This window comes from Triticum urartu, chromosome 4, assembly GCF_003073215.2.
Source record: "Triticum urartu cultivar G1812 chromosome 4, Tu2.1, whole genome shotgun sequence".
NCBI classification, from domain to species: Eukaryota; Viridiplantae; Streptophyta; class Magnoliopsida; order Poales; family Poaceae; genus Triticum; species Triticum urartu.
Window position 1 is genome coordinate 293328451 of NC_053025.1, and position 70863 is coordinate 293399313.

The following is a 70863-nucleotide window of genomic DNA, read 5'->3' on the forward strand; positions in this document are numbered from 1 at the left end:
CCAGTTTTTCTATTTCTTACAAAATTAAATTATGAAATAAAAACAGGCTTACAGTTGTTAAGAAAAAGTCATCAATTTGAAAAAAAAAGTTCATCTCTTTAAAAAATGTTCATAGGTTTTTGAAAAAAGTTCATCGATTTTGGAATAAATTCATCAGATTTGAAAAAAAGTTCATAGATTCTGAAAAAAGTTCGTCGATTTTGAACAGAGTTCATCGATTTTTTTCAAAAATGTTCATCAAAATTGGAAAAAACTTTACCCAATTTAAAAAAGTTCATCGAAATTAAAAAAAAATCATGGATTTTGAAAAAAAAATATCATTTGAAAAAGTTTTCAGCGAATTCAAAAAAAAATCACTTATTTGGTGACAATCCAACGGTCAAGGAAAAAGAAAAAACAGAAACCAAAAAAGAAAAAAGAAAAAAGAAAAAAGAAAAACGAAAAACGAAAAAGGATTGAATAAAATACGAATATGTTAGAATGTTAGCACGACTGCGCTTGTTGGCGGGGTGGTTGCACCAGCCAGCTGTCGGGGAGGATGTCGTAGGTTCGAATCCTATTTGCCTCTCTCTGCAGCAAGAAATCGCAGATTCGCACAGGCGGGTCGATCTGATAGGTCCTATTGGGCCGGCCTGTTTACGCCCTTTCAGCGTTCCCGTTTTGCGAACCTTCCAGAGGTTCCCAGCCGGTTTTTTACTGTTTTGGGAACCTTCTGAGCCGGATTTCTTTCTTTTTTGTTTATCTTTTCGTTTTCTTTTTTCCCCTTTTCTCTCCTTGTTTCCTTTTTCTGTTTATTTTCTTTACTTATTTCTTTTTTGTTTTTTCTCTGATTTTCTTTTCTTTTCGTTTTCATTTTTCTTTCTTGGATTTCTTTTTCTTTTTCAAAAAATGTTCACATTTTACAAATTTTGTTCATTTTTACAAAAAGTGTTCTGTTTTCAAATTTTGTTCATAACTTGCAATATCTGTTTGCTTTGTTTCAAAAAATGTTCATAATTTCATGAAATGTTCCATTTTCAAATATTTGTTCGAAAATTCAAAAAAGTTTCATGTTTTTTGAAAACATTTTCTGCAGTTTCAAATTTTTTGTTCGCATAGGCAAAAAAATCTTCTTGTCTATGAAAATGTTCAGAAATTCAAAATATGTACACACATTTTCAAAATATAGACCATGTTTTTTGAATTTTTGAACAAATTTCAGATTCTAGAACATTTTTTGGAATGTTTCAAAAATTGTTCACGTTTCTTTGTTTGCAATTTTCAAAAAATGATCGTTTTTCAAATTTTGTCTGGTACATTTTTCTTTTAAAAAAAATCACATCTTTAAAAAATTGTTCATCATTCTAAAAAAATGTTCCCGTTTTAGAAAAACACAAATTAAAAAATGTCCTGTTCTCAGAATTTGTTCACAAATTAAAAAATGCTCCTCTTTTTGAAAAGTGTTCCCAAATTCAAAAAATGTTCGCATTTTGTCAAAATTTGTTCATGATTGTGAATTTTTGTTCAGAATTTAACAAAATGTTCATACTTTTTCAGGATCTGGTCACAAATTCAAAATATGTTCCTGTCTTTAGTTTTTTTCAACAATTCAAATTATTGTTCAAAATTTCAAAAAACTTGTATGTTTTTATCAAAACTGATCGTAATTTTTAAGAATGTTTCTGTTTTTCAATATTTGTCCACAACTTCAAAATTGTTCCTTTTTTTAAATTTGATTACATATTCAAAAAATGCTAACTAAATTTAAAACTCGTGTGTGTTCGTAAAAACGTTCTTACATTTAAGAAAAATATTCAGAAATTACAAAAAAAAAGTCCAGAAAAGAAAAAATAACCGGATCTGGTGATGTGACTAGTTCTATAGTACTCGCATTGCCATATCACCATAAGCATCAATCAGGCGTAGTGGTTACTTACCTTGCTCTAGAAGTGAGCGGTCGTAAGATCGATTCTTTGCTGAAGCTTCATGTTTTTCTTTCATTTTTACACCGCTCGCGGTTTGTGTGGGCCGCCAAGTCGGGGGGCGCCCCGACTGGTTGCCGCAGTAAGCGGCACATAGGTGCTCCTGCAGGAATCCCTCAAAAAAAAAGTGCTCCTGCAGGAATCGACCCGCCTCAATGCAAAATACGGTTTAAATTTGAATCGAAAATGAATCAAAACCGAAAGAAAAAAAAACATTTATTTGTTTGCTTCGCGTGTTGGACCGTGTTTTGCGTCCCTTAGCTTCGAAGAAGGGACGCGGCCGAACCACGACTTGGCCTAATATACCCAGGTACTGGATTGAGATAATAGCTTAAATGAAACGCAATGTTGTGGTTGTGGAGGACTTTCGTGCAAACATCCATTCTTCCTCTCAGCCTTAAGCGAAAAAACCCTAGCACTGGACGACCTCCAAAACCCTAGAGCCGTCCCCAATGGCGAGCCACGAAACCGACCCGTCCCCTGCCGCCCCCTCCAAGAAGAAGAAGAGGCACTCCAAGAAGCGCAAGGCCATCGAAGTCACTGTAGATGCCTCCTTTCCTGGCGCCGCCGCCCCCGTCGTCGGCTACTTTCCGACGGGCTACGACCCCCTTGCGGCCGCAGAGCCCCCACGTGCGCGGTTGTTCCGCCACGAGAAGCACCATAACCGCGTCGAGCTAGTGGTCGTCGCCCCTGGTGGAGGCCCCGACTTCGTCGGCCGGAGCTACGCCGGCGAGGCCGCTGCGCCGCAGCTCTGCGGCTACGCCCTCGGCGTCCTCGACAAGGCCACCAGCACTCTGAAGATTGTCCCCATCGCCTCCAACAAGGTGAGCATCTCCATCCCGATGGCGCCAAAGTTTGTTCGGTCTTGTTTAAGCAATTCTACATACAGTAGTATTGTTCTTAGTTGACGTGAAATGTTATGATCCCATTTATATTTATAAGCAGTTCTAGTCCGTTTATAAATCAATTCTTGTCCTAAGAACTGACATGCTTGCTCAAAGGAACAAGAGATTTCGGGTGGGCATTGGAACTGCGCTAATCTGTAATTGGTTTTATGGTTAACCTCCTTAATTCAAAATAAATGCTGCAACTGGGTGATTCTGTAACATCGCTAGCATAATTTAAGATTTTGTGAGCAGATGTGCCTGCTCCGAGTTCCTGTGGTTGGTGAGATGGTATCTGAACTGCTGCAAGGGGATTTTCTTTCTCAGTATGACCATTATAATGGTTTACATTGAATGTATCTGAGGTTTATTTAGTTCGAATAAGATTAGCATTTGTGATTGGAGGATATGTAGCGTTATTCTGAATGTTTGTATTTCCAAACAGATTTTGAGGCTAGAGCCACACTTTGAAGTGCAGCAACCGGCTCATTCACAACAGTCAGCAGCAGAAGCAGGTTCTTCTGTAGCAGATACTGAATTGAACAGACAAGATCTTACCCAGGCTTATGGGACCAAGAAAGATAAGGATAAGGTATGTTTGTGGTACAGGGTCTACTGTCTTTGCTGTTGACTATATTTGTTTTTTTGTAATTATTATTTTATTTCATGCTGTGAGCCTGAGCGTTGAATTTTGTACGGTAGTACTCCCTCCGTCCCAAAATAAGTGTCCCAAAATAAGTGTCACTTATTTTGGGACGGAGGGAGTAGAACATAATGGTCATGAATGTAAGGTGTCACTGTTTTTTTCTTGTTGTAATGATGGAAAATATTTAGCATGAACTGTCATCAAAATAATATACCTCTTGCTACAATAGTTTTGTGCATTTAGATAAACTTGGCTTTTCCTCTCTTTTTAGTGTGACAAGAAAATACTTTCTTGTATATGTATGTAACTGGTTTTTAAAGTAAAAATAAGCTTCCACAGACTTGTTACATGTGTGAACTTAACATTTTCCATTTTAAATAGGTCGCAGCCATTTTCATGATGTTACAGGATTATTTTTCTTCTTCTCCTCTTCTCCCATCTTAACAGTGTCCTCTGACATGCTTAACACTTAAGTTTTGGATACAAACATGGTTTGGTTCAGTTGAATATATGTATTCCTATTCCTTGCAGGATAATAAGTGGAAGTCACTAAAAGAACAAAGGAATGACCCTTCTGCTTATTTGGACCTTGATCTTGGAGAGTCCAAGACCACTGCAGATGCCACTGATAGTCAGGCATCAATGGAAGTTCGCAACATTCCACCTTATGATCCTGCTGCAGATACATCGGAAAAGGCATATCTTTTTGATGAGATCATTCCAAAAAATATACGGCCACACCTTCTTGATATTGTGGGACACTTTGAATCGGGAGAATTTGGTTTGAAAGGCTATGGGAGTTTTGTCTCGAATCGTGTGAATAAGTTGCAGGAACTTCAGGTAAATAGTGATGGTTTTCTATGTCTTTTCGTGTTATCTGGCGGTTGCAAGACCTTGTTTTGTTTCAATACCAGCATGCTCACAGTAGTATCCAGCTTCTTGAAACTAGCTTTATTCTAGACTTGAGCAGGATTTTTGAGAAAAGCTGATATTTTTACGTTGTCGTGATATTTTTCTGCAGTGGATCTGTCTAGGATGCATCCTTACTCCGTAGGCAGTTTATGTGTGATGTGGGGCACACATTCTTTCTGTTATTGTATTTGGATGACAGATATCAAGACACTATTGTTGCTACTTTTCCATGTTTTTGCTTTGTAGATATTTACGTAGTTATGCTGCCCAATATTATGCAGTTAATGATGGAAAACTAACTGTCTGCCCAATATTGTGCTAAAGTTAATTTAGAAAGAGTTGCTTCACTTATTATTCCATGTGATGTAAAATCATTAGCTTTTGTTTTGTTTTGTAGGGTGAAGATCAGGAAAGGCTTGCTTGGATACTATCCTATATCACACATCTCCTGTCCTTGTTGGCGCGCAACAGCTCCATGTCCAAGCAGAAAAGAAAAGAAAAAGACCAGACCATCCGTGGACCAATTATCCCACAGGCGGTGCACCGCAAGCTGTTGCTGATGTTCACGGAGCCAGGGTCTTCTTCCTTGTCGACCGAGAAACACGAGCTTCTGATCAATTACATTTTAGTACTCACACTTTTTGCTGATGACTTCAGATCTGAACCTACGGATATATGTGCGGACTTGAAAATGAACCGCCAGATGCTTAAACCATATTATGACCAGCTGGGATGCAAGTCCGTGTCAACAGGTGCTTTTAAACCATTTTTTATGACACTTCCAGCACCCCTCAAGTTCCCACAACAAGTCACAAGGAGAAGGCGGCGAAAATAACCATCTTAGTTATTGGTTTCCATCTGATATGGTTGTGATAGGAAAGGTATGCATTGCCACCGTCGAACCAATGTGCCCTCAGCTCAGTTTCACCAATGTAGTGGAGAAAATGATGAAGGTGGTTGTTCTGTTTTTGTTTTCTATTGTCACTTGGGAATTGCTACGAGAGGAACCATATTACTGATATATAATTTGCTTGCTACCGAAATTTGTTTTTTGATGCTACATTTGGTATACCACCTTGTCGTGAGTTGAGTCGTAATTTTTGGTTGTATTTTTCTTCTGGAAAGAGATGCCACATCCTTGCCATCGTCTACTGTGATGGTCACCTGCCACGATGAACCAGCAGGTCGATAGCCGAGCGACGAAGGGCCCAGCTGTCTGTGAGCTGGTTCTGTGGACCTCAGGGCCACTTGTAAGCGTGTGTTCTCTGCCCTGCTATAAGCGCCAGGACTAGCGTGCGTGTAGAGCACGTAAAAGGTGAATTCTGAATATCTCTCTCTCTCCCCCTCTCTCCCTTGAAGTGGAAAACGACGCATGCAACACTGGTGTGAGGGCTGTGCTCATGCAGCGTGGCCATCCGATTGCCTATATGAGCAAGGCGATGAGTGTCATGAACTGCAAGCTCTCTATATACAGAAAGGAGTTCATGGCAATCATGATGGCGGTGGATAAATGGAGACAATACCTCCAGAGAGGTGCTTTCACTATTTGGACTGATCACAAGTGTGTGCTCTCTTTCTGATCAGCAGCCGACAACAAATTTGCAGCGCAGAGAACACAACGCTTACAATTTCAGTTCAAATACAAAAAATAAAAAATAAATAGAGAATGGAGCTGCAGATTCTGTGTCTCGCATTGGTCATTGCTATGAAACTCAGGCCATGTCTGTTTGTCATCCTGAGATTGGATACAAGAGGTTTAAAATTTCTTACAACAATGACACTGATATGCTAGAACTACTTCAACAATTGGCCATTCATTCCCTTGACAGAGGGTTACTCTTTGGAACATGGACTGATAAAATACCAAGGACGATTGGTAATTGGCAACAATTTGGCTTTGCAAACCAAATTAATCGCTGCCTTGCACGCATTCTGGAATCACTCCTACTTACCAGGGAGCAAAGAAGTTGTACTACTGGCCAGGCTTGAAGCTAGATATGGAGTTTTTTTGGTCAGACAATGCAGCATTTGTCAACAAGCCAAGCATACCAATCTGAAACCAGTTAGTCCATTGCAACCACTGCCACCTCCTTAAGCTCCTTGGCAGGAAATTACCATGAATTTCTTTGAGGGTTTGCCACCGTCCGAGGGCGGATATGTGATCGACTGAGCAAATATGCCCACTTTATATCCCTGCATCACACATACATAGCTCATACCGCTTCAAAGCTTTTTGTGGATCAAGTGGTCAGATTACATGGTGTTACAGTCATATTTACCAGCCATGTTTGGAGAGATCTCTTCAAAGATACTATGGGTAATACTCTCCTCTACAGCAATACGCATCACCCACAGACTGATGGCCGAAGTGAGCGGGTGAACCAATGTCTTGAGGAGTATCTACGTTGTGCAGTACAAGATCGACCCAAAACTTGGCATTGGCTTCCAATGGCTGAACTTTGGCATAGTACCAATCATCACGGTTTGGGTTGCTCTCCATTCCGTGCACTTGACAAGATGGAGCCCAATTTTGGAGGTATGCCGAATATTGCCACTTCCAACAACTCATAGATTGCTCGGTTGATTATCAAGACCACATTGATCTCCTACGTGCCCATTTATCTCGAGCTTAGGCTAGGATGAAGGCTCAGGCTGACCGCAAATGCGCAGAGTGACAATTTGCAGTGGGCGAGCAAATTTTCCTCAAACTTCAGCCCCATGCACAGCAAACGGTGGTCAATCGTCCATGTCGCAAACTTATAAACTTTCCTAAGTATTTGGGGCGTTCACGATTGTGGAACGCATAGGCGAGGTGGCCTATGGTGGTTTGGACCTGCCGACCCACTGCCCAGGTGGACCCCGCTTTCCATGTTTCACTGCTACTGCAAATTACCCGCCGGTTTTCGGTGATCTGCCTCCACCGGATTTGCTGAGGTGCGAGGCGATTTTTCAACGACGGTTGGTGGGCAACGGCAATGTCCAGTGGGTAATTTTTTCTCTCGAGGAACCGGCAGGAGCACTGCCTTTTCATTTCAGACGAAAAAGAGGGTTTATGTACAAAGATGACAGGTTTTTCTGGGGAAACCTGACGAAACCCTTATAAGGACCGTTGTGGTATGCTAAGTGAACCAAATCACCCAATGTCGGTCGCCACTTGTGCCCTGCCAAAGGCGCAAGCTCACATTCTTATGTCGTCGAGCGCGATGGCCGCCACCTCCAGGTGAGTGAGGCGGGTGCCGATGAATATCCGGCGGTTGCGCTCCTTCCAGATATTCCAGATGGTGTAGAGGAAGTGCCCGCTACGCTGGCGTCTTTCGTCCTTGGACAGGGGACAGATGAGCCGATCCCACCAGTCGGAGACTCCCATGGGAGGCGGAATTGTCATCGTGTTCGTCGGCGCCTCCCCGGTCCATGCCTGAACATGCGACCAAACCGCAATCGCAAATGGGCAGTCCTTGCAAAGGTGAGTTGCCGTCTCCGGTGCTCCCAGACACAGCGGGCATGTAGGATCGTGCGGCCATCCGCGAATAGTGAGCATGTCGGCCGTGAGGATCTTGCCATGGAGCACCAGCCAGGAAAAGAGCTTGCATTTGGGTTCCGCGTGTGCCTCCCAAATCTTCGTCGGCGAGAACCTGGGGAAGGAGCCGGAGAACTGGGTTGTATATGCCGAAGCCGCGGAGTAGATTCCATTTGTAGTCCAACGCCAGGAGATGGAGTCCTCCCTGTCCGTAGACAGTGTAACCTGGGAGGTCAGAGATGCTATCGAGATGAATTCCTGCAGGTGTATTGGGGACTGAAGGCGGGCGACCGATCTGATCCAGTTATCCTCGTGTAGCTCCTTGGACACTGTTGTAACACCCTCGATGCGACTATATCTCCCACGTGTCGAGGCACGACTTAGAGGCATAATCGCATTGAAGGCATATGTCGCAAGTAAGGCAATCTTCACAACATCCCATGTAACATAAATAATAAAGGGGAGAAAACATAGTTGGCTTACACTCGCCACGTCAATCAAGGTACATAAATAACATTACATCATCCAAACACTCATGGCCCGACTATGGCGCCAAAATAAAGATAATCCAACATGCGACACGGTCCCGATCACCCCCAACTGGGCACCACTACTGATCATCAGGAAAAGAAACATAGTATCGTTGAGAGTCCTCGTCGAACTCCCACTTGAGCTCAAGCGCGTCACCTGGAGCGGAATCATCAGGCTCTGCATCTGGTGTAATAGTAATCTGTGAGCCACAGGGACTCAGCAATCTCGCACCCTCGCGATCAAGACTATTTAAGCTCAAAGGTAAGGCAAGGTAAATATGTGGAGCTGCAGCAAGTGACTAGCAAATATGGTGGCTATCCTGTTCGCAAAAGAGAGCGAGAAGAGGAGGCAAAGCGCGAGCGAGAAACTAGAGGGCAACCTGCGCAAGCATTACTCCAACACCGTGTCCACTTCCCGGACTCCGCCGAGAAGAGGCCATCACGGTAACACACTCAGTTGATTCATTTTAATTAAGTTAAGGTTCAAGTTATCTACAACCGGACATTAACAAATTCCCATCTGCCCATAACCGCGGGCACGGCTTTCGAAAGTTCAAATCCCTGCAGGGCAGTCCCAACTTAGTCCATGACAAGCTCTCACGGTCAACGAAGGAATAGACCTCCTCCCGAGACATTCCGATCAGACTCGGCATCCCGGTTCTTCAAGACAACTCCGACAATGGTAAAACAAGTCCAGCAACACCACCCGCTGTGCAGACAAATCCCGATAGGAGCTGCACATATCTCGTTCTCAGGGCACACCGGATAAGCTAAGCGTACGGGAGCCAACGTAACCCAAGTTGCCAAGGGACGGCCCCGCACGGTGCTCTAGGTTGGACCAACACTCAGAGGAGCACTGGCCTGGGGGTTTAAAATAAGATGACCCTTGAGTCCGCGAAACCCAAGGGAAAAGGCTAGGTGGCAAATGGTAAAACCAAGTTAGGGCATTGCTGGAGGAGTTTTATTCAAGGCGGACTGTCAAGGGGTTCCCATTATAACCCAACCGCGTAAGGAACGCAAAATCCGGGAACATAACACCGATATGACGGAAACTAGGGCGGCAAGAGTGGAACAAAACACTAGGCGAGAGGCCGAGCCTTCCACCCTTTACCAAGTATATAGATGCATTAAGATAACAAGATAAAATAATGATATCCCAACAAGTAAATAATGTTCCAACAAGGAACGGCCTCCAATCTTCACCTGCAACTAGCAACGCTATAAGAGGGGCTGGGCAAAGCGGTAACATAGCCAATCAACGGTTTGCTAGGACATGGTGGGTTAGAGGTTTGACATGGAAATTTGGGAGGCTTGAAAGCAAGTGGTAGGCATCGTAGCATTGGCATAGCAAAAGAGCGAGCAATCTAGCATAGCAAAGATAGTAGTGATTTCGAGGGTATGATGATCTTGCCTGCAAAGTTGTCAGAGTTGACTGGATCCTCGAAAGCAAACTCAACGGGCTCCTCGTTAGCGAACTCGTCTCCCGGATCTACCCAAACAAGACAAACAAGCAATAAGGACACAATCAACCACGTGCAAGGATCAAACAATATGATGCAAGGATGGTATGCTATGCGGGATGCGATGCGAGATGCATATGCAAGATTTGACAAGGGATGCAAGAATCTGGCCTCAACTTGGAAATGCAAGTATGCCACTGGAAAGATGAGATGAAAACGCTTGAAAACGATATAAAGAACGCCGAAATCGGAGTTACGGTTTGGAAATGGCAAGCGATTCAAATATGACCACGGTCTACGATTTACAGCAAGTAGCCATCTAAATGCCATGAGATGAACATGCTACAGCACCCAAACATGGCAACAAAATACATGGCAGGGATGCATTCATGATGCTTAACAAAAGTCTAGCACTGAGCTACGGCCAATTCATCCATGAACAGGTTCAAACAAGCATGGCAAAAATGCATATGGTAAATAGATCTTAGACTTAGTGAAATTAACACTTGTCTGGAATTTCAGATCAGATAGCACTCTTCGGAGCAACAAAACTACATGCTACATGACCTGAAAATGGCAAAGTAAAGCATGGCATGGAGCTACTCAAAGAGCTTAACAAAAGTCCCTTAGTGACCTTGAGCCAAAAGGGATCAGAAAATACAATTGCAAGCATGTGAACATGGCAAAAACATAATCAGATCACAGACAGTGAAAACTGGAGCATGCTGAAAACAGATATCAAGTAGGCATGTTTACGAGCTCGATGCACTCACTAAGGAGCAAGTCATGACAATCTAAGCATACACCCATCAAGAATACACAAAATGCAAGCTAGACATGGCAAGAACAATAGCATAGCATGCACGGATCAACTACAACATCCTCGGCAAAATCGCTAACAAGTAGACAATCTGCCCAGATTCACGAAGTAGCAAAAGTAGAGCTCGATTGACTCAAACTAGGGTGCTCCATAATTGCAAACAAATGCATGGATGGATAGAGCACTACAAGATTAACAAAACATCCTTACTGATCATCCTCAAAAGAGGCACGAATTACTAGGAAACAACATGAACATATGGCCATATGAGATAAACAGATCAAGGACTTAGTGGAAGTGCTAAGTCCTTGAAATCAGCATTACCAAGTGCCTCACTTTGCAAGCTTGTGCTATACACCATAAACATCACAAAAATACATGGGTTGCACCTCTGGAAAGATGGCAAAACCCTTAACAAAACATATGTAGAGCTCATGGGCATATCATGCACACAATAATCATGGAAAAAATGACAAATATCTAAATGGAGTAGCAGATCTGACAAATATCTCAAGTAGCCCTCTTCTAACAGCATTTCGGGCATCAAGATGAACTCAAATGAAAATGATGCAATGGAATGAAATGATGTACTCTCTGAGATGAACATTTTGATATGCTATATGCCCAAAACGGAGTTACGGATGAGGAGTTATAGCATGATGAAATATGCAAATTATTAGGGTTTCCGGGATAAAAGTCAACCCGAGAGGAAACTGGATCTGGATCGGCGCGGATTACGAGGTTGGCCGGCGCCGGAGTTCGTGCTCGCCGGAGCTGCGGGGCGTCACCGAAGTCGAGGGAGAGGCGGAGAGGAACCGGATCCGGCGCGGGGAGGCGGTTGACGGCGGGGCAGCGACCTTGGCGGCGCGGGGCGGCGCTGCCGCGGTCGTCGCCGGCGAGGGCGCGCTGCGGCGCGGTGGCTCGGGCCGCCGGAGATGGAGGCGAGAAGGCGCTGGGGCGGCGGGGTCACGCGTGGGCGGCGCAGGAGCTTCGGGCCGGGAGGGCCGACGATGGGCCCCGCGGGCCCTGGCGGCGGCGGCGAAGTGGGGCTTGCGGGTGCTGACGTGGCGGCGGCGGGTGGATCCGGACGTGTCCGGCCGGACAAAAAAATGTCCGCCGGCGCGAGAGGTGGGTGGCACTAGGGTTTCGTCCGTGAATTGAAATGGGGGGTTCTTTATATAGAGGTGGAGGGAGCTAGGAGAGTTCAAATGAGGTGCGGTTTTCGGCCACGCGATCGTGATCGAACGATCTAGATGATGGAGAAGGTTTTGGTGGGTTTTGGGCCAAATTGGAGGGGTGTTGGACTGCAACACACACGAGGCCTTTTCGGTCCCTCGATTAACCGTTGGAGTATCAAACGAAGTCCAAATGGTACGAAACTTGACAGGCGGTCTACTGGTAGTAAACCAAGGCCGCTTGGCAAGTCTCGGTCCAATCCGGAAATGTTTAATCCCCACACATGAAAGAAAGGTAGAAATGACCACCGGAGGAGAACGAAGCGCCGGAATGCAAAACGGACAACGGGGAAAATGCTCGAATGCATGAGATGAACACGTATGCAAATGCAATGCACATGATGACATGATATGAGATGCATGACAACGATAACACACACGGAGACAAAAACCCGAAGCCAAGAAAATAAAATAACTTAAAGCCGGAAACGGCAAGAGTTGGAGTACAAATTGGGTAAGTTACATCCGGGGTGTTACAACTGTTCTCTGCTTTCTTGTGGAGATTTTGTATAATCTGGGAGCCAGCATCCTTAGGGGACCCTTTCCAGTCTAGTCATCATGCCAGAACAGAGCTTTGTGGCCGTTACCCAGCACGATGGAGGTCGAAGCTCTGAATAGCGCCATATCCGAGTCGTCGCAGGGTAGGGCAGAGCCCACCCACTAACGGTCAGGGTCGGTCCACATTAGCCATGGCCAACGTAAGCGGAGAGCCCGACCAAATCTCTCTAGGTCTGTGATTCCCAGCCCACCTAGGGCCTTTGGCCTGCACACCGTCTTCCAGTTTACCAGGGAGTGCCCTCCGGTCGCATTCTCGGAATTGTCGCCTTGCCATATGAAGTTGCGAGAGATCTTACTAAGCTTATGGTTGGACCACGCCAGAAGAGGGAGCGCAGTGAGGTGATGTGTGGCCATGGCGCATAGCACAGACTTTGCCAAGGAGACCCTTCCCGGCCTCGCAAGGTTCTTTCCCTTCCATCCCGGAAGCTTGCCCATTGCTTTGTCTATGAGAGGTTGCAGATGAACCCGCTTGAGCCTTGAGGTATGCAGGGGGAGGCCCAAGTACTTAGTTGGGAATGCAGCGATCTTCACAAGGAATCCTGATAAAATGTGGGCGAGGTCAATCTACTGGCAGCAAATAGGGAACACCTCCGTCTTGGTCACGTTGGTAATGAGACCTGATGCCTCCCCAAAATAGGCAAGTATCCCCGCAATGGCATCCAATTCTTCCTTCACAGGGTTGGCAAAGATGCCCGCGTCATCAGCGTAAAGTGAAATTCTACAGGAAGCCGAACGAGCCTTGATCGGTTGCAGAATCCCGGCGTTGGAGGCAGCTTGGAGCATAAGCTGAAGCGGGTCAATTGCAAGGATGAAACACATGGGGGACATAGGGTCACCCTGACGCAGGCCGCAAGCGTGAGCAAAAGGGGGGGGCGGGTTTCCATTTAGCAGAATCCGCGAAGAAGATGATGCCAAGGTCATGCAAATCCAGTCCCGCCAACGCTGACTGAAACCAAGTTGCTCGAGTACCTCCAGTAGGTAAGCCCAGCCGACAGAGTCGAAGGCCTTTGAGATGTCCAGCTTGAGGAAGAGGCCAGGCGTTGACGTGCGATGCAACTCCTTTACCAAGTTCTGCACATGTAGGAAGTTATCGTGGATGCACCGTTTCTTCACGAAGGCGCTCTGGCTCTTGGAGACTAGCGTGGGGAGTAGAGGGGCGGGCCGGTTTGCTAACAACTTCGAGAAAATCTTTGAGATGCTGTGGATGAGGCTGATTGGGCGGTAGTCCCCAATCCTGGTGGTGTCTTCCTTCTTTGGCAGCAGAATTATGTTCGCCGAGTTGATCAGCCTGGCGCAATCACCCCGCAGATCTGCCAGTTGTAGGATTGCAGCCACGACGTCGGTCTTGATAATCTCCCAGCAGGACTTGAAGAAGGCGCCAATGAACTCGTCCGGTCCTGGCGCCTTGACCGAAGGCATAGAGAAAACTACCTCCTTGATCTCTTCTTCATCAAACGGGGCGTCCATCTCAGATAGGTCGTGGCGCTGCATACCGATGTTCTCCTAGGCCAGGCATTTGGATCATCGTGTCGGCCTTCTGAGGTGCTCTTGGAAGTGGTCGAGGAGGGCCTGCTCCTTGTCTTCAGTTGTAATTGCCAGCCCGACGTCGGTCCTGATGGTCTGAATGAAATTCTTGCGCCTTCTTCCATTGGCTCGGGCATGGAAAAGCTTGGTGGTGGCATCCCCCAAACGGATCCAGTTAAGATGTGAGCGTTGTCTCATCTTGACCTTTTGGATGGCGAGAAGGCCAAGGTAGGAAGCCTTGAGTTGTCTCCTCAAAACCCTCTCAGGTTCTGACAGCGGCCGCCCTTCCTCGGCGATGTCCAGACGCCAGATGATCTCCTTTGCCACCGCAATCTTGGTGTTTAGAACACCAACCTTCTCTTTTTGCCATTTGCGCAAAGCCTTCGCGATTTGGCACAACTTGATATGAATCGTACAGAGGGCATCCCGGGACAGGATGGGCTTGTTCCACACAGCCGCGACCGCATCGTGGAAGCCAGGAGTCGCAGCCAGAACTCCTCAAACTTGAAGGATGGCTTCCTTGCATTGTCGACACACCCCTGAAGGAATAGCGGGGCATGGTCGGAGCAGGTCGTTGAGATGGCCTGGAGATGCGCATTTGGGAAGAGCAAATCCTAGTCATCGGAGTGGAAAACGTGGTCAATCTTGGTCATGACCGGATTTGCTTGCTCGTTGGACCAGGTGAAACGCCTCTGAAAGTGCATTATATCAACTAGAGGGGGGTGAATAGGCGATTTTTATGAAAGTCTTCAAAACGTGGAAGTTATGAAGACAAACGATAGGAATAAACCTATTACCATGCAGCGGAAGGTAGACTACACTAGGCAAACCATAGTCAAGTATTCAATGGAGTGAAAGCACAATGACTAATAGCAGCAATGTAGTAAGGATCAGGTAGGAAGATATTATGAAGCCACACAGAACACGCAGTCACTCAGTGAAGATAAAAGATAGTGCAATCATACAATGACTTCACAAGGACCAACAGTAAGTAAAGGGAAGGAAAGGATGAAACCAGTGACACGTTGAAGATAATGATTTGTTGGACCAGTTCCAGTTGCTGTGACAACTGTACGTCTGGTTAGGGCGGCTAGGTATTTAAACCTGAGGACACACAGTCCCGGACACCCAGTCCTGAACACGCAGCTCAGGACACCCAGTCCTCACCGTATTCCCCTTGAGCTAAGGTCACACAGACCTCGCCCAATCACTCTGGTAAGTCTTCAAGGTAGACTCCCAAACCTTCACAGACTTCGTTCACCGGCGATCCACGATGTCTCTTGGATGCTCAGAACGCGACGCCTAACCGGCTGGAGGATTCACAGTCCTCAAGTGTAATAAGTCTTCAGATCACACAGACAAGAAGACTTAAGTGATGCCTAATTCTCTTTGGCTCTGGTGGTTAGGGCTTTATCCTCGCAAGGAATTCTTTCTCAAAGGCTTCGAGGTGGGTTGCTCTCAAACGACAAAAGCCGTACACTAACTCTGAGCAGCCAACCATTTATGGTTGTAGGGGGTGGGCTATTTATAGCCACTAGGCAACCCAACCTGATTTGTCCGGAATGACCCTGGGTCATTAAGGAACTGACACGTGTTCCAACGGTCAGATTTCAAACTCACATGGCAACTTTACTTGGGCTACAAGCAAAGCTGGCTTGTCCGACTCTGGACAAGATTCGCTCTCATAGTCTTCACTCGAAGACATAGGTTTTGGTTAAGCATCACTTCAGTCATTCTGACTGGTTCTCTTGTACCCCACTTAACAGTACGGTGGTTCCTATGACTCAACAAAGAAGAAAAAGAACTACGAAAGATCTAAGTCGTCGAGCTCCATATGCTTCATGCGATGTCTTCTCTTGTCATAGTCTTCAATGTGAATATCTTCATATACCACCTTTGACCTCAATGTCTTCATACATTTTTAGGGGTCATCTCTGGTAGGAAAACCGAATCAATGAGGGACTTCTACCTGTGTTATCCTGCAATTCTCACAAACACATTAGTCCCTCAACTAGGTTTGTCGTCAATACTCCAAAACCAACTAGGGGTGGCACTAGATGCACTTACAATCTCCCCCTTTTTGGTGATTGATGACAAACTAGTTGAAGTTTTCAACGGGGAATATAATATGTGAAATTGTAAAGGATAAGGAATTGTCTTCATAAGTTGCAAGGGCTCCCCCTGAAGATGTGCATATAAGTAATTTGCTTTTGGAATGCAAATGCACATGCAGGTTGTGCTTGTGGAGATCCTCTTCAACTTATGATGACAATCCACTATGCATGTGAAGGTATATGAAGATAATGACATGCATAATGGAAAATGGACGTCTGCAAAATGATCTAAGTGCGGAATTTATCGTCGCACATGCGGAATTTATCATTGCATCACAAAATGGCAAATAAGTAGCAGACGACCATCGAGTTTAAGTGTTACAACTCAAAGAACCAAATGTATCAAAACGAGAGTTGTAAACACGAAGCAAAATATGAAGCACCCGCCCATATGGACCCGCTTGAAGACTATCAAACTCATATGATTCTCCGCCTTTTGTCAGTAAGGACCAAAAAGGTTTGAAGACATAGAGCATCTACACGTTCCCATGAAGAGTAGGTGAAGCAGCAGGGTCGTCGGTGGTGTGCGGCGGTGCAGAAGAACTTGGAGGAGTGTCGAAGCGTGCTGAAGGAGGTGGCGGTGAAGTAGCATCGTCTTCATCCTCGATCACTCTGGCATTCACAGTTGCAGCAGAGGAAGAGAACTCAGAGTCTTCAAGAGATGGAGTTCGTCGCAGCACTACCCTTCGAGGAGGTGTGGAGTCAAACTTGAAGCGCTCAGAGAAGCCATCCTCTTGAAGATCATCTTCAGAACACATCAGCGTCAGCCCTTTCCATGTGCGTCGAGAGGTTTCATGGGTAACAAAGGCATTCTTGGTGGCAAGATTGCGAATGCGATTAACATCCACCAAGAGGCTTTGCGTTTGACGCTTCAGCCAGTCATGATGCCTATCCTGTTTCTGATGAAGAGCCACAAGAAGCTCTCGGTCATTGAGAACACGAGTGCGCTTCTTGGGTCGTTGGGAAATGGTGCTATCAGTGGCTTCAGTGAGAGCAGGATGCGGTGCACGTGTAGTGCCAGCCAAAGGATACACACGAGTGACTCCTTCAACTCCTTCAATGTTCTGAGAAAAACTTTGATGCTCTGCATTCTGAAGACTTAGAGGTTCCTTGGCAGGCTCAGGATAGATGGCTTCAATAGACATATCCACATCAGGCAGAAAGATCCGATGATTGCGAGTAGATGGCTGATATGAGATAGCGGAGTGAAGTTTTATCAGCCGCATTACCCATGGGGCGTAGAACTTCAAGCCAAACAGATCAGAGCCTGATGCAGCAAGTTGGCGAATGAAGAAGTCCTGTGCATTGAAGCATTTGCCATGAAGAATATAGAAGACCAAAGTCTTCATTGCACCTTCCAGCTTGGCATGTGGAGAGTGCCCTTTGATGGGCCAGAGAGTTCGCCTTATGATGTGATAAATAGTCCTTGGCAGATACTCTAGGTCTTCAACAAAGAACTCTTTGGGATATGCAGCATCTTGGGGCAATGGCTTCATCATACTAAGCATCTGACTCATGTTAGGTTCAGGCTTCTGAAAGATGCTCTCCACAGCTTCACTGTGAAGTTGACAGCTAGATTCGTAGAGATCGCCAGGAGTGGGTAGACCAGTGAGCTCAATGATGTCAAAGGCTTTGGCTTCGTGATGAACATTTCCTGTCATCCACTCCAGGACCCAAGTCTTCGGATCTCTGTTATACCCGCGGATGTGAAGTGTGGCATAGAATTGGAGCACCAACTCTTCATTCCAATGCTCTTGGTCAGTGACGAACGGCAGCAATCCAACCTCTTTGAAGCAATCCAGAGCTTCTTCCAGACAGGGCAGACCAGCTATTGCTTCAATGTCAAGACACTTGTGTGGGAAGATGCGACCTTGATTGTATAGAATGCAGGAGTAATAGCTTCGCTGCGGATAGCTCCAGAACCGCTCAGATGATATTCTTTCCCTTGAGTAGGGGTTCCTGGAGCTATTGAAGAATGTGTTGTCTGCTCTGAAGCCATTGATATTGAAGGATCCCGGTGCTGATGCGGGACCTGGGAACCTGGGCAATCTTGGGATTGGCTTCTGTACCTGAGGCCTGTGCTCAACATGATAGTCGAACTGAGGACCGGCAGTAGGCGTAGGAACAGAAGCAGTGGGATCAGTGGCTTCGCTGACTTCTGGTGCTTGGGTTGGTGAAGGCTCCACATTAGCTTCAGCCATGATAGCGTCAGTGGCTTCAGTGGTGTTGGCGGTGGCAGCCTCAAGATTTTCAACCTCCACTTGACGAGCTGGAGGGTCGGTCATAGTCACGTTCTTCTCGAGAACCGCTTCTTGGTGGGACAGGGGAGTAGCAGCTTGTGGGGCTTCTTCTTCATCGGCTGATGCAGCCGGAATGTCTTCAGCAGCTTCAGCTTTAGACGCAGAGACTGGAGGCCTTGGTCCTTTGCGAAGCCTACGCAACGCAGGCGACGCCTGTGGAGTTGGTGTTGGCTGGGCCTCAAAGTCTTCTTCCTCTTCTGGGCGATCAGCCCATGAAGCATCCTGAGCAATTGGCGTCAGAGGACGACCAATGCTGATGAGTTCGATGTGCGTTAGCACAGGCGATGATACCTGTTGGTTCTCGAGCTGAGGAAGGACTGCATCATCTTCAACATGGTCATGGTGACCAATGTCTTCAGCTGCTGGAAAGTCTTCAGCTTCATGAGCCTCTGTGAAAGCAGGCTCATGGATTGTTAGTTGGCGTTCAGCGTCAGGACGAACCATGGAAATGGGTTCAACAATCAAAGGCTCTGTGGGAGCAGCCCGTTCTTTCTTGGTCTTCCTCTTCTTCTTGGAGGGGGCAGTAGGAGAGGCTTCAGGATGTTTCCTCTTCCTGGCTTCAGCCTCAGCAGTCCTCGTCTTCTTCAGCTCTAAAGCGGTTGACCGGGCCTTTGTCTTCGAGCCAGTCATGCTAGTTGGGAAGACAATGGGATCTGCTTCCTGCCTTGGTGCGAGAGGTTCAACCACAATGGGCTTCTTCTTCTTCTGCTTAGCAGCCATTCTAGGATCAATGCCCGGACGCCCAAGGGCCTTGCACTTCTCAGCCTCGTTGTAGCCTTGCACACACTTGTCAGCCAGGCTCTTCATGCGCTCCCGAGAACCCTGAGCTTCTGCGCGTTTCTTGAGAAAGGCTTCTTTGAGCTCGTGCAGCATAATCTTGAAGTTTTTCACCTCTTGCACGCTGAGCTTGGCCATATGCTTCTTGAACTGAGCCTTTTCATAGTCAATCTTTTGCTTCAGTTCGACGATGCGCTGAGCGAGAGCTAGCTCGGAAGCAATGGCGCCATGAAAGGCGACACTGAGGCCAATGGGTAATTGCAGATCTTCGAAGCTGATGTTTGGCGTGTCAAACCACTCATCAATGAAGTTGTGGATGATTGTCACGTCAAAGAGAGGCAGATCATTGAAGATTTCTGCTTCTTCTTTGCTCTTGATGAGTTGCTCAAGAGTGTCATCTGCATGATCTTCATCACTTGACAGATGAATGGCATCATTGCGCAGAATGGCAGCAGCTGTCAGCTCTTGGCCGGTGTGTGGCAGAGGCATCTTGACCTTCTGGGGCTTGGAGATGCGTGACAAATCTTCAGACTGCACACTGTCTTCAGGAGGTGCAGTTGCCAGTGGCTTCGCCCGTGAGATTTTTGGTGCAGAGGTCGGCTTTGAAGCTTTTGGCTGCTTCAGCTTCTTTGGCTTCGGCGCTGCAGGCGCTTCATCTGATTCAGCGTCATCTGCAGGCTCATTCACGGCTGTCCCTTGAACCATGATGTGAGTGATGAGACCTTCCAAGTTGTAGAAGGGCCCAAGAAGATTGGGTTTAGCTTCACGAGTTCCATCGGCGCGGGGAGCAGAGGGACCAGGGTTGAAATCTAATCCCAAAGACTTCTTGTTCTGCTTCGCTGAGTTCTGGGCAAACTGGAAGTTGCGCTTAAACAGATTGTCGTCATGACACCATAGCAGGGACGATGGGTCAGCATCCGCAGGCTGTGGTCCACGGACCATGCAGGGATAGAAGCCTTGTTCAATGGCTTCATCTCTGGTCCTGGGTTGAAAATTTTTGTAGAGGATGTCTCCCCATGGTCGCTTGATGGCATTCTTTTCAGCATATCCCTTTGTCACAAATCTGTACTTGAACCACTGTTCTGCCCAATAGCGTCGAATCCATTGGATTCATGTCTTGCGCTGATTGTAATCCTCTTCAGAATCTGTCTTGTACGGCTCTGAGAGGTCATCGGGCAGATCTCTTGATGTTTCTCCTCGATGCTTTCTGCCACCCTTCCTTGCTGATTTCTCTGAAGCCATGAACTTTAAACTGAAAGGCTTCAATACATTCAAAGGCTTCAAAGGTTTTCGCTTGCTGGACAAACAGGAACTGGCTTCGGGAGAATTTATGTGTGTTGGGGAACGTTGCAGAAAACAAAAAAAATTCCTACGTTTCACCAAGATCAATCTATGGAGTCAACTAGCAACGAGAGGAGAGTGCATCTACATACCCTTGTAGATCGCGAGCGGAAGCGTTCAAGAGGACGGGGATGATGGAGTCGTACTCGCCGTGATCCAAATCACCGATGACCAAGTGCCGAACGGACGGCACCTCCGCGTTCAACACACGTACAGAGCGGATGACGTCTCCTCCTTCTTGATCCAGCAAAGGGGAAGGAGAGGTTGATGAAGATCCAGCAGTACGACGGCGTGGTGGTGGATGCAGCAGTGAACGCAGCAGGGCTTCGCCGAGCTTCTGCGAGAGGGAGAGGTGTAGCAGGGGAGAGGGAGGCGCCAAGACTTGAGGTGTTGTTGCCCTCCCTCCCCCCTTTATATAGGCCCCCTAGGGGGTGCGCCGACCCTAGGAGATGGGATCTCCTAGGGGGGCGGCGGCCAAGGGGTGGAGTACCCCCCAAGGCAAGTGGAGGCGCCCCCTCCCCTAGGGTTACCAACCCTAGGCGCATGGGGGGGACCAAGGGGGGGCGCACTAGCCTACCAGGAGCTGGTTCCCCTCCCCACTTCAGCCCATGGGGCCCTCCGGGATGGGTGGCCCCACCCGGTGGACCCCCGGGACCCTCCCGGTGGTCCCGGTACAATACCGGTGACCCCCAAAACTCTCCCGATTGCCGAAACTGCACTTCCTATATATAATTCTTCACCTCTGGACCATTCCGAAACTCCTAGTGACGTCCGGGATCTCATCCGGGACTCCGAACAACTTTCGGGTTACTGCATACTCATATCTCTACAACCCTAGCATCACCAAACCTTAAGTGTGTAGACCCTACGGGTTCGGGAGACATGTAGACATGACCGAGACGGCTCTCCGGCCAATAACCAACAGCGGGATCTGGATACCCATGTTGGCTCCCACATGCTCCTCGATGATCTCATCGGATGAACCATGATGTCGAGGATTCAAGCAACCCCGTATACAATTCCCTTTGTCAATCGATATGTTACTTGCCCGAGACTCGATCGTCGCTATCCCAATACCTTGTTCAGTCTCGTTACCGGCAAGTCACTTTACTCGTACCGTAATGCATGATCCCGTGATCAACCACTTGATCACTTTGAGCTCATTATGATGATGCATTACCGACTGGGCCCAGAGATACCTCTCCGTCATACGAAGTGACAAATCCCAGTCTCGATTCGTGCCAACCCAACAGACACTTTCGGAGACACCTGTAATGTACCTTTATAGTCACCCAGTTATGTTGTGATGTTTGGTACACCCAAATTACTCCTACAGTATCCGGGAGTTGCACAATCTCATGGTTTAAGGAAATGATACTTGACATTCAGAAAAGCTACAGCAAACGAACTACACGATCTTTGAGCTAAGCTTAGGATTGGGTCTTGTCCATCACATCATTCTCCTAATGATGTGATCCCGTTATCAATGACATCCCCATGTCCATAGTCAGGAAACCATGACTATCTGTTGATCAACGAGCTAGTCAACTAGAGGCTCACTAGGGACACATTGTGGTCTATGTATTCACACATGTATTACGATTTCCGGATAATACAATTATAGCATGAATAATAGACAATTATCATGAACAAGGAAATATAATAATCATTTTATCATTGCCTCTAGGGCATATTTCCTACAGTCTCCCACTTGCACTAGAGTCAATCATCTACTTACATTGTGATGAATCGAACACCCATGGAATTCTGGTGTTGATCATGTTTTGCTCTAGGGAGAGGTTTAGTCAACGAAGCTGCGACATTCAGGTCCGTATGTACTTTACAAATTTCTATGTCTCCATTTTGAACACTTTCATGAATGGAGTTGAAGCGACGCTTGATATGCCTGGTCTTCCTGTGAAACATGGGCTCCTTGGCAAGGGCAATAGCTCCAGTGTTGTCTCAGAAGAGAGTCATCGGCCCCGACGCATTGGGTATGACTCCTAGGTCGGTAATGAACTCCTTCACCCAGACTGCTTCGTGTGCTGCCTCCGAGGCTACCATGTACTCCGCTTCACATGTAGATCCCGCCACAACGCTTTGCTTGCAACTGCACCAGCTTACTGCCCCACCATTCAAAATATACATGTATCCGGTTTGTGACTTAGAGTCATCCAGATCTGTGTCGAAGCTAGCGTCGACGTAACCCTTTACGACGAGCTCTTCGTCACCTCCATAAACGAGAAACACGTCCTTAGTCCTTTTCAGGTACTTCAGGATATTCTTGACTGCTGTCCAGTGTTCCTTGCCGGGATTGCTTTGGTACCTTCCTACCAAACTTACGGCAAGGTTTACATCAGGTCTGGTACACAGCATGGCATACATAATAGACCCTATGGCTAAGGCATAGGGGATGACACTCATCTCTTCTATATCTTCTGCCGTGGTCGGACATTGAGCTAAGCTCAATTTCACACCTTGCAACACAGGCAAGAACCCCTTCTTAGACTGATCCATATTGAACTTCTTCAATATCTTATCAAGGTATGTGCTTTGTGAAAGACCTATGAGGCGTCTTGATCTATCTCTATAGATCTTGATACCTAATATATAAGCAGTTTCCCCAACGTCCTTCATTGAAAAACTCTTATTCAAGTAGGCCTTAATGTTGTCCAAAAGTTCTATATCATTTCCCATCAAAAGTATGTCATCTACATATAATATGAGAAATCCTACAGAGCTCCCACTCACTTTCTTGTAAACGCAGGCTTCTCCATAAGTCTGCATAAACCCAAACGCTTTGATCATCTCATCAAAGCGAATGTTCCAACTCCGAGATGCTTGCACCAGCCCATAAATCGAGCGTTGGAGCTTGCACACCTTCTCAGCATTCTTAGGATCGACAAAACCTTCCGGCTGCATCATATACAATTCTTCCTTAAGGAAACCATTAAGGAATGCCGTTTTGACGTCCATTTGCCATATCTCATAATCATAGAATGCGGCAATTGCTAACATGATTCGGACGGACTTCAGCTTCGCTACGGGTGAGAAAGTCTCATCGTAGTCAACCCCTTGAACTTGTCGATAACCCTTAGCGATAAGCCGAGCTTTATAGATGGTCACATTACCATCCGCGCCTGTCTTCTTCTTGAAGATCCATTTAGTTTCTATGGCTCGTCGATCAACGGGCAAGTCAGTCAAAGTCCATACTTCATTTTCATACATGGATCCTATCTCGGATTTCATGGCTTCTAGCCATTTGTCGGAATCTGGGCCCGCCATCGCTTCTTCATAGTTCGAAGGTTCACCGTTGTCTAACAACATGATTTCCAAGACAGGGTTACCGTACCACTCTGGTGCAGAACGTGTCCTTGTGGACCTATGAAGTTCAGTAGGAGCTTGATCCGAAGTATCTTGATCATCATCATTAACTTCCTCTCTAATCGGTGTAGGCACCACAGGAACATTTTCCTGAGCTGCGCTACTCTCTGCTTCAAGAGGCAGTACTTCATCAAGCTCTACTTTCCTCCCACTTACTTCTTTCGAGAGAAACTCCTTCTCTAGAAAGGATCCATTCTTGGCAACGAAGATCTTGCCTTCGGATCTGAGGTAGAAGGTATACCTAATGGTTTCCTTAGGGTATCCTATGAAGACGCATTTTCCGACTTGGGTTCGAGCTTTTCAGGTTGAAGTTTCTTGACATAAGCATCGCATCCCCAAACTTTTAGAAACGACAGCTTAGGTTTCTTCCCAAACCATAATTCATACGGTGTCGTCTCAACGGATTTCGACGCAGCCCTATTTAAAGTGAATGCGGCAGTCTCTAAAGCATAGCCCCAAAATGATAGCGGTAAATCGGTAAGAGACATCATAGATCGCACCATATCTAATAGTGTGCGATTACGACGTTCGGACACACCATTACGCTGAGGTGTTCCAGGCGGCGTGAGTTGTGAAACTATTCCATATTTTCTTAAATGTGTGCCAAATTCGTGACTCAAGTATTCTCCCCCACGATCTGATCGCGAGAACTTGATTTTCCTGTCACGTTGATTCTCAACCTCACTCTGAAATTCCTTGAACTTTTATATAAATAGAACAACCATTATTCTCGGATTTAAATGAGTAGTCATCTCGAATTAAACGAGATCCTGATACAATGTTCATGCTCAAAGCTGGCACTAAATAACAATTATTGAGGTTTAAAACTAATCCCGTAGGTAAATGTAGAGGTAGCGTGCCGACGGCGATCACATCGACCTTGGGACCAAGGGGGGGCGCACTAGCCTACCAGGAGCTGGTTCCCCTCCCCACTTCAGCCCATGGGGCCCTCCGGGATGGGTGGCCCCACCCGGTGGACCCCCGGGACCCTCCCGGTGGTCCCGGTACAATACCGGTGACCCCCAAAACTCTCCCGATTGCCGAAACTGCACTTCCTATATATAATTCTTCACCTCTGGACCATTCCGGAACTCCTAGTGACGTCCGGGATCTCATCCGGGACTCCGAACAACTTTCGGGTTACTGCATACTCATATCTCTACAACCCTAGCGTCACCAAACCTTAAGTGTGTAGACCCTACGGGTTCGGGAGACATGTAGACATGACCGAGACGGCTCTCCGGCCAATAACCAACAGCGGGATCTGGATACCCATGTTGGCTCCCACATGCTCCTCGATGATCTCATCGGATGAACCATGATGTCGAGGATTCAAGCAACCCCGTATACAATTCCCTTTGTCAATCGATATGTTACTTGCCCGAGACCATAAACCATTCACCATTGGAGCATGACCATAAAACATATCTCTCATATAAATAGAACAACCATTATTCTCGGATTTAAATGAGTAGTCATCTCGAATTAAACAAGATCCTGATACAATGTTCATGCTCAAAGCTGGCACTAAATAACAATTATTGAGGTTTAAAACTAATCCCGTAGGTAAATGTAGAGGTAGCGTGCCGACGGCGATCACATCGACCTTGGAACCATTCCCGACGCGCATCGTCACCTCGTCCTTCGCCAGTCTCCGCTTATTTCGCAGCTCCTGCTTTGAGTTACAAATGTGAGCAACCGCACCGATATCAAATACCCAGGAGCTACTACGAGTACTGGTAAGGTACACATCAATTACATGTATATCACATATACCTTTTGTGATGCCGGCCTTCTTGTCCGCTAAGTATTTGGGGCAGTTCCGCTTCCAGTGACCACTTCCCTTGCAATAAAAACACTCAGTCTCGGGCTTGGGTCCATTCTTTGGCTTCTTCCCGGCAGCTTGCTTACCGGGCGCGGCAACTCCCTTGCCGTCCTTCTTGAAGTTCTTCTTACCCTTGCCTTTCTTGAACTTAGTGGTTTTATTCACCATCAACACTTGATGTTCCTTTTTGACTTCTACCTCTGCTGACTTCAGCATTGAATATACCTCAGGAATGGTCTTTTCCATCCCCTGCATATTGAAGTTCATCACAAAGCTCTTGTAGCTCGGTGGAAGCGACTGAAGGATTCTATCAATGACCGCGTCATCCGGGAGATTAACTCCCAGCTGAGTCAAGCGGTCATGCAACCCAGACATTCTAAGTATGTGCTCACTAACAGAACTATTTTCCTCCATCTTACAGCTGAAGAACTTGTCGGAGACTTCATATCTCTCGACCCGGGCATGAGCTTGGAAAACCATTTTCAGCTCTTCGAACATCTCATATGCTCCGTGTCGCTCAAAACGCTTTTGGAGCCCCGGTTCTAAGCTGTAAAGCATGCCGCACTGAACGAGGGAGTAATCATCAACACGTGTCTGCCAAGCGTTCATAACGTCTTGTTCTGCAGGGAAAGCAGGTGCTTCACCTAGCGGTGCTCGTAGGACATAATCTTTCTTGGCAGCTATGAGGATGATCCTCAGGTTCCGGACCCAGTCCGTATAGTTGATGCCATCGTCTTTCAGCTTGGTTTTCTCTAGGAACGCGTTGAAGTTGAGGACAACGTTGGCCATTTGATCTACAAGACATATTGTAAAGATTTTAGACTAAGTTCATGATAATTAAGTTCATCTAATCAAATTATTTAATGAACTCCCACTCAGATAGACATCCCTCCAGTCATCTAAGTATAACATGATCCGAGTTAACTAGGCCGTGTCCGATCATCACGTGAGACGGACTAGTCAACATCGGTGAACATCTTCATGTTGATCGTATCTTCTATACGACTCATGCTCGACCTTTCGGTCTTCTGTGTTCCGAGGCCATGTCTGTACATGCTAGGCTCGTCAAGTCAACCTAAGTGTTTGCATGTGTAAATCTGTCTTACACCCGTTGTATGTGAACGTTGGAATCTATCACACCCGATCATCACGTGGTGCTTCGAAACAACAAACTATCGCAACGGCGCACAGTTAGGGGGAACACTTTCTTGAAATTATTATGAGGGATCATCTTATTTACTACCGTCGTTCTAAGTAAACAAGATGCAAAAACATGATAAACATCACATGCAATCAAATAATAGTGACATGATATGGCCAATATCATATAGCTCCTTTGATCTCCATCTTGGGCTCCATGATCATCTTGTCACCGGCATGACACCATGATCTCCATCATCATGATCTCCATCATCGTGTCTCCATGAAGTTGCTCGCCAACTATTACTTCTACTACTATGGCTAACACATTTTAGCAATAAAGTAAAGTAATTTACATGGCGTTTCTCAATGACACGCAGGTCATACAAAAATAAAGACAACTCATATGGCTCCTGCCGGTTGTCATACTCATCGACATGCAAGTCATGATTCCTATTACAAGAACATGATCTCATACATCACATATATATCATTCATCATTCATCACAACTTTGGCCATATCACATCACATGACACTTGCTGCAAAAAACAAGTTAGACGTCCTCTAATTGTTGTTGCAAGTTTTACGTGGCTGCAATAGGGTTCTAGCAAGAACGTTTTCTTACCTACGCCAAAACCACAACGTGAATTGCCAATTTCTATTTACCCTTCATAAGGACCCTGTTCATCGAATCTGATCCGACTAAAGTGGGAGAGACAGACACCCGCCAGCCACCTTATGCAACTAGTGCATGTCAGTCGGTGGAACCGGTCTCACGTAAGCGTACGTGTAAGGTTGGTCCGGGCCGCTTCATCCCACGATGCCGCCGAATCAAGATAAGACTAGTAACGGCAAGCAAACTGACAATATCGACGCCCACAACTACTTTGTGTTCTACTCGTGCATAGTAACTACGCATAGACCTAGCTCATGATGCCACTGTTGGGGAACGTTGCAGAAAACAAAAAAAATTCCTACGTTTCACCAAGATCAATCTATGGAGTCAACTAGCAACGAGAGGAGAGTGCATCTACATACCCTTGTAGATCGCGAGCGGAAGCGTTCAAGAGAACGGGGATGATGGAGTCGTACTCGCCGTGATCCAAATCACCGATGACCAAGTGCCGAACGGACGGCACCTCCGCGTTCAACACACGTACGGAGCGGATGACGTCTCCTCCTTCTTGATCCAGCAAGGGGGAAGGAGAGGTTGATGAAGATCCAGCAGCACGACGGTGTGGTGGTGGATGCAGCAGTGAACGCAGCAGGGCTTCGCCGAGCTTCTGCGAGAAGGAGAGGTGTAGCAGGGGAGAGGGAGGCACGAAGACTTGAGGTGTTGCTGCCCTCCCTCCCCCCCCCCTTATATAGGCCCCCTAGGGGGTGCGCCGGCCCTAGGAGATGGGATCTCCTAGGGGGGGCGGCGGCCAAGGGGTGGAGTACCCCCCAAGGCAAGTGGAGGCGCCCCCTCCCCTAGGGTTCCCAACCCTAGGCGCATGGGGGGGCCAAGGGGGGGCGCACCAGCCCACCAGGGGCTGGTTCCCCTCCCCACTTCAGCCCATGGGGCCCTCCGGGATGGGTGGCCCCACCCGGTGGACCCCCGGGACCCTCCCGGTGGTCCCGGTACAATACCGGTGACCCCCGAAACTCTCCCGATGAACGAAACTGCACTTCCTATATATAATTCTTCACCTCCGGACCATTCTGGAACTCCTCGTGACGTCCGGGATCTCATCCGGGACTCCGAACAACTTTCGGGTTACTGCATACTCATATCTCTACAACCCTAGCTTCACCGAACCTTAAGTGTGTAGACCCTACGGGTTCGGGAGACATGTAGACATGACCGAGACGGCTCTCCGGCCAATAACCAACAGCGGGATCTGGATACCCATGTTGGCTCCCACATGCTCCTCGATGATCTCATCGGATGAACCACGATGTCGAGGATTCAAGCAACCCCGTATACAATTCCCTTTGTCAATCAGTATGTTACTTGCCCGAGACTCGATCGTCGGTATCCCAATACCTTGTTCAGTCTCGTTACCGGCAAGTCACTTTACTCGTACCGTAATGCATGATCCCGTGATCAACCACTTGATCACTTTGAGCTCATTATGATGATGCATTACCGAGTGGGCCCAGAGATACCTCTTCGTCATACGGAGTGACAAATCCCAGTCTCGATTCGTGCCAACCCAACAGACACTTTCAGAGACACCTGTAATGTACGTTTATAGTCACCCAGTTACGTTGTGACGTTTGGTACACCCAAAGTACTCCTACGGTATCCAGGAGTTGCACAATCTCATGGTTTAAGGAAATGATACTTGACATTCAGAAAAGCTACAGCAAACGAACTACACGATCTTTGAGCTAAGCTTAGGATTGGGTCTTGTCCATCACATCATTCTCCTAATGATGTGATCCCGTTATCAATGACATCCCCATGTCCATAGTCAGGAAACCATGACTATCTGTTGATCAACGAGCTAGTCAACTAGAGGCTCACTAGGGACACATTGTGGTCTATGTATTCACACATGTATTACGATTTCCGGATAATACAATTATAGCATGAATAATAGACAATTATCATGAACAAGGAAATATAATAATCATTTTATCATTGCCTCTAGGTCATATTTCCAACAATGTGATGCTGTAAGAATTCTGCAAATGAATGCAGACTATGAGAACCAAGGGATTCTCCCATGGACATGTACCTGTGACAGCATTAAGGTGCGATGGAAGGGGAAGAGGTCATATGCATTCTCAGAAGATTTTGAAGATAAATCAGTTTAGAAGACATTGACCTCATCGTGCAAAGATATTCACTCATAGATAAGGAGTTGGTTCCAGATTTGTACGAATCCACGGATCAGTACAAGTGAGGAATCTAACTACTTTGTGAAGCATAAGTGAATGTACTAGGCATGTTATGAGATGCAGTATGAAAGAGATCCAACTTGTGTGAATAGAAACTGCTTGTGGTAGAAAGTGATAAAGCTATAGGATCAAAGGGGCCATTAAAAGGAAGTTTTATTTACCACACAAAGAACTGCTAGACGGAGTGGAAGAGGAGGCCGAGCAGTTCGATTGTCCTTGCCCTAACTTAGCGACGGAGGACACCTACGGCGACGGCGGAGAAGACGATGTCCGCGGTCGGCGTGAAGACGGCGTCAGAGAGGTTGCGGCAGCGAAGCGCTTCGTCGCTGGCGTCGTCGAGGGCTAGCGGTGGCGCTAGGGTTCGTGCGGGAGTGGAAGAAGGGATAATGACTGCTGTGAGGTGTGTATTTATAGGTACAGGGGCGGCACTGCGTTATTACACAGGTGCCCCTGGCGATTCACATCTGAGGAACACGTGGCCATCATGCAGCATATCGGGGGTTGTTCCACGTCCCACGCACGCCTGGATTGTCGGGTGGTCGTTCCCACTTCTCCCGGTTTCAGGTGGAGGAATGAGCATTGAAAACGGACTTAATGTTTGTCTCTGTATCTTCTGCTGACAAGGACGCAGAGAAGACATTCGACAGTTTCAATAGAATGCATATGATTTGGAGAGATAGAGTTTGAGATAGAAAGCATAGAGAGGTTAGGGTCCGATCACATTCACTTAGTTCAAAAGATTCAACAAGAAGACATAGCTATAAGTGAATGCTGTAGAGGACAGAACACTAGTATATATATATATATATATAATCAACATAGTGAAGATAATCATGAAGACATGTTGAAATTGAAGCCAAACCAAATGTGAGGACATAGCAAATGTAACGCCATGAGTGAAACACTTCAAACAGAACATTTTGGTGGTGGCGTTACCCACCGTATAGGAAGTATTAGACCCAGACATGGCGCACAATTATCGTGGCGTTCCGAAGTCAAATTCCATATTAATTTATTCACACTTAGAATGTATGTCTTCATTGATTGAAGATATACTTTACTTCGTGTGTTGCACATCTAAGTCATCAATATGCATAAGTGTTAGGATGTGTGCCTGATCACAGGACATTTGAGGATTCCAAGATATTTAGCTCACACCATAACTTGCAAAATCTCTTCTCATCCAAGGGCTTGGTGAAGATATCTGCCAATTGCTCTTCAGTGTTGACGTGTATGATATCAATATCTTCCTTCACAACATGATCTCTGAGAAAGTGATGACGAATTTTAATGTGCTTTGTCTTCGAGTGCTGAACTGGGTTGTTGGCAATCTTGATGGCGCTTTCGTTGTCGCAGTAGAGTGGCACTTGCTTCAGATGAATGCCATAGTCATTGAGTGTTTGCTTCATCCACAGAAGCTGAGCGCAGCAAGATCTAGCAGCAATGTATTCAGATTCAGTAGTGGAGAGAGATACACAGTTCTTCTTCTTCGAAGACCAACATACAAGTGATCGTCCCAGAAAGTGACATGTGCCTGATGTAGACTTGCGATCCACTTTGTCACCAGCATAATCAGCATCCGAGAATCCAACCAGATCAAACTCTGAGCCCTTTGGATACCATAATCCTAGAGTTGGGGTGTGAGCCAAATATCGAAGAATTTGCTTCACAGCTAAGTGATGCGACTCATTTAGTGCCGCTTGAAATCGAGCACACATGCAAACACTAAGCATAATATCTGGCCTAGATGCACATAGATAAAGCAAAGAACCAATCATGGAGCGGTATACCTTTTGGTCGAACTCTTTACCATTGTCGTCAGGAGCCAGATGATTCTTGGCTGGCATTGGCATCGTGAAGCCTTTGCAGTCTTGCATACCGAACTTCTTCAGGGAATCTTTGAGATACTTCTCTTGAGATATGAAAATGCCGTTGCGTTGTTGTCGTATTTGAAGACCGAGGAAGAACTTCAGCTCTCCCATCATGGACATCTGATATTGCTCTTGCATCATATATCCAAACTCTTCACTGTACTTCTGATTGGTGCAGCCAAAGATAATGTCATCCACATATATTTGGCACACAAACAGTTCACCATCATATGTCTTCGTGAAGAGAGTGGGGTCGAGGGAACCAGGTATGAAGCCTTTGCTCTTCAGGAAGTGTTTGAGTGTGTCATACCAGGCCCGAGGGGCTTGTTTGAGGCCATATAGTGCCTTGTTGAGCTTGTATACCATGTCAGGATGTTTTGGATCTTCAAAGCCAGGCGGTTGTGCAACATATACTTCTTCTTCAATCTTGCCATTGAGAAAGGCGCTCTTCACATCCATTTGATATGGAAGTATATTATGATGATTTGCTTAGGCCAGCAGTATGCGTATGGCTTCAAGTCTAGCCACAGGAGCAAATGTTTCATCGAAGTCAATGCCTTCCACTTGAGTATATCCTTGAGAAACGAGACGAGCTTTGTTTCTGACAACTTGACCATGCTCATCTTGCTTGTTGCGGTATATCCATTTGGTGCCTATTATGTTGTGCTTCCGAGGATCAGGACGCTTAACCAGTTCCCATACATTATTCAGCTCAAACTGTTGAAGCTCTTCTTGCATAGCTTGAATCCATTCAGGTTCCATGAAGGCTTCTTCAACTTTCTTGGGTTCTGTTATTGAGACGAATGCGAAGTGCCCACAGAAATTTGCTAGCTGAGTTGCCCTTGATCGAGTGAGCGGACCGGGTGCATTGATGCTGTCAATTATTCTCTCAATCTGCACTTCATTGGCAACACGTGGATGTACAGGGCGAAGGTTTTGCTCTTGCTGATCATTGTCATTGTTAGTGGGATTGTCTTCAGGCTGAGCATTTTCTTCAGGTTGATCAGGTGCGGAGATGATAAGTTCCTCTTCAGGTTGAGCTTCAGAGGGTATGATTTCTCCGGTTCCCAAAAGCTTGATTGATTCGCTAGATGGAACTTCATCTAGCACATTTGGGAGGTGCTCTCTTTGTGAACTGTTAGTCTCATCAAACCGCACATCCACTGTTTCAACCACTTTGTAATAAAAGAGATTGAAGACTCTGTAGGAGTGCGAATCCTTTCCATATCCAAGCATAAAACCCTCATGTGCCTTTGGTGCAAATTTTGAAGTGTGATGTGGATCCTTGATCCATCACTTGGCGCCAAATACTCTGAAGTAACTGACATTTGGCTTCTTGCCAGTAAGGAGCTCATAAGATGTCTTGTTCAGAAGCTTGTGAAGATAAACACGATTGATTGTATGGCATGCAGTATCAATGGCTTCAGGCCAGAATTTTCTTGGAGTCTTGTATTCATCAAGCATCGTTCGGGCCATCTCAATGAGTGTTCTGTTCTTGCGTTCGACGACGCCATTCTGCTGTGGCGTGTACGGGGCTGAGAATTCATGTGTGATGCCCAAGGTATCAAGATATGTATCAAGGCCGGTGTTCTTGAATTCAGTGCCATTGTCACTTCTGATGTGCTTTATCTTGGCGCCATAGTTGTTCATTGCTCGATTGGCGAAGCGTCTGAAGACATCCTGCACTTCAGTCTTGTAGAGGATTATGTGCACCCAAGTATATCTAGAATAATCATCAACAATGACAAAGCCATAGAGACAAGCAGTAGTAGTAAGAGTTGAGTAATGAGTGGGACCGAAAAGGTCCATGTGGAGCAGTTCGAAGGGTCGAGTAGTTGTCATGATTGTCTTCGAGGGATGTTTGGCCCTCGTCATCTTTCCTGCTTCACAGGCACCGCATAAGTGATCTTTCTTGAACTTGACGCCCTCGATGCCTATGACATGCTTCTTCTTTGCAAGGGTGTGGAGGTTCCTCATGCCAGCATGCCCTAGCCTTCGATGCCAGAGCCAGCATTCTGAAGCTTTTGCTAGAAGACATACGGCAAGCTGTGGTCCTGCCGAGAAATCTACCACGTACAAATCATCTTTCCGATACCCTTCAAATACTAGAGACTTGTCAGATTCCATTAGTACAAGGCAGCGATATTTTCCAAATATTACAATCATGTTCAAATCGCAAAGCATTGAGACAGACATTAAGTTGAAGCCAAGGGATTCAACAAACATGACTTTATCCATGTGTTGATCCTTTGAGATTGCAACTCTACCTAGGCCCAATACCTTACTTTTACCAGTGTCAGCAAATGTGATGTGACTCTTGTAGGATGGACGTAAGGTTGAGTCCATAAGAAGGCTTCTTTTGCCAGTCATGTGATTGGTACACCCACTATCAATAATCCATTCTGAAGACGCTGGTGTCGTACCCTACAATGCAGTTAGGGGGATAGGCTTCACGAAGAGAATTGTGAAGCAACAACATTTGACGAACCAGTGGGTTATGAAATCTTAGATCCAGATTAGGACTAATGGGGAGAGTAGCAAGCGATTCAGGAACGAAGTACATAGTAAGACCATTCGGGCATTTGATCTTGCGCCCTACAAGATGTTTAAGGTCCCCAGCAATAGCGTCAGACGATTTTGGTTTTCTGCTGGAGACCTTTCCCTGCAAAAGAGAGTTAAGCTTTCTTAGCCACCCACATCTTCAAGGGTGGCTTAGAAGCAATAAGTCTAAGTGCAGCGTCTGAGAACTTTGGCTTTGGAGCCCTAGCAAAAAGTCTTGCAGGCGGACAATAGTACTCATAAGAATAAGCAGAATAGTTCTTGGTCTTATGAACATGGCAGTTTGATGAACCGCGCTCATATTCATAGGCCTCTGTATGGTTTCCCTGCAAAACATTTGCGTTAGTGCGACTCAGGTGAGTCCTCTGTCTGTATGAAGCCTTTGGACCGTATGAAGCCTGTGGTCTGAGGTTTGTCTTCTTCACGTGTGGTGTCATGATGACATTCACAGGAAGATTCTCCAGACACTTTTTCGGAACCCAGATCTTCTTCATAGGCGGTCCATTCCTGCAGTTAGTACCAATGTACCTGGCAAACACTTCACCATTCTGATTCTTAAACAGTTTATAGTTTGCATCAAAGGATTCATCAATGACAATGGGGTTTGCACAAGTGAAGCCAGATAGATTGGATAGATTTGCTGAAGATTCCTTTGCAGCAACCCATGTGGTTTTGGGGTACTGCTCAGGTTTCCAATAAGAGCCATCAGCATTCATTTTCCTTACGAACCCAACATCCTATTTCCTCGGGTTTCGGTTCAAGATCTGCTTTTCGAGGACATCACATAGTGTCTGATGCCCTTTAAGACTTTTGTACATCCCTATTTCAAGCAATGTCTTCAACCTAGCATTCTCATCAGCAATAGCAGTGGAATCCTCAGCAGAGGGGTTAGTTCCCACATCAACAGTTTAAGATATTGCAACAGTAGCAACAGTAGAACATTCAGCAAGGCATTATCATGCTCAATGCATTTAAGACATGGTGGTTCAAATCCTTCCTGAGAGGAGCTGATCTGTTCGGCGTGAAGTGACTCGTTTTCCTTTTGAAGATCTTCATGAGCCGCTCTCAATTTCTCAAGATCTTGCTTCTTTTGAAGATAATCATAGGAAAGTTTTTCATGAGTTGTTGAGAGCGTTTCATGACGACTTTCAAGTTCCTCATACTTAACGTGAAGATTTTTTATGTCTTCAATTAAGGACTCAGACCGAGTCATTTCAGCACCTAACAGATCATCGCTTCTGTCTAACAGTTTTTGAATATGTTCCATAGCTTTCTGTTATTCAGTTGCAATTTTAGCAAGTGTTTTGTAGCTGGGTTTTGAACCACAATCAGAGTCATCGTCACTAGATGTTTGATAGTGAGTAGTGCGTGTGTTTACCTTGGCACCGCGTGCCATGAAGCAGTAGGTAGGAGCGGAGTAATCCTTGTCATTTGCATTGGTGTCGGTGATGAAGTCATTGTCTTCAGTGTTGAAGATGGACTTGGCAACGTATGCTATAGCCAGACTTGCGACGCCAGAATCGGACTCCTCCTCAGACTCCACCTCCGCCTCCTCAGAAGCGGACTCCTCCTCTGAATCCATTTCCTTGCCAACAAATGCACGTGCCTTGCTAGATGAGCTCTTCTTGTGTGATGAAGACTTTGAGGAAGACTTGGAAGAAGACTTTGAGTATTTCTTCTTCTTCTTGTCGTCAGAGTCATATTCATTGCTCTTCTTCTTCTTTTTGTTCTCATTGTCCCACTGCGGACACTCAGAGATGAAGTGGCCAGGTTTCTTGCACTTGTGACATGTTTTCTTCTTGTAGTCATGAGCAGAAGCTTCATCATTCCTTGAGCTTGATCGGGAAGACTTTCTGAAACCTTTCTTCTTGGTGAATTTTTGGAACTTCTTCACAAGCATAGCAAGTTCCCTTCCAATGTCTTCAAGATCATCTGACCTACTGTCAGATTCTTCTTCAGATGAGGAGACAGCTTTTGCCTTCAAGGCACGAGTTCGCCCATAGTTTGGACCGTAGATATCTCTTTTCTTAGAAAGCTGAAACTCATGTGTGTTGAGCCTCTCAAGTATGTCAGACGGATCGAGTGTCTTGAAATCAGGACGTTCTTGAATCATCAGGGCTAGGGTGTCAAACGAACTGTCAAGTGATCTCAGTAGTGTCTTGACGACTTCATGCTTGGTGATCTCAGTAGCGCCAAGGGCTTGAAGCTCATTCGTGATGTCAGTGAGTCGATCAAACGTGAGCTGGACATTCTCATTGTCATTTCTCTTGAAGTGGTTGAAGAGGTTGCGAAGGACACTGATTCTCTGATCTCTCTGGGTTGAGACGCCTTCGTTGACCTTGGAGAGCCTGTCCCAGACTAGCTTAGATGTTTCCAAAGCACTCACGCGGCCATACTGTTCTTTGGTCAGATGACCACAGATGATATTCTTGGCAGTAGAGTCCAGTTGAACGAACTTCTTGACGTCAGCAGCAGTGACACCTTCTCCAGCTTTGGGAACGCCGTTCTTGACGACATACCATAGGTCGACGTCAATGGCTTCAAGATGCATGCGCATCTTATTTTTCCAGTAGGGATATTCAGTTCCATCGAAGACGGGGCACGCAGCGGAGACTTTGATTATCCCTGCAGTCGACATAGCTAAAACTCCAGGTGGTTAAACCGAATCACACAGAACAAGGGAGTACCTTGCTCTGATACCAATTGAAAGTGCGTTATATCGACTAGAGGGGGGTGAATAGGCAATTTTTATGAAAGTCTTCAAAACGTGGAAGTTATGAAGACAAACGATAGAAATAAACCTATTACCATGCAGCGGAAGGTAGACTACACTAGGCAAACCATAGTCAAGTATTCAATGGAGTGAAAGCACAATGACTAATAGCAGCAATGTAGTAAGGATCAGGTAGGAAGATATTATGAAGCCACACAGAACACGCAGTCACTCAGTGAAGATAAAAGATAGTGCAATCATACAATGACTTCACAAGGACCAACAATGAGTAAAGGGAAGGAAAGGATGAAACACGTTGAAGACAATGATTTGTTGGACCAGTTCCAGTTGCTGTGACAACTGTACGTCTGGTTAGGGCGGCTAGGTATTTAAACCTGAGGACACACAGTCCCGGACACCCAGTCCTGAACACGCAGCTCAGGACACCCAGTCCTCACCGTATTCCCCTTGAGCTAAGGTCACACAGACCTCGCCCAATCACTCTGGTAAGTCTTCAAGGTAGACTCCCAAACCTTCACAGACTTCGTTCACCGGCGATCCACAATGTCTCTTGGATGCTCAGAACGCGACGCCTAACCGGCTGGAGGATTCACAGTCCTCAAGTGTAATAAGTCTTCAGATCACACAGACAAGAAGACTTAAGTGATGCCTAATTCTCTTTGGCTCTGGGTGGTTAGGGCTTTATCCTCGCAAGGAATTCTCTCTCAAAGGCTTCGAGGTGGGTTGCTCTCAAACGACAAAAGCCGTACACTAACTCTGAGCAGCCAACCATTTATGGTTGTAGGGGGTGGGCTATTTATAGCCACTAGGCAACCCGGCCTGATTTGTCCGGAATGACCCTGGGTCACTAAGGAACTGACACGTGTTCCAACGGTCAGATTTCAAACTCACACGGCAACTTTACTTGGGCTACAAGCAAAGCTGGCTTGTCCGACTCTGGACAAGATTCGCTCTCATAGTCTTCACTCGAAGACATAGGTTTTGGTTAAGCATCACTTCAGTCATTTTGACTGGTTCTCTTGGACCCCACTTAACAGTACGGTGGTTCCTATGACTCAACAAAGAAGAAAAAGAACTACGAAAGATCTAAGTCATCGAGCTCCATATGCTTCATGCGATGTCTTCTCTTGTCATAGTCTTCAATGTGAATATCTTCATATACCACCTTTGACCTCAATGTCTTCATACATTTTTAGGGGTCATCTCTGGTAGGAAAACCAAATCAATGAGGGACTTCTACCTGTGTTATCTTGCAATTCTCACAAACACATTAGTCCCTCAACTAGGTTTGTCGTCAATACTCCAAAACCAACTAGGGGTGGCACTAGATGCACTTACAGCCTCCCACACATACGTAGCTCTTTTAGCTGCATGAAGTCAAGGGCCCCGCGGAATTTCCCAATGAGACGGCGATTGATGTTGGCATTGCTCTTGTCCGCCGCTTTAGTGATCAGATTGAAATCCCCCAAAAGAAGCCACTGCCTTCCAGTCGTGGCAGAGAGAGCCCTCAACTCCTCAATGAATGCCACCTTCTCCGACTCACCCTGAGGACCATAGACGCAAGTTATGGTCCAAGCAATGCGATCATTTAGCATGGAGACAGAGGCGGAGATGGTGCCCGGCGTAGTCTGGCAGTCTGACAGCGCGAAGAAACGGTCTGACGGGCCAAGATCATTCCTCCTCTAGTGCCGGTTGCAGGCAAGACAAAGTAGTTGGCGGTGAAGCAAGGGCCAAGCATCTCCCTGACAATGGAGTTGTCAACTAGTTGTAGCTTCGCCTCTTGGAGACAGACGATGGGGGCGTGGGAGTCGCGAACGATATCGCAAACGGCGTCACGGCGAGCGCGCGAGTTAAGTCCGCAGACGTTCCAGCAGATGATTTTTACGTCAGATTGCGCCATATGGGAAACTTAAAAGTAGCACGGTGGATGTAGACTTCAGGAGGCGCCGAGGAAAAAGAATGAAACAGAGTGAAGTGCAGCTAGCAGACTTGAGCTTGGTGACACAATGCAGGGAAGATAGACGACCTCCGGTCGCGATGATACATGGTTCTGGACGACTAAAACGAAGAGCAAGAAAGGAACGGTGATACATCATGCTCGTAGGATAGAAGCCCAACAAGCAACGGCAGCTAGGGAGCCTACACATTAGCGACCTGGGCAACAGCTTTTGCAACCTCCTGGGCGGCCTTCTTCTTGTTCTTCTGCGCCTTCTTTTGGGTGATATCTTGGCGTGCGCTACCAGTCCAGCAGTAGCCTGGACCACGGGGGCCGCGAGCGGGGTGCTGAACATGTCGAGGTAGGCCTGCTTGGCCTTCTCGTCGTATCCAACAGACGGGTCCAGTACACCACAGACCTTGGCAATGAGCTCCTGGATCGCCTCCGTAGCAGCCCCGAGCGGGGCTTTTTCCTTCTTTTTGTCGAGCCGGGCGCTACGACGAGCGGGCGAGACCGACACGCCCCCCTTGCTCCTACGGGTGGCCGGAGTAGACAGCAACGGGGCGGGCGGCTCCCCGGCAACGCTGGCGAGGAAAGACTCCAGGGGGTTCCCAATCGGAGGCACGTCCGTAGCAGCTGCCGGGGCAACAATGACGGCGGGTTCAGGGCAGGCATTTGCCAACAGCGTGAGTGCTCCGACCGGGTCGGTGGCGTCCGTCCCAGGCCCGACCACGACGGTGGGGGGGAGGGGGTCGCGGTGACGAGGATCTCCGTCGGGCCACTCCCAGCTGCATTGACCGTGTGGACGGCGACCGGCTCAGGCCTGATCACGAGGGGCGGTGGAGGGAGGCACAACAACAAGGAGCCCGACAGGGTCACCCCCAGCGTTGTACATCGTGCGGTCGGCGTCGACAGGCCGGGCCAGAGGCGAAGCATCAACGGTCGATGGCGGATCAGGGGCGGACCAGGCTTCAACCCCCGACGTGTCGAGGCTCCGCACCTCCGGGGACAAGGCGAGTCCTGCGAAGCAGGCCGACAGCGTAGGCAGGGCGGGCACCGCCGAACCCGCCTCCGCCACGCCAACAGCCGCGCCAGCCAGCAAGGATGGGTTGGCCGGGCCACCAGTGGTTGAACCGAGCTTGACGAAGGCACCCTCCACCCTTTCAGCAAGGTCGGCCAGCCACCGACGCATGGCAGAGAATTCCGAGCGCAGCGGAGCGAGCGCGGTGTCGATAGCCGCCGACAGCTCAGACCGAAGTAGGCGGGCATGGTCCACCAGCGGGAGGTGAGGCCCCGCAGGAGCGCCGCCGTCGGACAGAAGGTGCAGCCTGCCGCATGCCACCGGGTCGACCTCCATCGCCATGACAGGAGACGCAGCGCCCACGGGGGAGCCCGCACGGCGACGTCCATGACGCGCCGAATCCACGTCGCGACGTCGAGGTGAGCGGGTGCGCTCCCTGCGCCCGTCCAAGGCCGCGTCCGTCCCGGCCGCCGCCGCCGTGCCAGTCATCGCTGTCGTCCCGGCACCGCGGCATCTATCGGGGGTGGTCATCCCCGGTCTCGGCGACGCGGAGCAGCAGCCCGTGAGCTGCCTCCCATGTCAGGGAGGGCAAGGGTGGCTCCAAGAGGCGGCGGAACACCGTCGACGCACTCCATGTGCCACTCCAGCGGCAGCCTGGGAGGGCTGAACGCCTCAGCGCGATTGTCAGAGGTGTAGCAGTCCAGGGGAGCATTGGAGTGGTCCTCCACCATGTCCAAGTGAACCAACACCCTGAAGGTTGCGCCACGCTTGCAACCGGACGGCCTCGCCACATTGGCGAACACCTGCAGGCCGCCGGATGGACGGTTGGTGAATGTTAGCCAGATGACCTTGGGGATGAGGTTTGGGTCTGCCATCCAGGCCCAGAGGTCGAGCGTCACGGAGTTTGTCCGGAGCACGGAGTGGTCTTCGAGGCGATCCAGGGAGTAGCGCCGGCCGATGATGCGCTCGGCGACAGACGGCGTCCACGCGTAGTCAGGGACGTTCTCCAAGCACAGGTGCACTCGGTAGTTGAGGGCGGCCCCGAACGCGCGCTCCAGAGGACGCCACGGCCTGATGTGGACAATGGCGTCGGCAGCACGCATGTGACCCGCGGCAAGCGCCACGTCGCACTGGGCCTTGTGCTCGAACTTGACGAGGAACTTCACTGGGTGGTACGGGGTGACATCCACGTCCCCGTGGCTGAGCCGGAATTGCTTCCGGATGGCGCGATCGACGTCCAGCGCGACGAGCCGCCGCGGCGCGTTGATGGCCCAGGCGATGGCCGCCGTCTGTTCCCACTCAAGCATGTCACGGTCCATGTCGAATGAGGACGGGATGAAGCACGAGTCCTCCTCGGGGCGAGCGTCCGACGCCCCAATGCCGGCGGAAGCGCGAGCCATCCCAGCGCGGGGAGGGGGAGCGGACGGGGAGGCGACAACCTCAGCCCAGGAACGCGCGGCCGAATCGTCGGGCGAGCGGCGCGGCGGAGGGGCCGCAGGCGGGGAGGCCGGACGCTGCTTGGACGCACGCCGCAGGGGGCAGCTGCGCTCGATGTGGCCCGAGAGGTTGCAGGAGAGGTAGCGCACAGGGTCGCGACAGGCAGAGGAGCGGTGGTGTTTGGGGGCGAGACAGCGAGAGCAGCGCCCCTCCGTGCGCTTTTTGAAGCGGATGAAACTGGCTCGGCGTTGCTCGTCGAGGCCGCTCGGCGCGGGATGGGACGGGACGGCAGACGCCTGGCTTGAAGGCGCGTCCCGTCGAGGGCGGCGCTGCCGCAGCACGAAAGTCCAGCCCTCCTCCTCCCGAGGAGCGGACGAGACAGGCCGTGGCGCGAGGACGCATCCTGACGCCGCATTGACGAGCCGGGATGGGCGAGGGGGGATGGTGATAATGGAGCGGAGGCGGGTGGCCGCATTGAAGGCGTCCGGCGCGGCCGCGGAGACTTGAATGCGCGCAGAGGAGGGTGAAGCCCCAACAAAGCCCGGGGGGGCGGAGCAGCCGAGCCCGGAACGAACTCACCCCCCTCATCAATGCCAACAGGCAAGGGGGCCGAGTCCAGGACAAAATCGCTAGATTCGCCCGACGAGCACGGCGCGCGCGCAGGGGAGACGGACGCCGACGTGCACCCCAAGGCGAGCGCAGCAGCAGGAGGGGAGCAGGGGACAGGAGGAGGCGCCGCACCCAGAAGCAGCAGCCTCTGCGCCTCAGAGAAGAACCAGGGAGGGCCCGGGGCCAGGCGCACCGGCCGGAAGGGGGGAGGGGGCAGCAGACCGCCGGCAGGGCGGGGCGGCCGGGTGCCGCGCGCGGGGACGAGAGCCCGGGGAGCTCCAACGGATACATTTAACGCGTGCGTCGAGGATTTTTGCCTTTCCAGAATTCCAGTGGGTAATTTGCCTGAAAAAGTTGCAACTTGGGTTGTATCACCAGATAACCGAGAAAAACGTCCACCACACTGACCATTCACTCACTATTTCACTTGTCATAGCAAGCAAATACTAGCGGAGTAAACAAAAGGTAAACCATCTGACTTGGACAACGGGCTGGCGAGTTATTCCACAATTGCTACAAGCCTACAACAACTTAGAGCGAGATAACAATCCCGGACAGAACACACCATCATGATCATCATCAATCTAAAAGCTTGTTCTAAACGAGCCTTCATGATAAAACGAGCCTTCTACGAGCAGACGGGCTTTCTTTCTTTCTTATAGTATACATACATGGCGTTATTTTTGCCTAACACTAACAGCTTAGGATTGTTCTGCTACATCAGCGCCCACCTCCTCTGCTCCCGCGTTCTTGTGGCTCTTGGTGCCAGATGGTTCCGAGCTGGCCCCAGCCACTGCGGCGTCCTGCTTGCTCCCTCCAGGTGCTGCTGCTGGCTGGAGGTCGCCGGCTGCTTGCATAGGCTGCTGCATGCCATTGACGGTGCCTGGTCTCATGACCACCTGGGCGGGGAAAGAAAGGGCCTGGGCTTGCTGCTGCTGAAGCTGCTGGTGCTGCTGCTCTTGCATCTGCTGTGGGGTTAAAGGCGTTCTTGGAGGGAACATTGGTACTTGTGACATGTAATGCCCTGCACCTTGCATACTACCAGGCTGCACCATCTGTTTGCAAAATAAATAACTGAGCACCACAGACCATCTTTTCGCAAAATGGATAACTGAGTACACAGACTAACCTGAGGGTGACTTGTAGGGTTCTGTGGTGGTTGGGCATCCGCGATAGCAGCTAGATACAAGAGATTCTTTTGGAGTTGAGCTTGATACCTGAAAGTCCAGAGCATAAACACTGTTATTCTAAACGCATCATCAATATCACACATCCATTTATAGGGAAGCATTTGCGTAAGGTAGGCACATCATATGATGACCACAATGGCTGCTTCTCTGTACCAGAAACTACATTACAAGCTTTTGGTATAGCCCTATCAACTGACAACCAAAACTAGAAAGGCATATGGGGTCCTTAACCCAATAACAACAACAACAACAACAACAACAACAACAACAACAACAACAACAACAACAAAGCCTTTAGTCCCAAACAAGTTGGGGTAGGCTAGAGCTGAAACCCATAACATATCAAAACCAACTCATGGTTCTAGCACGTGGATAGCTAACTTCCACGCGCCCCTATCCATGACCAGTTCTTTGGTGATATTCCAGTCCTTCGGATCTCTCTTTACAGACTCCTCCCATGTCAAGTTTGGTCTACTCGACCTCTCTTGACATTATCAGCACGCTTTAACCATCCGCTATGCATTGGAGCTTCCGGAGGCTTGCGCTGTATATGCTCAAACCATCTCACACGATGTTGGACAAGCTTCTCTTCAATTGGTGCTAACCCAACTCTATCACGCATATCATCACTCCGGATCCGATACTTTCTTGTGTGGCCACACATCCATCTCAACATGTACATTTCCACGACACCCAACTGTTGAACATGTCACCTTTTAGTCGGCCAACACTCGACGCCATACAACATTGCAGGTTGAATTGCCGTCCTATAGAACCTGCCTTCTAGCTTTTGCGGCACTCTCCTGTCACAGAACGCCAAAAGCTTGGCGCCACTTCATCCTTTCAGCTTTGATTCTTCATCAGTATCACCATCCTTTTTCAGCATTGACCCCAAATATCGAAAGGTTTCCTTCTAAGGTCAATGCTAACCAAATTTGGCACGCGATATCAATAGTGAAAGGTGCTCATCAAGGCTAACCTACTCCTCATGCTTAGTAGTACTGAAACTGCACCTCGTGTACTCAGTTTTATTGTCCGCAAAAAAAAGTGTACTCAGTTTTATTTCTACTAAGCCTAAAACATTTTGATTCCAAAGTTTGTCTCCGTAGCTACTTTCTATTAATCCCCGTCCGACTATCATCGACTAGCACTACATCATCCGCAGAGGGCATACACCATGGGATATCTCCTTGTATATGCCTTGTGATCTCATCCATCACCAAGGCAAAAAGATAAGGGCTCAAAGCTGACCCTAGGTGCAGTCCTATTTTAATCGGAAAGTCATCAGTGTCGCCATAACTTGTTCGAACACTTGTCACACCATTATCATACATACCCTTGATGAGCGTAATGTACTTTGTTGGGACTTTGTGTTTCTCCAAGGCTCACCACATGACATTCCACAGTATCTTATTATAGGCCTTCTCGGAACACCAAATGTAGGTCCTTTTGATCCATGTATAACAATGACGCTGTTAAAAGACACTGACATGGTCCTCGAATCTGAGTCAGATGTAAGATAGATCGTCTATTTCATTTGTAATCAGCTGCTGTCTTTATAGTGTCAACCATTTTTCGACCAAAACATGCCTCGAATACAAAAGACAGGGGTTTGTATTTGGAATGCCATACACATAACTTCAACGAAAAAACTGGCAGCTATGCAGTTTCACGCTACATCACATAAAACGAGAGATAAGGGTCAATCAATGCATTAGCAGTTTCATCGTTGTGGATATGGGTAATGGGGATGCGGGAAAATGACATTTTTCGAAAACAGTATACAGGGAATGGCAGGTATAGGGCATTCTGCAATACAGCATGTAATAGGTATAAAATATGAGCCCACAGAGGTATATAGGAATTAAGAGTACCTGAGAGGTCCCTGATCGCAAAATATGAAACCAACAATAAACATTTCATATGGTAATTGCAAGCACTAAACCAAATTAGCAAGCCACTTACTGAGCACATTCAGCCAACTTTCCTAGGTTCTGATTTTCAAGGATGGCCAAAATAAGTTGCTTATTTTCATCCAAATACTGAAAAAGAAAATAAGTGTTAGTAAGAAGTTAATATATATTTAATGAGTATATGATCATACTATACCGCCAGGATTCCATACAGTCATAACTCATCAATTTTACATTCACTGCTGCAATGTTGTGTAAGAACTATACACAAGAAACTTCATTCGCGAAGAAGCGCCGTCCCATATATTCTTCTTTTTTTATCGTGCCAGCATAGTTGATATTTCTTGAACCAGTCTTTCGGATAGAAATGTGTTCAGATGGATACTGATTACTGAATGGATGATTTCTGAAGTTGACTCTCTTGGAGTTAAACTTATTTCTATGTAACTATCACGAGTCCATGATTTGGAAACACAGAGATGATGTTGCATAGAGGAAATAGGTATACAGTTATCAATAGGTATACACTCATCCACAAGGCTCGTTCGAAACACAGGGGCGATATTTCTCTAACCAGGAACGAAAAAGGTGAGGCCTATGGTCGAATCAATAGGTTGAAGGAAGCATCTGCGTAACCCTAGCAGGAAGGAGGCACGGATCGAACCTTTTGGATCTGCTCGGTGGTGATGCCGGCCGGCGAGGACACCGCGCCGACCGCTCCCGGGGGCAAGGACATCGCCTGCTGCATCGTCAGCTCTCTCGCTCGCTCGCTCCCTCCTCCTCCTTATCGGTTGTTGGATTCGGTGGGATGTAGCTTTCTCTCTAGCTTTACTCTTTCTCGAGGTGGTTAAGCCCGGGGGAAGGGAGGGGAGGGGAGGGGGGCTTTGGGTTTCAGAACTCAGCGACGACGAGACAACCAAAAGGAAATGAAAGCAGGATGGCGATTTACGAATCTGCCCTTGTGCCATACAACGATGCTCCCCGGTACACCTGGCCATGGGCAGCCCGGATCCGAAAAAACCTGACGCAGCCCGGACGGCCTTGCCAATGGGCCGGGCTGAGCGCGAGCCTGTCGTATTCGTAGATTAAGGAAGAGGCCCGATCCGAGACTCGACGGGCTTTTTACGTGATGAGTCAGGCTTGGGCCTGATTTTTAGGCCTGACGGCCGGACTGGGCCGGGCTCGGGCCTAGGTTTGTTGCGTCAGGCTTAGGTAGGCCCGGCCCGATGGGTGGCCAGGTGATAGAGGCTAGGGTGTCCCGATCTTTCGATGAGATAATAACTATCGATTTGGTGGAGACGACTTTGACGATCCGACTACAAACGTGCATGACGTTGCGCCTTAGCAAACGCTAAACCAATCTCCTGAGGTTACTGACGATGCCGGAAGCACGGTCAGCCTGACCACGAAGGTCTATTCCTGCAAGCAATCGAAGAACGAGTAAGAATATGATAAAGCAATCTGACTATTGCAAATATATATGAAGTATTGATAATGGTGGGGATCCGTAAGCGATCTTGGTCTGGTCGTTGGACATAAACGAAGTATACGAAGTTGCAATGGCTAACTTTTAACTAAACAAATCCTAAAAAAAAGCTACTAGATGCATCTACTTATATAGGAGCAAGGGGTGGCGGCCAAGGAGGTGGGAGGACGTCCCAAGGCAGACTAAAACTAACCCTAGGTCGTACAAGGCTCATGGGCCCAAGTGGAGGTGGTGCAACACCTTTGAACTTGTTGTTTGACTCGGATTCTGTTGCAGCGTCAGATTGTTTCGTCGATATCTCAATACTCCGGACGAATTTAAAGGTGATTCCAATGAGGTTGGAAAGAGCACGAAATCTACTTTCCAACAAAAAAAGAATCACCCAATTTGGAGTCCGTATGAAAAAGTTGTTGACGTTTTGAGTCAGGTATGTCTGTGCAGTCCGAATCTGAATCCAGAACGTGAGAGACTTAGACTCTATCTTCTCTTGGCCCAAAAGTGACGTGAGAGAACTTTTTGAACATAACCTAAACTTCTCCTTTTCCCTTATCTTCATATGTGAATTGTACAAATGTCCCATACACCTACAATTACACAAAACATAAAAGTGTGAAGTATTTTTGTTCTGAATAACATAAATAGATTATTGAATAGTTTGCACTAGAAATCACCTGACAAATATGCATGTATGAAATATTTTTGGTCGTATCCAAGGTAGTCATGTCCTCATCACCTGGTATATCCTAGGGGATTTGTTTTCAACTAGTGGACCCATTGCCTCAAATGACATAGAGGCACGCTAAACCTATGTTCCCGATGAAAAAAATATTCATGGTTTAAAGGTTCAGAGTTTTGTATATACACATTTACTTTGATAGTACGAAGCCCATCTTTTCCTAATAATAAAGTATGGATTGACTCTGTCGGGTTCACCGTCGCGGTGGTTTTGTAAAATAGTCCCTGTTGTTTTAGTTAGTTAACCCGCAGTCCATTTCTAAGTGGATGCCTGCGATACTGTTTCGATTTTACAAAATACCCCCTTCATTTCTTAGAATTAAACTCGCAATCCTTTTATTGTTTTTATCCAGCCGCGGCAAAGGAGGAGAAGGAGGATGGAGGCCGCATCGATCGCCGGCACGCGTGCTCGGGTGAGGGGCGGTGCCCTTGTCGACAACAGAGACGGCTACAGCCGCGGCAGAAGACGAGAAGGCGGACGCCGTGGGCGCGTGATTGCTGCGCTCGTGGGCTTTGATGGAGGATGGAAGGGAGGATAACTTCGGGAGGGTACACCGCCCGCCAGTGTCAGTCCTCCGACCGAACTACGATGCCGTCGCGCTCCTCGACTTCTGCCCCCTCCCCATCTAGCGCATGTCGTCCGTCCATGTGGGTGCCAGTGGCTACCGCGCCCCGAAGGTGGTGGACACGCGGTGGGCCGATGGCCTACGCTGAAGGCGGATGTCTACTCCCTAGGCATGCTCTTGTTGGAGCTCCTCACCGGTAAGTCGCCGACGCATGCTTCTGTAACACCCACAATGCGGCTATATCTCCCACGTGTCGGGGCATGACTTAGAGGCATAGCCGCATGGTAGGCATTGTCGCAAGAGGGGTAATCTTTACACATCTCATGTACTGAATAAGAAAGGGATAAAGAGTCGGCTTACAATCGCCACTTCACACAATACATAAATATATCATACATCATCCAAGGTACAAACAAAGGTCCTACTACGGAACCAAAATAATGAAAGACCACCCCTAATGCTAGATCCCCGATCGTCCCAACTGGGCTCCACTACTGATCAACAGGAAACGAAAACAACACAACGAACAAGATCTTCATCGAGCTCCCACTTGAGCTCGGTTGCGCCACCTACACTGGTACCATCGGCACCTGCAACTGTTTGGAAGTATCTGTGAGTCACGAGGACTCAGCAATCTCACACCCGCGAGATCAAGACTATTTAAGCTTATGGGTAGGATAGGGTAATGAGGTGGAGCTGCAGCAAGCACTAAGCATATATGGTGGCTAACATACGCAAATGAGAGCAAGAAGAGAAGCAACGCGACAGTCATGAACTAGAAGTGATCAAGAAGTGATCCTGAAACTACTTACGTTCAAGCATAACACAAGAACCATGTTCACTTCCCAGACACCGCCGGAAAGAGACCATCACCATGCGGTGATGCATTTTAATTAAGTTAAGTGTCAAGTTTTCTACAACCGGACATTAAAAAATTCCCATCTGCCCATAACCGCGGGCACGACTTTCGAAAGTTCAAAACCCTGCAAGGGTGTCCCAACTTAGCCCATCACAAGCTCTCACGGTCAACGAAGGATATTCCTTCTCCCAGGAAGACCCGATCAGACTCGGAATCCCAGTTACAAGACATTTCAACAATGGTAAAACAAAACCAGCAAGACCGCCCGATGCGCCGACATCCCGATAGGAGCTGCACATATCTCGTTCTCAGGGCAACACCGGATGAGACATCCTACGAGTAAAACCAAACCTCAACTTTCCCCGAGGTGGCCCCGTAGTCTACTCGGTTCGGACCAACACTTAGACAAGCACTGGCCTGGGGGGGCTTAAAATAAAGATGACCCTCGGGTTGGCCGACCCGAGGGAAGGGTAGGTGGTGGTGAGGCAAATGGTAAAACCAAGGTTGGGCCTTGCCGGAGGAGTTTTATTCAAAGCGAACTGTCAAGGGGTCCCCATAACACCCAACTATGTAAGGAACGCAAAATCAAGGAACATAACACCGGTATGAGGGAAACTAGGGCGGCAAGAGTGAAACAAAACACCAGGCATAAGGCCGAGCCTTCCACCCTTTACCAAGTATATAGATGCATTAATAAAACAATAGATATTGTGATATCCCAACATATCCATGATTCCAAACATGGAACAAACTTCACCTTCACCTGCAACTAACAATGCTATAAGAGGGGCTGAGCAAAAGCGGTAACATTGCCAAACAACGGTTTGCTAGGAAAGGTGGGTTAGAGGCTTGACATGGCAATATGGGAGGCATGATATAACAAGTGGTAGGTATCGCGACATAGCAATAGATCGAGCAACTAGCAGGCAAAGATAGAAGTGATTTTGAGGGTATGGTCATCTTGCCTGAGATCCCGCAAGGAAGAAGAACGAGTCCGCGAAGAAGACAAACGGACGAAGTCAAACGAATCCTCACAACTCCGGAACAAAACCGAAACTAACGGGAGAAGCAACCCAGAAAGAAGCAAGCAACATAGTAAACCACCAAGCATAACATGGCATGATGCACAACCAAGTATGATGCATGTCTGGTTTAAATATGCATGACATGGCAAAGTGCACAAACAATACTACAAATTAAGTGGAGCTCAATGTGCAACGAGCTGCATATTGACGGAACACCACATGACTTATTTAGTTCTCTCTCGTTTAAACTACTCAACAATATTAAATGTTATACGACATGGCAAGGGGTGAAGCAAATGAAAACTATCCATCTAGGCAAGTTTAAATGAGGCCAGAACAACAAGCAACAATTCCGGAAAATCCCCATGTGCAATATTTGAATTTGGTACTGATCTGCTCTAAACCATATTTTAGAGTTGTTAAACATGCAAAGTAAAGCCACCATGTTAAACTAGGCATTTTTCCACCCCATTTACATATAAAGTTTGTTAAGTTTGGAGCTACGGTTAAATAGTTATGAATTAAATCATTTTGACATGGCATATGAGCAAAATTTAATCAAACATCATTTTAAGCATTTTAAACACGGATGAAAGTTGTATATTATTAATCTACACAAAATCCTGAGCATTTTACATATAACTTATTTCAAACCGATGCACGGGTATTCAGTTATTAAATGCATGAACAGCAAGGGGTAATATGTAAATATGCAGTTTTTGGGATAAATGGCAAAATTCGCAGTGCACAAAAAAATATGCATGGGCCGAAATCTGGCTGGCCTAGCAGCGCATAGGAGAGGGGTTGGGCGCGTCCTCACCCATGGGCTTCGGCCCGGTCAGTGGACAAGCTGGCAGGCCGCGTCTGGGTGAGGAGGCGTGGTGGGCCAACGGGGAGAGCAACGCGGGCCCACCGGATCTGACTGACGTGGTCAACGAAGAAACTGGGCGCTCGTCGTCTCGTTCATGAAGCAGGGATCGAGCAGTTGGCTGCTTTCGCTCCAGGAAGAAGAAACGAGGCGGTGCTGGGACTTGAACGGGCGACGCAGATGGTCAGGAACGGGCAGCGCCGAGTGGATCTGAACGGAGACAAGGTCTTGGCGACGGCAGCTTGGCGCGAAGACGACGGACAGTGTGGCGGCTTGCTCCGGGCGGTGCGCCGGCGTGTGGCAGAGGAAGCAGATGCGAAGGCCGACGATAGGGGAGGCATGCATCCAGACGGTGGAGGCCGTTCCCAGCGGCGGACTTGACGGATCGACGCAGGAGAAGGCCCTTGGCAGCCATAGCGGAGCTTCCGCTGCTCCTGCACATGACGAGAGAGAGATACACCGGGGCATGAGAGAGAGGTTAGGGAAGGGGAACGGGATGGAGAGGGCACGAGGGGATCCTGGCCTGATCCGGCGGCGCTACTCTGGCGAGGCAGTCGACGGGTGGTGGCGCTGGGCCGAGGTGAGGAGGCGGTGCCTCTGCGGGAGGATGCGGGAGGCGAGGCTGGGGCGCTGGGAGCCTCCTGGTCCGTCAGATCAGAGATCTGGCGGTCCAGATCGAGTGGGAGGTGGCAGCGGTGGTTGGTGGAGTGGATCCGAGGAAGGTAGGGGATTGGGCTGCGGGGTCGAGGGAGGGGATCCCGAGAGGATTTGGGTGGAGTAGCAGCGGGATGGGACAACTGCCTAGAAATGGACAAAGGGGACACTATATATAGCAATTCAGATCAGTTTAGGGCGGTTAGGTACCTCCGATCGTAATCGGACGTTCCGAGAAAAATAGACTAGGGAGTCCAAATAAGAAAATGGTGATGTTTTATAGATGTTAGGGGATGAACTGGACCCAACGGTAACGACTGTCCGGGTTGGGTTCGAGACAACTTTCGGACGCGCGCTCGAGGAGGGCCGCGGGCTAACGAGAGAGGTTAGGTTGGGCCTGGCGGTAGGTGATGGCCTGTGTAGAGGGGCTTGGGCTGAGAGGAGAGGAAGAAGGCAGCCCGGCAACCGTTTCCGGAGACCGAAAACGTCCGACGTTTGACCGGCTATGCTGCCGCTATAGTTATCCGTTGGGGCGTCAAACGGACTCCGAATGCGATGAAACTTGGCACGCGGCCTACCTACACTAAAATAAGACCGCACGCCAACTTTCAACCCATTCCGAGAACATTCTCCGACCACTTATAAAATACTATCTCGGAGGTGCCGCGGGCGTGTGCAAGTGTGGTTGGGCTCAGAACGGACAACTAAGAGAACTCGGAGAACCGGACGGATGCATGTTTTGAAAACATGATGATGCAATGCACATGATGGCATGGCAAGATGCAACACACAAGCAAATGACATGGCAAAGACAACGAATAACTGGAAGACACCTGGCGCAACGGTCTCGGGGCATCACAACACTCCACCACTACGAGAGGATCTCGTCCCGAGATCTAGGACGGCATCGGAGAGAAACGGGAGGAGGAAGATAAAAGGTAAAACTAAGTTGCTTCTTTGACAAATGAGTGAAACCAAAGAACCTTTCGAGGTTGAACAAATTGAAAGAAAGTACAACGAAGATGAACAAAGTTGAAAACACTTCGTTAGAAAAGAGGAACAAGGAACATTACTAGAACCTTGTAGGTTGAAAGACATAAGAAAAAGGTTACAACGGATAAGAACTACATGCAAGCACTCCGGTTGAGACGAGATGTACAAGGAACAATAAGGATCAATTACAACAACACTCCGGTTAAAACAAGATAGAGAAGGAATAAGAATGATATAATTTGGGCAACACTTCGACTGTAAATGAAAGGAATTGAACATGAACTTGGGAAGATTGGATGATACTTGATGAAAACAACAACACACTGCCTCCAGAGCTATTGAAAGAATGGCACAAGGGGTAAGAAAGATTTCAGACAGCACTTCGGTTGAGAAGGGGGGCAAAACTTGATAAGATGAGAGAAATAGAATGAAGGACACGACACTCCGTTTGAATGGATAAGCAAAAGAAAGAACATGATCTTCACAATTCAAGATGAAGAGTGAAGAGAGCAACATCACAATGCTTCCGGAACAAAATAATAGAAGCTAGATTGTTGGGATAAAGGGACGGAGAAGAAAATGACAACTTCTGCCACAAATGAGCTTGAAGAAGCATCTTTAGGAGAAGGGTCGAACGGAGTTGTTGGAAAACCAACAACAGAAGATATGATTTCCAATAGTCTTAAGGAAAACATCCCCAAATTATGAGGTGAAGACCAGCCAGTAACGAAATCAATCAATTGGATTGAGATCAACAAGGAGATGAAAACTCCTTCATCGAGATGAGAAACAGAAATTGGATCATAGATAAGCGCAATAATGGCAACATTCCCGATGGAAGGCTTTAGGTGAAATCTATACCAAGATACTCTAATGAAGAGATTGATGGTTTTAAGATATCTCATTCCTGAGAACCATGAAGAACTCCGGTAATCAAAGGAATGATCACAAAGAAGTGAAGGATGAAAAGAATAAGATTGAAGCCTTGCAATGATTGGATGGAGCTTCGCGATGATATAACTGAGAAAAACTTGGAACTCCAGAAAGAAAGACGAACAATTGAAATCAAGAATTTTGATGAACCTCCGGAATAAGGAATTAATCACTTGGATTAAACAAGAATAAGAATTACATCATGCTCACCCTTCACCAATTAAATTGATGTCAAGCAATGGATTTGGCATACTACTTATTCTCGTTGAAAGGATTAAGATAGATATGGCGTAAACTTGAGAAAAGACTTCAACGATCCACCCGTAAGATTGGGAAGAACAAATGATAACGTATGAAGAGGAACCTTGAACAAACCACCATAAGGATTGAAAATGAATGAAGAAAAGATAAAGAAACACCGGGAAGAATTAGAGAACGAATGAAGATACTTGAGAGAATTTGATACGAGAGAACGAAGAGATCACGAGCTGATCAGAGAATACTTGAATGATGCACCGGTAAGATTTGGAGAACGAGAGCTGAAAGCTTGAATGAATAATGTTTGAAAAGATGGCCTTTGGAGAATCAAACTGAAAAGATTCCTGAATTGCTCCGGATGGGTGAAAAGAATTCTCACAATCGGAAATAATTATGAGAGGATGGCATCAAGCTAGAGCCACGAGTCTTGAGAGAACGGGTAAGATTTGGAGGAAAAACTCTTCTTCGATCTTCAAATGTTGAGAATAACGATGAAACACCACCTTGAGTTGTTGAGGCACTCCGGAATGGAAATTAGAAAGTTTGAACCAATGATGAAAAGAATGTGAAAGATCTTGGAGAAAAACATATGACTGATGAAAATCCATTCTTACGTCACACTTTGAAATAATTTGAGGATAGCTCCGGGAAAATTAGAAGAGTCAGGTAAGATCCTGGAAAAAGACCTGTGGGTTAGGGCCCACTCAAAAGAAACACCGTTGAATGATTACTTGAAAGGGAGATTGCGCCGGTTGAATTAAATGGCTTGAATGAGATAACAACCTTGTAATAACTTGAACAGATCGAGAATGGAAACGTGAATCGTCTGAGATATCTTCGGCACTCCAGAACAATTGAATAGTGAGAAGTGAATGATTCAGGGTTGCACCGGCATGAGAAAAGCATTGGACAAATGAAAGGAATATGCTTAACACCGAAGCTTGAATTGAACCCATCGGAAAAGAAAAAGAATGAATAATGATAAACTTGAGGCTCCGTTAGTATCTTCCTGAGAATCACCGGATAAGAACATTGACGGAAAAGAATGGAGAGATATCGCATCCATAAGATGGATACTTGATTAAGAAATCTGAGTCCTTAAAAAAAAAGGGGGGGGGGGGGGGGAAAACAATGGCAACTTCGGACGGATGAAACAAATAACGTTGAGAAGACTTTGAGTTGATCTTGCCGATGGGAAAATGATCGTATCCACTTGAAGAGAAACACGCCGGTTGGAAAAGTATTGACATGACAACCTCGATTATCATGAAGGATTGGTATTCTCATAGAAATATGAGAGCACCGCTTCGAAAGGTATGGATTTAACACTTGACTTAGAAGCAACTCGAATACCACAACTGAAAACAAGAAACAAAGGATTGACTTGCAAAATAAGCCAGAACAAACATATGATAGACCCCATATCTTATCATGTGTCTGTTGGAAAGATATCCTACGATATACTTGAATTCCCACTTATAAACTCCCGAAACTTTCTGGTTATGCAATCAGGTGTTGGGGATACAGGGGAAGCATAATATCTCACCCAAACTAACAATCCCTACATCCAGATGTATCCATCCTTCAACACATAACCAAGAAACCTTCGGAAATCATTTACCTCAACCTTCGAAAAGCATCCGTTATACGAGTTATGGCAATACTCCTGAACTCCCGCCCCAATACTGGGTGGCGTCGAGGTTATCTCACCAACAACTGCATAAAAGAGATTTTCGATGTCGGCGAACTCAGGTATTCCAGAACTGCAACGATAAAATTGTGATGACAACACCTCGGAGCTCAACTCTCGGGACACTGCCACAACCCCTAAATGTCAGGAGGCACCAAGAACAATGTTCTCGTCACAAGACTATCGGAACAATTCCAAGATACCCGCGTGATCCTAAAAAAATTTCATGAAATTTGATGAGAGAAGAGTCAAAACTCTACGTCAGGAGGCCTCACCAGAGTGATGAAGGGACTGAGGAGTAAAAAAAATCCTACTCTCCGATATATATATATATATAATACTAAGACTCAAAACATTTTGTTCTAGACTCAACAACGTCAGTGATTCGATCAAGCAGGGGGCTCCTAAGTCGGGGATGGCTCTAATACCAACTTGTAACACCCACAATGCGGTTATATCTCCCACATGTCGGGGCACGACTTAGAGGCATAGCCGCATGGTAGGCATGTCGCAAGAGGGGTAATCTTTACACATCCCATGTACTGAATAAGAAAGGGATAAAGAGTCATCTTACAATTGCCACTTCACACAGTACATAAATATATCATACATCATCCAAGGTACAAACAAAGGTCCGACTACGGAACCAAAATAAAGAAAGACCACCCCTAATGCTAGATCCCCGATCGTCCCAACTGGGCTCCACTACTGATCAACTGGAAACGAAAACAACACAACGAACAAGATCTTCATCGAGCTCCCACTTGAGCTCGGTTGCGCCACCTACACCGGTATCATCGGTACCTGCAACTGTTTGGAAGTATCTGTGAGTCACGAGGACTCAGCAATCTCACACCCGCAAGATCAAGACTATTTAAGCTTATGGGTAGGATAGGGTAATGAGGTGGAGCTGCAGCAAGCACTAAACATATATGGTGGCTGACATACGCAAATGAGAGCGAGAAGAGAGGCAATGCGACGGTCGTGAACTAGAAGTGTCGTGGAAATATCACGACAGATGTCCTAGTGTGAGGACTTAGTCGCGAGGCCAAAACATCTATGTGGTAGCTTGAGAGGGGTTGAGCGGAATCGAGAGACGCAACACAAGACAAGGGTTTAGACAGCTTCGGGCCCCGGGAAACATCATCCGGTAATAACCCTACATGATGTTTGTGGCTAGGTCTCATTATGATCATGAGGGAGTCGCCGTAAACCGGCTCTCCCAGTTAACCCTAACCATTTAAGATTGTTTCTTCTTACTTGTTCCTCTTTGGGGAGCCCTGCCCCTCCTTATATATGTTGAAGGGGTAGGTTACATGTAGAGTCCAACTCGGACTTAAGACTTAACTATTATAACTTCTCTTCTTGGGCTTCTTAACATTTTGGGCTTCATAACGTCTCGGGCTTCATAACATCTCGGGCTTCATAACTCCTGGCAACCCAGTTACCACTGCCTGCCCGGGAGTTAACTGGTGCCGGTTTAAGATGGTCTGCCGGGAGTTAACTGGTGCCGGTTTAAGAATGTCTGCTGAGTTATCATCTGACTTAACTCTTGTCTTAACTGTTAGTCGGTTTAACAACCAACCGCTTTACCGTCTGGGTTAACTGCCTGTTTTACTTGTCTGTCTTAACTGTCAGCCGGTTTAACAACCTGCTGGTTTACCGTCTGACTTAACACCAATTTGTTTACCACCTACCTTAACACTTGCCGGTTTACCACCTGTCTTAACACCTGCCGGTTTAACATCTGCTTTAACACCTGCCGGTTTACTAAGTCCCAGTCGGGTTATAACTCCGGCCGGATCATACTGCGGGGTATATCCCCGACATTAGCCCCTAGTTTAATTTGGATTTTTCCATGTTAAACTGATCATGATCATCCCTAAGTCTTTGTCACTTCCTTCTTCTATAAAATCCGAGTCAATGGGCCAGCTTCAAAATCAATTTGCTGACATTGGTTTGTCACAGAGAAATATTGTGAAGAATAACTCCTTTTGACTTCATCTCCCAATGCTCAAAAATATTGGCCTTTGAAATACTCATCTGATCTTCAGCCGGTTCAAGAATGTAGAACCTTGCTGGTTTAATAATGTAGAACCTTGCCGGTTTAAGAATGTAGAACCTTGCCGGTTTACAAATATTGATGGCACCGGGTCATAATTGTAGTTAACATCAAGCTTGAAAATGTACCTCTTATATGCCTATCACTTGTAGCCCCCAAGTCTTAAGAAGGTAGCATAGCAACAGCTTAAGACTTGCTTCAATATGAATGCCACAAGTTGGAAGAAATCCAGGTTGTTCATCTCAATCACCAGTCAGAACTGAGTATTCCACATATGTAGCCCCCAAGTGCCGGGTTGTCATGCTTGCAGCAACCTGGGACTTGAAATTGCCTTATGCTCATAAAAACTTCAACCAGTGTAGCCCCCAAGGGCCGGGTTATTATGCAATAATGAGCAGAGACTTTATAAATATGATCATGTAAACTTGAGCAGCAATGTGTAGCCCCCAAGTGCCGGCTCAGTAAGATAATATTTAGCTGGGACTTTATATATACTTCATTGAGAATGGCATTATACGATGTAACCCCCATCACGGGGCTTGAACCCACGTCCACAAGGTTGAGAGCGTTGTGCTTTACCAACTGAGCAGTGGATCCTTCAATAATAGATGAAAATTTGTGTACCTTGAATTGTTGATAGGAGCAACTAGTAGCCCCCAAGGGCCGGTTCATTACGATGTGATGAGTTGGATCTTCAATAAGTGAGAAAATAATGACTTTGCATTAGCCCCCAAGTGTCATGGTGCATGCTTGCAGTGACATGAGACTTGTGTATTTGATGCAATCCCAATTTGAATAATGTAGCCCCCAAGTGCCGGGTCGTAAGCCTGCAGCGACTCGGGACTATTCCTTCCATTGTAGAATAAATCATATCCATTGATAATATGATAGCCATTGCGCTAAAGCAACTTTGAAAACCTTAATCATAATACTGGTTATTGATAACCATAATAAAATCCAGTCGTGTTGGCTATTAAAGATTTGAATAATACAATCCAATGATTTATGAGCGCGTGATTCCAATGGCGCAATCCAAATATGTACTGGCGACTTATAGTCCCAAGCCAGGCCGGGTTAATAAACACCGGATAATTTCTCATCATACATTGGCGACTTATAGTCAAAAGCCAGACCGGGTTAATAAACGCCGGTGATTTATAATCATGCTTTATTCAACCTGTTTCTGCATACAACAAGTTTAAAGTGTCCTGGCGGTTTATCGCCGGACGGGTCATAATGCCCAACATATAACCCGGGTTTATAACCAAGGCCGCACTTAAGAATAATCAAATATGAAATATATCATACCTGTGACATTGAATCACATCGTTGGTTTACCAACTTTTTGTAGTAAGGGTGATAACCCAAATCTTGAGTACTGATAACTCCTTCCATATTATGTTGGTTTATGATAAAACCGTACCGGGTTGTGATAAACACCGGATTAACCATATATAATACTGTGAGTTATAGTCGAAACCAGACCGAATTAGTGAATGCTGGATTAGGACTGATTATGTACTGACAACTTGTAGTTGAAAACTAAGCCGGGTCAAAGACACCGGTTTATCACAAGATATTAGGAACCTCAACAAAGGCGAACAAACTTGTCAAATAGAACGCAAAAAGAAACATTTGAGGCTTTTTATGAGCTGCCAAGCTCCAAATCGAGGCTTTTCATGGGCTGCCAGGCCACTGAGTTAAGCATTTCACAAAGTCTCTTAAGATGGACCTCAATCTTTAACCAATCACGTTTTAACTTTGACGAGTTCAGGGTCTATGAGATTGACTGTCAAATGTCCGCGGGTCGTACCAGGTTTACCTGAGCGGAGTGACTTACTTAAAGAAGGCAGGTTAACCCGGGGGTTTAGGTGCGAACACCAGGCTTCCAAGCCGGGCTTGATAGCCTATTACAAGGGTGCAGACTCTTGCTCCGTTGAAGCAAAGAGCCCCCAAGTAACTTCCCTGATGGCTTTACGCCGATCAAGAGGTGTAGCTTTGGTGCAAATACAACCAAGCCCCCAAGTGATTTCTCTGGTGGCCTTACGCCGATCAAGAGGTGTAGCTATGGTTCAAATACGACCAAGCCCCCAAGTGATATATTCCCGAGCTGTGCTCCCCGGGTGCCTATGTTTGAGTTGTGTTGTGCAACAAACTCTCTTTGGCCCCTTATGATAATATTGGCTTGATAGCCGGATCAATATGTAATCAAAACTCCGCTTTATAAACAGAAGCCCCCATGTGATCAATAATATGATAAGCCAATAAGACAGGATAACCCATGTTTGAACCGCGCATCATGGCAACAGGCCCTCTTCGGCAACCTTTAACTTCTTGCAAGAGATAAATTCATCTTGAACCGGGATTTTGAACAGGATATTGAGAACTTCAAAGCTTTGTGGGAGACATCTTTCCCTTGAACCGGATTTGAACCAGATACTAAGGGCTTCAGCGCGGTGTGGGAGACGGGATTCCCCTTAAACCGGACTATAAACTGAAAGCATCATTGTGAGCCGGAATATTTCTGCGGCCTTTAAATTTTTATCAATATAACAGTAGCCTCCGGGACGGATTTCCCTTCAACATCCTGGGGCACTTGAATTTGCTGAAACTGGCAAAACTTGCTGCGTCATATCATCGTAGCCCCCGAGTTTTAAGATGACTCAAGGAGTTGTCTTGAAATTCTCTGTACTTGACCATAGCAGAAGGTATATATCACCAGTGTTAATAACCGATGTAAATCCACAGAAGATTGAGGTGACTGCGGCGGGTTATAAGTGATCCCGTATGAGCCGTGTCAGCAACCCGGCCAATGGTTCCTTCCAACTGGTTGTTTGAAGTTGACCAAACTGTAGTGGCAGCGATTTGTGCGCATGTCCATTGAGCCATCCAGCGTAGACGGCGGCTGAATGATAATTTGCCTCCAATGTATTGGAAGAAAAACCGGCCTAACCAAGCTGTGACTTGCTCATACTCAATAAACAGCCCATGCAGACAGGTGCGGCTAGGTATGTTGATGTAGACCGGGCCGCGAGAGACGGGCGGCAAAGACGACCACAGCATCAGAGGCGGCTTGGACAGATGAGTCGGTCGCGTATGTTGATGTAGCGGGGCGGCGACTTGCTCACGCATCTGTCCAGCAGTACGGCACGAACAAGCACTAGTGCAAAAACAATATTGGCTTACGCCCCTTTGCCACACCTTTGTAATAAATAATGGTCCTGCGAGATAAAAATACCACATACCAGAATAATTGTTTTCAAACAATGTAATATGTACTGATAAGATTTATAGAAAAGATAACACCTGGTATTTTCGTCGGATGAACGTGCACAGTGGAGTAGCATTGGTCGGCTCACAATAGCAAAAGTCACCTGGCGGCCGTGGCAGCTCAACAGTAGGATAGGCCGGGTCAAAGTGACTTGGAAGCGACGATTTGGAACGACATCCGGTTTACAGGATGATCCTCCTCCTTTTTTTAACGAACAGTTGATCTTTCTGATGTAGTATTGCTCTGTATAGCTTTAGTATTTGTAGCACCAGGCCTCCACGTAACCTGCCCTCCTTCGTCTTTTTCTTGTCTCACATGAAGTTTGTACATGGATCACTTTGATTGAAAATACCATGCAAGGCCACTCGTGAGTCGTGATACTCCCATGCTGTGACTGTCAGGTACGTGGAGGGATAACTTGATCAATGTGACGCAGCACCTTTAAACCGGAAGAAAATGACAGAACGTCATCTGCCTCCTTCTGCTGACACATGTCATCTGGACTCCATGCACTTGCTTTCGCTCTCTCCACCTGATTTCTTCCAACAAAATAACACCGGCCACCGGCGGCAACCACCACAGTAGGATGCAGGCACCACCGGCCGCTGCAACCACTCCACTCGCTATTCTTTTTCACCGGGTCAAACTCCCCCTCATAATCCTTTACTTCAACGAGCCAAGATGCTCAGGGGTGCGTCAGTAAAGCGGAGCGATGCTGTGGCGGCTCATCGGCACAGGGCTGCGGCACAGGTAAAAGAAGGTGAGCATGGCGAGGCGACTTAACGGCGATGACGGCGAGGTGGCGGGCCAGGTCGGAGTGCGGCGGTTCAGAGGCGGGCGAGTCCGAGGTAGAGCCGGCTCATGGAGGAGCGGCGGGTTTGAAGCACGGCCACAACGACTGAAAGGCCAGGCGGCCCGAGGATGTACCCAGTGAAGCGGAGCTATGGTGGCGGGTTGTCTTGGCAGCTCACGATGTAGGTGAGGCAGTTTAGCTTGAGGCCGCGGCGACGCGCCGGTTTAACTTGAGGCGAAGCCGATGGACCGGCGTCGCTGAGTTGGAGCAGCTAAAACAGGACTGCGGCGGCGAGTTACAGCAGCTCGACAACGGCAGCTGAAGCAGGGACGCTAGCGGGCAGCTCACGACCGAAGATGAGGCGAGGCCCAAGGCTGTGGCTGAAGCGGACTGCAGCGTTGGTCTTGACCCGGCAAGGCGGTTTGAGGCGAGGGGCGACTCGTGTGATTTGCATCTTGCAACAGACCCAGGCCGGCCTGGCGCAGCGATGGTGACGATTTGAGGCAGCCAAAGGTCGCGGCGGTTTGGAGACGGCGACTCAAGACCACGGTACGGGTCGCGCAGGACGAAGTGAGGCCCCGGCGACGGCTCGGAGATGGGCTGCTTGAGGCCACTCTGGCAGGGGCAGTTCGCGGCGACAGGGAGGTTCACAGCGGTAATTTGAAATCGACCGGCAGGGCGACTCTCCGCAGACGGGCGAGGCCATGCGGATCCAGACCGCGGGCGTTTGCGACAGACGCAAGGCGACTTATAAACGGACGGCCGCTCGAGGCGTGGTGACCAGTGGAACTCGGCGTTGAAAACAGGGCGACCCGGCGGCCACGCGCCACGGCAGCTCGACGTGAAGGTGAGGTTTCAACAGAGGAGCGAGTACCGTGGGGTCAAAGCTGAGGCGGATTGAAGCGAAGGCCTGCGAGGCAGGGTCGACTTGCGGCCGGGTTAACCTAGCGCGGCGGCTCGCGGTGAGTCTGCGGACGCGACTCAGAGGCATTAGGGCGGTTTGACGATCCGGTGGTCCGGCTTGAAGCCGTGGGCGGCCGGAGATGAAGCTGGCCAGCGGCGTAGAACAGCTGGTGGCGGAGACTCAGGGCGCAGCGCGGTTCAGAGGACGGCAGAACCGGCTCAACTCCGCAGCAGAGATTAGTAGATGCGTCAAGTCAATCCGTATCTGAATCAATCCAAGTGAGTACAATCCAGCGTTTCAAGACAACAACAGCGGCGGTCAACGGAGATGGATGGTGACCCGGCGTTGTGGCGGTTCAGAAGTGGAGGGACGTGCAGGCGCGATGGCCCGGCAGCGAGGCATAGGCAGGTGAAGAGGGAGCTGCAGTGTGGGACGGGACCGTGCTTGAAGCGAGGCCGGCAAAGGTAACCCGGCGGCGGGGTCGGGCGACTTGGCAGCTCGAGGCCGGCGATTCAACCGTGGAGTAGGAAAACCCAACTCCACGTGCGCAATCAAAAGCGCAAGGCCGGTTCAAAGCCGCGATGGATGAGGTGGCGAGGTGAATCGGAAGCGACGCGGCTTGACCACAGCAACTCCGCTTCGGCCGCGGGTGCAAGGAGAGTCACTCCGCGATGATTCCTGCGGGGACGGTTTGATAAGCCCTGACTACTGTGCCCCTCGGTGACCGAAGGCAAGGGTGTAAGGCGGCAACGGTTTGCTGGTACGGCGGCGTGAGGCCACTTGCAATGGAGGCGAGGTGGAGGCCTGGTGTAGAGGGGAACTCAAGGCGACGGCTGCTTGATACGGAACCCCGGCCACGGCATAGGTCAACAGCTCAGCACGGCCGTGCTACAGACCAGCGAGCATGATCCGGCAGGGCGACTTGTAGTGACAGGTCACAACGACGGGCGAGGCCGCACGGCAGCTCAAAGCAGAGGCAGCGTGGTGACTCGGACATAGTAGACGGCCGACAGGAGCCGCGGACGCAGGGCCGTGTGTATTGGAGCTTGCAGCGTCGGAGTCCGGCGGCTTGACGTGCGGTAGGTCGCAGAAGCCTTGACAGTGGCTGGGGAGAGGTTGTGAAGTTTAGCGGCTCGAAGGAAAACCGGGAGCTTGCCAATGAAGCGGCGGCTGTGACTTTAGAGGAGACCGGGTTATGGTTGTTGATTCCGGGTTGGGTTGATCCAATTGCAGTATTGATTTGAATAATATAAGACACGAGACCAAGTCGTGATCGTATGGTTCCTGTTTGCTTGCCCACCCACAGGTGTTTTGACATGGACTAATCTGACGCGACGTTCGGCGGCTGCAGCAAGATTCTTGCCTGTCTCAGTGACCCGCAATAGTACAGGCGAATATTGACCTCCTCCATGCTGTAGTAGCTTTTGGACTATCCACGCCGGATCACGGTGGTCTCCTACTCAAGAAACGCACACTTAAAATTCCTTCTTTGACACTTCTGGTGTTCCAGGATACTGGTGATTCGCCCGAAAAAAAAGTTTGTCTCGGCTCCCATGGCGGCCACTGTAACCGATATTGATTCGTCTCCAGATTCGATGAATCGCCGGGTCATGTATATCACGCGTAACCCTAATTTTCTCTTGACCTCAAACCTCAAAGATTGCAAATTTAGGCTGATGAATTCGAAGCTGACGCAGATTCTTCCAGACAGGAATTTTCTCCTCCAGAAAATTGCGAATTTCTCGATCCTTAGAAGAGATCCCTTCAAGAACTCCTCACCACCGTGCGTCAGCCCCACGGTGGGCACCAACTGTCGTGGAAATATCACGGCAGATGTCCTAGTGTGAGGACTTAGTCGCGAGGCCAACGCATCTATGTGGTAGCTTGAGAGGGGTTGAGCGGAATCGAGAGACGCAACACAAGACAAGGGTTTAGACAGCTTCGGGCCCCGGAAAACATCATCCGGCAATAACCCTACATGCTGTTTGTGGCTAGGTCTCATTATGATCATGAGGGAGTCGCCGTAAACCGGCTCTCCCAGTTAACCCTAACCCTTTAAGATTGTTTCTTCTTACTTGTTCCTCTTTTGGGGAGCCCTGCCCCTCCTTATATATGTTGAAGGGGTAGGTTACATGTAGAGTCCAACTCGGACTTAAGACTTAACTATTATAACTTCTCTTCTTGGGCTTCTTAACATCTTGGGCTTCATAACGTCTCGGGCTTCATAACATCTTGGGCTTCATAACTCCTGGCAACCCAGTTACCACTGCTTGCTCGGGAGTTAACTGGTGTCGGTTTAAGATGGTCTGCCGAGAGTTAACTGGTGCCGGTTTAAGAATGTCTACTGAGTTATCATCTGACTTAACTCCTGTCTTAACTGTCAGCCGGTTTAACAATTGGCCGGTTTACCGTCTGGGTTAACTACCTGTTTTACCTGTCTGTCTTAACTGTCAGCCGGTTTAACAACCTGCCGGTTTACCGTCTGACTTAACAGCAATTGGTTTACCACCTGCCTTAACACCTGCCGGTTTACCACCTGTCTTAACACCTGCCGGTTTAACATCTGCTTTAACACCTGCCGGTTTACTAAGTCCCAGCCGGGTTATAACTCCGGCCGGATCATACCGCGGGGTATATCCCCGACAAGAAGTGATCAGGAAGTGATCCTGAAACTACTTACATTCAAGCATAACACAAGAACCATGTTCACTTCCCAGACACTGCCGGAAAGAGACCATCACCACGCGGTGATGCATTTTAATTAAGTTAAGTGTCAAGTTTTCTACAACCGGACATTAACAAATTCCCATCTGCCCATAACCGCGGGCACGGCTTTCGAAAGTTTAAAACCGTGCAAGGGTGTCCCAACTTAGCCCATCACAAGCTCTCACGGTCAACGAAGGATATTTCTTCTCCCAGGAAGACCCGATCAGACTTGGAATCCCGGTTACAAGATATTTCGACAATGGTAAAACAAAACCAGCAAGACCGCCCGATGCGCCGACATCCCGATAGGAGCTGCACATATCTCATTTTCAGGGCAACACCGGATGAGACATCCTACGAGTAAAACCAAATCTCAAGTTTCCCCGAGGTGGCCCCGCAGTCTACTCGGTTCGGACCAACACTTAGACAAGCACTGGCCTGGGGGGGGGGGCTTAAAATAAACATGACCCTCGGGTTGGCCGACCCAAGGGAAGGGTAGATGGTGGTGAGGCAAATGGTAAAGCCAAGGTTGGGTCTTGCTGGAGGAGTTTTATTCAAAGCGAACTGTCAAGGGGTCCCCATAACACCCAACCATGTAACGAACACAAAATCAAGGAACATAACACCGGTATGACGGAAACTAGGGCGGCAAGAGTGAAACAAAACACCAGGCATAAGGCCGAGCCTTCCACCCTTTACCAAGTATATAGATGCATTAATAAAACAATAGATATTGTGATATCCCAACATATCCATGATTCCAAACATGGAACAAACTTCACCTTCACCTGCAACTAGCAACGCTATAAGAGGGGCTGAGCAAAAGCGGTAACATAGCCAAACAACGGTTTGCTAGGAAAGGTGGGTTAGAGGATTGACATGGCAATATGGGAGGCATGATATAGCAAGTTGTAGGTATCGCGGCATAGCAATAGATCGAGCAACTAGCAGGCAAAGATAGAAGTGATTTCAAGGGTATGGTCATCTTGCATGAGATCCCCAAGGAAGAAGAACGAGTCCATGAAGAAGACAAACGGACGAAGTCGAATGAATCCTCACAACTCCGGAACAAAACCGAAACTAACGAGAGAAGCAACCCAGAAAGAAGCAAGCAACATAGTAAACCACCAAGCATAACATGGCATGATGCACAACCAAGTATGATGCATGTCTGGTTTAAATATGCATGACATGGCAAAGTGCACAAACAATACTACAAATTAAGTGGAGCTCAATATGCAACGAGTTGCATATTGACAACACCACATGACTTATTTAGTTCTCTCCCGTTTAAACTACTCAACAATATTAAATGTTATAAGACATGGCAAGGGGTGAAGCAAAGGAAAACTACCCATCTAGGCAAGTTTAAATGAGGCCGGAACAACAAGCAACAATTCCGGAAAATCCCCATGTGCAATATTTGAATTTGGTACTGATCTGCTCTAAACCATATTTTAGAGTTGTTAAACATGCAAAGTAAAGCCACCATGTTAAACTAGGCATTTTTCTACCCCATTTACATATAAAGTTTGTTAAGTTTGGAGCTACGGTTAAATAGTTATGAATTAAATCATTTTGACATGGCATATGAGCAAAATTTAATCAAACATCATTTTAAACATGGATGAAAGTTGTATATTATTAACCTACACAAAATTCTGAGCATTTTACATGTATAACGTATTTCAAACCGATGCACGGGTATTTAGTTATTAAATGCATGAATAGCAAGGGTAATCTGTAAATATGCAGTTTTTGGGATAAATGGCAAAATTCGCAGTGCACGAAAAAAATATGCATGGGCCAAAATCTGGCTGGCCCAGCAACGCATAGGAGAGGGGCTGGGCGCATCCTCACCCATGGGCTTCGGCCCGGTCAGTGGACAAGTTGGCAGGCCGCGTCTGGGTGAGGAGGCGTGCTGGGCCGACGGGGAAAGCAACGCGGGCCCACCGGATATGACTGACGTGGTCAATGAAGAAACTGGGCGCTCGTCATCTCGTTCGTGAAGCAGGGATCGAGCTGTTGGCTGCTTTCGCTCCAGGAAGAAGAAACGAGGCGGTGCTGGGACTTGAACGGGCGACGCAGATGGTCAGGAATGGGCAGCGCCGAGTGGATCTTAACGGAGACAAGGTCTTGGCGACGGTAGGTTGGCGCGAAGACGACGGACGGTGCGGCGGCTTGCTCCGGGCGGTGCGCCGGCGTGAGGCAGAGGAAGCAGACGCGAAGGCCGACGGTAGGGGAGGCATGCATCCGTGCAATGGCGGCCGTTCCCGGCGGCAGACTTGACGGATCGACGCAGGAGAAGGCCCTTGGCAGCCATAGCGGAGCTTCCGCTGCTCCTGCACCTGACGAGAGAGAGAGAGACATCGGGGCATGAGAGAGAGAGAGAGAGAGAGAGGTTAGGGAAGGGGAACGGGATGGAGAGGGCGCGAGGGGATCCTGGCCTGATCCGACGGTGCTACTCCGGCGAGGCAGTCGACGGGTGGTGGCGCTGGGCCGAGGCGAGGAGGCGGTGCCTCTGCGGGAAGATGCGGGAGGCGAGGCTGGGGCGTTGGGAGCCTCCTGGTCCGTCGGATCAGAGATCTGGTGGTCCAGATCGAGTGGGAGGTGGCAGCGGTGGTTGATGGAGTGGATCCGAGGAAGGTAGGGGATTGGGCTGCGGGGTCGAGGGAGGGGATCCCGAGAGGATTTGGGTGGAGTGGCAGCGGGATGGGACAACTGCCTAGTATTTAGGGTTTGTCTAGAAATGGACAAAGGGGACACTATATATAGCAATTCAGATCAGTTTAGGGCGGTTAGGTACCTCCGATCGTAATCAGACGTTCCAAGCAAAATAGACTAGGGAGTCCAAATAAGAAAACAGTGATGTTTTATAGATGTTAGGGGATGATCCGGACCCAACGGTAACGACTGTCCGGGTTGGGTTCGGGACAACTTTCAGACGTGCGCGCGAGGAGGGCCGTGGGCTGATGAGAGAGGTTAGGTTGGGCCTGGCGGTAGGTGATGGCCTATGTAGAGGGGCTTGGGCTAAGAGGAGAGGAAGAAGGCAGCCCGACAACCGTTTTCGGAGACCAAAAACGTCCGACGTTTGACCGGCTATACTGCCGCTATAGTTATCCGTTGGGGCGTCAAACGGACTCCGAATGCGATAAAACTTGGCAGGCAGCCTACCTACACTAAAATAAGACCACACGCCAACTTTCAACCCATTCTGAAAACATTCTTCAGCCACTTATAAAATACTATCTTGGAGGTGCCGCGGGCACGTGCAAGTGTGGTTGGGCTCAGAACGGACAACGAAGAGAATTCGAAGAACCGGACGGATGCAAGTTTTGAAAACATGATGATGCAATGCACATAATGACATGGCAAGATACAACATGCAAGCAAATGACATGGTAAAGACAGCGAATAACTAGAAGACACCTGGCGCAACGGTCTCGGGGCGCCACAGCTTCCCTGCAGGAGGGCGTCCTGCCACGATGCGTGAGCTTCGGGCCGGCCGTGTCTTCCAACTCGGGTGTCCTCCATGGTGGGGAGAGGAGCAGAAGTATGGGGAAAGGGAGAGAGGCGGCTTGACGCACCAGAGGTGGGGATAGAAGAAGCAGTACAGGAAGAAGGAGAGAGGCGGCTGGACGCGCCATTGGTGGGAGGTAGGGCGAGTTAGGCGGCGGTGCTGGTCACGACGGTGTCGTTGCAAGCTGGCTCGGTGGCGCTGAGTTGCTGACGCTCGAGTTGTGTTCGACATAATGCATGTAAAGTGAACAATTGCAAAAATTGCCACTGGACAGCACCAGACCATGCACTGCCTCTAGCGCCTAGAAGCTTATGCCTTCTCTTCCGGGCTCAAGCTCACCGCCCTGCCAGCAAGCGCCCTGACCAAAGCTCGAGAAATATTGCCACCCTATGCCCATGTTCGTGCTACCACTTCTGCTCCAAAAAAGGCTTGGTGATGACCCTCGAGCTCATGGTCTGTTACTTAGTGAAGATAATGAAAAGCTTAAATTCAATTTGGAAACTATACATCCATCAAGCACTTCATATGGTGGGGCATACACTACCGCACTTCCTCTGGGTGATTCCATGGAAGTCTTTGGTGATGAGTCATGTTACACATCTGAGCTGGTTACAGGAACTACAAGCAGGTGTTGTCCTTTGCACTTATGGTAAAGAGGCATATGTTGTCTGCAACTGCTCATAAAGAGCAACTGCAGAGTGTGTTGGAATATCACTTGGCCATTGTTTATTGTTAGAAGCTCGTGGTATGTCTGTTTCTGCTGTAACCCTGAAGCAATTCAAGTTCCGGTCTTGAGAAAGCATTAGATGCTAACTTGAGGAAAATCGAGAGGAGTGTTGCTGCACTAGCTACAACTGATTGCTGGACAGTCACTTAGGGCAGTATCATTCCCATATAAATATTTCAGAATTGTGTATCTTTGATTCATGAATGGTAGGACCAAGGATGGATAAATGAAATGCTTTGCAGTTCAGAAGAGAGTTAACAATGATTAGCGACGCTGGTTGGATGAATGTGCTGCTAAAGAAGGTATGTATGGACATATCAAGTAAGCCCTGCTAGCAATGCTTCATTTCCTACACTGTTTCTTGTGTTATTACTTTCATAGTGAGTGCAAGTTTGCAATCTGATATATGCAGAGGTCTGCTAATGGGTTCTAGGTAGCCGGGATTGAGGAAATTATATTAGCCAAGAAGAGAGCCCTCTGTTTTATGGTGCAGTAGCATTGTCTTTTACAATCTACATTATATTTTTTTCTTCTCTTTTTATACTTGTAACTGAATCTTTTATCTCTTAAAGAATTGAAATCAGGACTGCTGGTTTATTTTTCGTAGTGTCGTTGCTCTTTACATAGAGACATGGTCTTCCTCATTCTTAAGTCATTTTCCTTTGTAGCCAACATTGTTTTTCTAAGGTTGTGATGGAAATGGATGAGGTCGTCCTTCTATAGGTCGTCATTTGTTGTTATATGATCTTTTTGTACATGGCATGACGTTTAAGGAAGCAAAGGCGCTTTGAGGTTCTCAATTGGTAATTTCTGTACTACGGTTTTTGCATAGAATTATAATGTAGCATGTAATTTCAGGCTATGGTCATCTTTTATATCAAGATGAATACCTGATAATAATAAAAAATAAGAGAAAAGCAAACTCATTAATTGTGTAGTTTTTGCTGATATACATTTTGACCTTGGCGTGCGCCTCTATGTCGTCGTCGGGTGGCACCGTTAGGATGTTGGCGTGCCGCATTGGTGGACATTTACATGGACATATCAACTTTCTCTTCTGTTGCAACGCCGGGCATATGTGCTAGTTTTAAATAAAATATATGTTTTAGTTAGTTTAGCTGTAGGCAAGTACACATGATAAAAATGGTGTCTTGTTGTCACAATGAGATGGTATATAGTCCCATTTAAAACCATGTCATGTTGAAAATATATATATACACACACATTCTAAGTTGTAGTCCCATTTAAAACCATGTCATGTTGAAAATATGTGTATCCTTTTAGTAATCTTTTTGTCTGGCCAGATACGCACGCTAAAAATTTACGTTTATGTATAAACTAGCACAAATGACCGTGCGTTGCAACAGGACTGTAGAAAAAATAATGTAACGCTGCTACATGTACAATACGGTTTGTATGAAATGACGGGTGGGGAAAAAGGCAGAAGACAAAGCTTTAGAGGCTCGCATCTTAGGCTAACAAAATGACACGAACAATTTAATTAGTAATGGCATTCTGATGACCTCATAAAGGTGATGCTAGAGTTGGCAACATCTGGTTCACATCCTCATATGACACATATCTTGGTGTGTGGCCAACGAAAACAATCTGATGAGGGACAATGTCTAGATTGTTGACAGTATCTAGATGAGTATATTGGTGTGAGTAATTAAAAAATTTCACCAAGCCGGGCATAGGCTTGCGGCGGTCGGTATGTATTGAATGATG

At 47.6% G+C, this 70863-nt stretch overlaps 2 protein-coding genes and 1 pseudogene across 2 annotated transcripts; 1 reads left to right on the forward strand and 2 right to left on the reverse strand.

Annotated features, from left to right (window-relative positions):
* The first annotated feature begins 2309 nt into the window (after positions 1-2309).
* Positions 2310-5463, forward strand: LOC125551518 (DNA-directed RNA polymerase I subunit rpa49). Its single transcript, XM_048714777.1, has 4 exons — positions 2310-2785; positions 3291-3437; positions 4023-4331; positions 4801-5463. Exons 1-4 carry the CDS (start codon positions 2414-2416, stop codon positions 5236-5238), a joined length of 1266 nt encoding a protein of 421 aa, XP_048570734.1. The 5' UTR covers positions 2310-2413; the 3' UTR covers positions 5239-5463.
* A 34987-nt stretch (positions 5464-40450) lies between these two features.
* Positions 40451-41336, reverse strand: LOC125554727 (annotated as a pseudogene).
* A 1101-nt stretch (positions 41337-42437) lies between these two features.
* LOC125551520 (GRF1-interacting factor 2-like) lies at positions 42438-46007 on the reverse strand. The gene is made up of 4 exons (XM_048714778.1): positions 45750-46007; positions 45138-45214; positions 43112-43199; positions 42438-43037 (listed from the first exon to the last, which is right to left on the reverse strand). Exons 1-4 carry the CDS (start codon positions 45831-45833, stop codon positions 42684-42686), a joined length of 603 nt encoding a protein of 200 aa, XP_048570735.1. The 5' UTR covers positions 45834-46007; the 3' UTR covers positions 42438-42683.
* Positions 46008-70863: the final 24856 nt, after the last annotated feature.

What these genes read in the sequence shown, in the direction of transcription:
- LOC125551518 (XM_048714777.1), top strand. Translation starts at nt 2,414, where the DNA reads ATGGCGAGCCACGAAACCGACCCGTCCCCTGCCGCCCCCTCCAAGAAG. An exon ending in TCCCCATCGCCTCCAACAAG is followed by an intron (nt 2,786 to 3,290) that starts GTGAGCATCTCC and finishes ATTTCCAAACAG; the next exon opens with ATTTTGAGGCTAGAGCCACA. An exon ending in ATAAGTTGCAGGAACTTCAG is followed by an intron (nt 4,332 to 4,800) that starts GTAAATAGTGAT and finishes TTTGTTTTGTAG; the next exon opens with GGTGAAGATCAGGAAAGGCT.
- LOC125551520 (XM_048714778.1), bottom strand. Translation starts at nt 45,833, where the DNA reads ATGCAGCAGGCGATGTCCTTGCCCCCGGGAGCGGTCGGCGCGGTGTCC. An exon ending in AAGTTGGCTGAATGTGCTCA is followed by an intron (nt 43,200 to 45,137) that starts GTAAGTGGCTTG and finishes CTGGACTTTCAG; the next exon opens with GTATCAAGCTCAACTCCAAA. An exon ending in ACCCTACAAGTCACCCTCAG is followed by an intron (nt 43,038 to 43,111) that starts GTTAGTCTGTGT and finishes TTTTGCAAACAG; the next exon opens with ATGGTGCAGCCTGGTAGTAT.